The sequence below is a fragment of the Carassius auratus genome, chromosome 15 (genome assembly GCF_003368295.1).
Source record: "Carassius auratus strain Wakin chromosome 15, ASM336829v1, whole genome shotgun sequence".
In the NCBI taxonomy this organism is placed as follows: Eukaryota; Metazoa; Chordata; class Actinopteri; order Cypriniformes; family Cyprinidae; genus Carassius; species Carassius auratus.
The window spans coordinates 25,141,489-25,202,994 of NC_039257.1; the positions used below are offsets into that span (position 1 = coordinate 25,141,489).

The 61,506-nt window shown below is 40.5% G+C and overlaps 3 protein-coding genes and 1 long non-coding RNA gene across 4 annotated transcripts; 2 read left to right on the top strand and 2 right to left on the bottom strand.

Moving 5' to 3' along the window:
• The first annotated feature begins 20,396 nt into the window (after positions 1-20,396).
• Positions 20,397-35,939, top strand: LOC113115459 (protein NipSnap homolog 2). Its single transcript, XM_026283042.1, has 10 exons — positions 20,397-20,542; positions 21,381-21,520; positions 21,601-21,646; positions 21,726-21,820; positions 30,676-30,746; positions 31,231-31,371; positions 34,411-34,442; positions 34,913-35,007; positions 35,129-35,212; positions 35,366-35,939. Exons 1-10 carry the CDS (start codon positions 20,466-20,468, stop codon positions 35,428-35,430), a joined length of 846 nt encoding a protein of 281 aa, XP_026138827.1. The 5' UTR covers positions 20,397-20,465; the 3' UTR covers positions 35,431-35,939.
• A 1,019-nt stretch (positions 35,940-36,958) lies between these two features.
• On the bottom strand, positions 36,959-38,049 carry LOC113115460 (uncharacterized). The gene is made up of 3 exons (XR_003293892.1): positions 37,972-38,049; positions 37,541-37,860; positions 36,959-37,202 (listed from the first exon to the last, which is right to left on the bottom strand). It is a non-coding gene; the product is annotated as an uncharacterized LOC113115460 (long non-coding RNA).
• Positions 38,050-38,884: 835 nt separating this feature from the next.
• med17 (mediator complex subunit 17) lies at positions 38,885-46,408 on the top strand. The gene is made up of 13 exons (XM_026283043.1): positions 38,885-39,036; positions 39,741-39,991; positions 40,061-40,224; positions 40,409-40,628; positions 41,717-41,853; positions 41,936-42,017; positions 42,407-42,559; positions 42,846-42,976; positions 43,065-43,249; positions 43,392-43,529; positions 43,665-43,782; positions 45,837-45,996; positions 46,078-46,408. Exons 2-13 carry the CDS (start codon positions 39,757-39,759, stop codon positions 46,284-46,286), a joined length of 1,932 nt encoding a protein of 643 aa, XP_026138828.1. The 5' UTR covers positions 38,885-39,036; positions 39,741-39,756; the 3' UTR covers positions 46,287-46,408.
• A 538-nt stretch (positions 46,409-46,946) lies between these two features.
• On the bottom strand, positions 46,947-54,126 carry vstm5 (V-set and transmembrane domain containing 5). The gene is made up of 4 exons (XM_026283044.1): positions 53,805-54,126; positions 47,950-48,276; positions 47,712-47,855; positions 46,947-47,504 (listed from the first exon to the last, which is right to left on the bottom strand). The coding sequence occupies exons 1-4, from the start codon at positions 53,875-53,877 to the stop codon at positions 47,449-47,451; spliced, it is 600 nt and encodes a 199-aa protein (XP_026138829.1). The 5' UTR covers positions 53,878-54,126; the 3' UTR covers positions 46,947-47,448.
• Between the last annotated feature and the right edge of the window lie 7,380 nt (positions 54,127-61,506).

Sequence of the window (61,506 nt, forward strand, 5' to 3'; positions counted from 1 at the left end):
GGAATGCTACCTTGGGCATTAGTGCACTTGAGCATTCTTTGTAAAACATTAGCAAACAGTAGTTTTTCCTAAAATATGTTACTGTGGTGTTCTAAGCTCTAGAACAAGAACAAAGAGCACTTTCAAGTCACAAATGACAAAAAAACAGTTAAACAATTAACAATGATTAATAACAATAATGAACTTATTGAAATATTAACATATTGAAATTAATCATTTTTATTCTAAATTTGTATTTATGTTAAATACTACATTAACTCTTTTGCCGTTAAGTTTGCATGATGAGAAATTCTGGTGTTTGGCTCCTTCGTAATTTATTGTTCTGAATGATTATCCTACAAAACAAAAATATACGAGATATGGTTTAAAATGGTTAAACATACTGAAAGCCTCATCACATCACATTCACAATTCACAAACCCTCAATTTAGCTAAATGAAATTCGGACTATAGACAACTGTGCTTGAATAGCTGAAACAACATATGGGGCGATTATGTTATGTATGTAGAAAACTGCATTCCTTAGTATTTGCAACTCAAAATGTTTCACAAACTGGAAAAACGTGTAGTTGCGTATTTACAGATAACAGTGTTGAATGTGACTAATCACATCAGTGCATTAGTATTTGTGAAGCACACTCACATAATGCTGTTACATTTTCTCATTTTATTGCATGGTGTATATGAATACAATCATTCGGTGTGTAATTTAAAATTGATTTTGCACCTATAATAAAATTATATATAATTCATCCTAATAAGTCAATAAATTTATTTGCAAGAACAGATAACTCCATTTTTTATTTTATTTTCAAAAATCATGTTTTTATTATGCTATCATGTTTTTGTTGTTTTATTTTTTTTTTTTTTTTTTTTTTTTTTACTTAACACCTGCAGTTTGAGTTTTGTAAAAAACATAATTTTTGAAAATCTGTTTTTGAGTTATCTGTTTTTGCAAATGAACTCTTCAAATATAGTTTATGTCGATAACCTTGGTTCTGTGTAGGTCTATTCTTTTCTCTTTGGCTTTATTCTAGTGTTTCTTATTTTACTTACTTTCCTTTGTTTTCCCACCACTTGTTTCTCTTCACTCATTGATTTGATTAGTGTCTGTACCTGTTTGTTTCAGTGTATTTAAGTCCTGTGCATTCTTCTGTTCATTGTCAGTTTTTGTTGCATGTAACCAAGTTATTCTGCTCTGATCCAGTTTGTGTAAATAAGACTGCATTGCTATACCTAGATTCATCACTTCACCCTAATTTGCAACCGTTTTGTGACACACAGCAAATCCAGCCAATTATTGTATTGTGTAAATAGAGTAATTATTGTGTTGTGTGATCTAGGTTTCATTTAGTTGTTTAGTTGTGTGATTAAACTCCAGTGTGCTTTATTTTCTAAACAATCAAACCCTGATGCAGTATGTCATAGCGGCAGCTGTAAGGAATCACTTCAGAAAGAGAGCGCAAACGCCTCATCTGTCATCGGTACTGCTGTCTGTTGCCTAATTAGCATTCTGGTATCACGGCGTGCAGTGATTGCAGCTATGACATCATGACCATCACAGGCTCCAACACACGGCCTATTCGGCACATGACTGAAGAATCGGTCTTCCATATTACGCCAACACATTTACACATTTCCTGCTTGGATTCTTGTTTCCAAATAAACAGAGGCGGAGGCAGGCTGCTGTCCGAGCGTCATGAGCTCATCCTTCCCTGAGATCATCACATTCAGTTTGACATCCGTAACGTTCCACAGGAGTGTCGACAGAGCGCTTTCAACTCCAGAACCGGTGAATTATGCAGTAATGATGCGTAAACACTTCGGCTGGACGCGTAAACACACTTGCCATCATTTTTGAACATTGCTCTATTGCTGAAAAACAGCTGTGGTCGTCTTAGCTTTTATCCCATCAAGCCTGCACACATGCACTTTTGCATATTCAAAAATGCAAGAATTAATGGCATTGGGCATTATGGCTCTGCTTTGAGGAGTTGGTTTTTACAGGAAATGCAACTGAGATTTTGGTCAAGGGTAAGAGTGCATTAATGAATTCAGAAGAGTTGGAATATAGAGCAGAATTGAAATCTCCAAACACCTTTGACATGATTATTGGGTTAACTTGTGCAGGGCTCACGCTCCTGAGTGTCCGGAGTATGCCCACTTTATGTGCTAGTATGCTATTCTACCTCTTACATATCAGCACAACTGCACTGTGTTTGATCAGTGAGAAAGTGCATGGGTAAAATTAATATTTGTTTATCATGTTATGCAATTCCCACAGCTCTTGAAATTGTATTGACCAGCGGAGACATCATAAACAAGAGAAAAGGAAAATGTATGAGGGATTTATATACTCTTTTCTGTAGAAGGCTAGTTTAACAACAGCATTGTTGCTTATGTAGTTTTCATTAGTACGTCATAATGAAGAGTAACTACTACATCTAGTTACTGGTCATTCATTTACATCAGGTGCTAGGTTATGGCTGGCACTGTATCCTGCTCTTGTCATTTTGCTGAAATGAGCTAGCTTATTAATGACATGGTTTTTATCACATTGTGTCTTTCATGTCGAAAGCATTTAATTGATGTCAGCACATTGCCATGACTTGGCGGAGAACTGACTTTCCACAGACTGTGGATGCAAGTTAGCCAAGTATGTTTGTTCAGAAATCGCAGCATTCCCCATCTGTCCACAGGCTGTCAATGGCCACAAATTGTTTCCAGAGACACAGTATTTTAAAGACTGGGTTAATCTAGCACTTGACCGCTCACATGTTTTTTAACAATTCCCACCACACGAATGTGAGACATAATCATTGTGATTCTGATTACAGTCTTCCAAATGTTATTGAAAATAAAAGTAAAATGGACTTCAGATCCTTGAGTTTTGCCTGAGTATTAATTCAAAGCCAGCGCTGGCAAAAATTAATTTTTTAAATACTGTGCATTTATGTTGTAAAAAACAGAGTTGAAAGAAATACTGTTTTTTCAAATTGGAAACATAATCGCTTTACACCTATAAATTGCAAAATATATTAGAAAATGTACTTACTTTATTAAAAAATAATGTAAAAATGATATTTCCACGATCAAAACCCATTTTTTATTTAATATGGGGGAGACAAGGGATGTTTGTAATATCGAAACAGAAACATAACAGATGCCTTTTCCAGTTTGTTTGTGTGGAAAAAAAATTAAATGGTATGTTTGTTTGTTTTATTTAAAGTGCATGAAATGAAATGTGGTAGGTTCTTGGGAAAAGAGTTGAAGGCACTGTAATAGTTGAAATTCATGATATTTATCTTGATTTTTAAAAATGCAGTATTATCCCATATATGTTATGATAAATATTAGCAATATCCTTATATTTTGGACTCGTCTTTATACATTTTAAAACACACCTACTTTTTGCTGAACAGTACATGACTTCTTCTCCAGGCCTTCAAATTCTCATGAAAGGCAGTTAATAAACCTCACGAATAATTACTGCATTTCACCATAACTTCTTTACTGTTTTTTTTTTTTTTTTTCTTTGTGATTGAATGCCAGCATGTAATGTGTGTTTTTAAAACAAAAGTCAAGACATGTTTAAATTTACATTTACATTTATTCATTTAGCAGACGCTTTTATCCAAAGCGACTTACAGATGAAGACAGTGGAAGCAATCAAAAACAACAAAAAGAGCAATGATATATAAGTGCTATAACAAGTCTCAGTTAGGTTAACACAGTACACATAGCAAGGCTTTTAATTAATATAATAAATAAAAAGAAAACAGATAGAACAGAAACAGAATAGGGCAAGCTAGAGTTAGAGGTCTTTTTATATAATTGTCTAATAAATAGATAGAATACAAAAAGATTAGAAAGGTAGTTAGATTTTTTTATTTTTATTTTTTAAGAATAGAATTAGAGCTAAAGTAAGAGGGTCAAATAAAGATGGAAGAGATGTGTTTTAAGTCAGCTGATCATCAATAATAACTCCAAGGCTTCTGGCTGTTTTTGAAGGAGTTATGGTTGATGTGCCTAACTCTAAGGTGAAATTGTGATGGAACGATGGGTTTACCAATTATTAAATAAAGGATTTTATGTGGGTAAACATCTAATAAGTTGTTTTTATACCACTCATATTTAAATTCCATTGTCAATTTATTCTTATCAGCTGTTACGGAAAAAACTTACACAAAGCTGTGCATGAAATTGTGCACAAACTTCATCATTACAGATCCTTCTCAAATACCATGCATAATTCACACACATAATTCACACACCGCTACATTAACGACCATAACATACTAATCAATCTTTATAAAATGGTGAAACCCCCAAAGCCTAGGCCAATTAATTCTGACACTTGACATCGTGAGGAGTGTTAAAGTATTTCTAACACACCTCGTTCTCCATCATATAAATGGATCGCTTCTGCTGATATGTCGTGAAGCTATCGTGAGCGAGGAAAGCACTAAAAGCCCTCAGTTTGGAAGCAGGTGACTGCAGGCATGGGGCGTTCAGTCTCGCCGATGAAACCCACAAAGGCCTCATGGAGCTTGTGAATTTGGACTATTTTCCCACATGGCTGACACTGTTGCTTTAAGAGCTGATATCAGTCCCCATTAGCCGGTCCCGGCCAAGCAAAGCAAAGAGGAAACAGAATATGCCGACTGACAGCCAAATGACTCTGGAGGAGTGTGGGAGGTGTCAAAGATCCACCCAAAATGCTTGAGGAGGTAAAAGACGCCTTTTTAAAAATGACCCTCGGCTCACGCTCCTTAATGGATGGCCTTCCTGCTTTTTCCTGGGCTCTTCAGAAGACGTATTAGAACAGATGTTTGCACAGCTGCTGCTGTCAGAGGTAGAGTCTGGAGCGCTGCTCACTTCTACAGCGCATGAGGAATGAGCCTCACACATCACCCTCAGCCTCTTGTAGAACGCTCGCACCTTGTTTCCAATGGTTCATGGACCCGTTGTGATGTTGACCATCGAGTCAGAATTTCTGCGATGCAACTCCTAATTATCTCTGGACTCTATAAAGCAACAAGGAAGACCGTAGTGTGCAAGAATGACAAGCGTGCTTCAGTTATCGAATATTTTCCCGTATTTGTTTCTAGGAACTTATCAGTCAAAGAAAACTGACACATCATTTAGTTTGCAAAGTTAGATTTGAAAGCATTTTTAAGAAGCATCCTATCTAATGCTTAATCTTACTACAGGTTAAAGAAGACAGCTTTTCAAGAACAGTTAACTGTACTGATCTAATCATTAGTCGCACTATTGCTCATACATGAACTGTGTGAACACAGGAACATAAATCCATGAATGATTTCTCAAATAATGCAGCTTGAAGAGTAAAGACGTGCTGTTTGTGGTGTTCAGAAACACAGGGCAGAAACCTTTCAGAAAAACTCTTCTCTCTGCCACAATTACACATTTACTACTTTTATCTTTTTCCCATCTCATGAATTATCAGAAGAAAGCACTAACCTTTATTTATGTATTTTACTTGGGTAACACATTCAAAAAATAATATGAAATTCATTTGAAATACACTGCTGAAAAAAATGAAGGGAACACTTAATCATCACAGTAGAACTCTGTTAAACTTCAGGGATATCAGTCTATCCAGTTAAGAAGCAGAAGTGATTGTGAATCAGATTCTGGACAAACAACAGCGAGACAAAACCCAAAAAGGGAATGGTTTGCAGGTGGTGGCCACAGATATTGTTATCTCCTTATCCTTCCTGACCAGTTTGTTTCTAGATCTGTGTTCGGTTCTTCTCACTCCATATAGCAGTACCTGCAGCCCAATCAGGTTGCACAGGTGATTCAACTCATCCAGGCTAGCACAGTGTTTAACTTGAACATTTTGTTAACTGAGATCACAAGTGTGATTTAAGTGTTACCTTAACTTTTTTAAGCAATGCATTTTATCTAGATCAATAAGTAAACTGCATTAAGCAAGTTTGTAACACCTGCATGCAACATCTTTTCAGTAAAATAACTCTCACAATGGCCAGACTAAAACCAATCTGCTACCAATCTGTTTTTCTTCTAAACATAGTAAATTTTTGTACAAATTCATACTAAATCACCACCATGCATATAACTTATGCTTTCTTAAGAGATTGGAGTCTTCTCTTTTTTTAGTGTCTTCTCATTGGTCACTGTCCATTTGAAACACTTGGAGTGCTTGATGTACGACGATAGTTCAATGATCTACACCCAGAGAACATTCACAAGCAAGGATCTTAAACTCTTAAGCCTTGTGTTTTGTCGTTGTTGTTCTTGTTGTTGTTTTTTAGAACACTTTATAAAAGCAAAAACAGCCTGTTTGTATGGTAAGGCAAGGCAAATTATTTCTAAAGCATGATTAAAAACAACAAGAAGTTTACCAAAGTGCTGTACAGATAAAAAAATTAAAAAAAAAATAGATAAGCAGACAATATATACACGTATACATGGCACAGAGCATACATTCAATTACAACAACAATACTGCAAAAGCATGGTCTCTCCACAGTTTGCATCTCGACCAAGGAACAATCAAGAGTTTTTGGTCAGAGAACCTAAGAGATATTGATGAAGAGTACAGTTGCAACAAATCAGAAATATAAGCAGGGGTGCACATAATTTTTTCAGCCTGGTTCTCATAAGAGAACCTGGGGATTGGTTTGGTATTTGCACTGCATATAGCGTGACCCTTTAAATATAACTATAAAAAAAATGTATTACTAATAGTAATAATATTATTGCATTTTTTGATTAAAATAATAAACTAAATAATAATGTGCGATAATACCATTTAAAATTAAAACGTAGGCCTAGTATCAAATACAAATACTATTATTTTGTAGTAAACAAAAATAAAATGCTAATATTTACTACTACTTTCTTTGTTCACCTCTTTAAGAAAAATCGGTTTATCTATTCCCCAATTTTAAGTTGCATTGGATAAAAAAATTTTTTTTAAATAAAAGCATTTTGATAATTTTCAAACTTAAAATCAGCAGGCTTTTATTTTGGCAGGTTGTCAACAAGTAAGTATACTTCTGGATTTAGCCCTGCCGCTTATGATGATTTAAGAGCATCAGTGAATGAATATCACAGTTTTGCATTGTGCTTTGAAATGGCATGTGATAGCCTAGATTTATTCTAATTCTTTAATACTTATATAGTACAGTTTGAAAATGGTAATTGTGTATTAACAGCTGTTAGTCATTCATGCTTCCCTGCGGACCACTTATGTGCAAGGAAGTTTAATGATTTAAAAACAAACAGCTAAATTTTAAAATCAATTCAGTAATGGATCGGCAACCAATGTAAAGATGACAAAATGGGAGTGATATGGTCCCTTTTCTGAAAACCTGTTAACAACCTTGCGGCGGCATTCTGTACAAACTGTAGTCGTGACAGGGTGGACTGACTTATCCCTTCATACAGGGAATTACAGTAGTCCAGAGAAGAAGGCACAAAAACATGCATCACTCTTTCAAAATCACAAAATGATAAAAACGGCTTAATCTTTGCAGGTGTTCTTAGTTGAAAAAAGCCAGATAGAACCACACCATTGATCTGTTTATCAAATATCAAGGAATCTCCAAAAATGATACTTAAATTTTTAACTGTGGATTTACCATAGATAGATAAAGGGTCTAAATCAATATTAGTAGACCCAGATGCATTGGAGGGTACAAAATTAATAGTCTCAGTTTTACTTTCATTTAGGAGCAGAAAATTCACAGCCAACCATGTTTTCAAGTCCTTTAAGCATGCAAGTAGAGGTTCTAAAAGGTTGCCTTCCTTCTTTACTGGTACATATATCAGCGTGTCAGCAGCATAGCAATGAAACGATATACCATGTTTACTAAAAATAGATCCAATTGACCGCATATACAGTTAAAACAAGATGGGTCCCAAAATGGATCCTTGCAGGATCCCACATGTAAAAGCCGATGATGATAAAAAAAAGTTCCCCAAGGTTAACTGGAGAGTTCCTATTGGTTAGATAGGACTTAAACCAGTTTTATACAGTACCACGAATCCCTACGACTCGTTCAAGTCGAGAAATAAGAGCCCACCCCAGATGGAGATCCAAAGCCCACCACGAGCTGGTGAAAGCTGAGGATCACCCCGGAGCCAGAGCCTCATACAACATCTGACCAGGTGTGTGAGCCGGTCACAAAACCCCACATGGAGGATGACACAATGGAATGTGAGGGCGCAGAGTAAAGTCCCGCAGAGTAAAGTCCCGCCTACTGATGGTGAGCTGAGGCAGGACTTTTATTCGGATATACCCAGTCTTCTTCCATCATCATCTCAACTGTTTGTCTGTCCTGCTGTGACCGGGGAGGCCATTTATGAATAACCTCTTTGTCCTGTAACGACCATGGAAGTCATGACTGCAGAGGTCATTCCCCCGTCTGCCATGCTCCGTGTGCTGGGAGTTGCAATTTGGTATGTGTGGGTTGCATACACTATACCTGAAACCCCTGACTGTCATGTACTCCCACCGAGCCTCCCTCTCCCACCTCCTCTTCTGTGTCCTCTGTCATCCTATCTGTGGATTAGAGTCACTGTGGGCCTGTTAGTCTCCAGCTCCACCGAGGCCTGAGGATCCCTGGTCTCCGCCTCAAATCTCCGAGACCCAGACTCCACCTTGGGCTGGCGGCCCATCAGCTTCACCATTGCTCTTAGCCCCCCTTCTCTCCACCGTGGCCCATTGGTCCACCAGCTCTGCCAGGCTTCCTTGTCTCTCTGGCTCCACCTTGGTCAGTCGCCTCAGGACTCCACTCCACACTTTTTTCCTGGAAATGTAGGACCTACTCTTTACTCAGATCCAATTTCAGTCATTTTTCTTATAAAAAAGTAAACAAATATCTAAATGCATAAATATTTACTGGGTGGATAATATGATGCATGCCGAAAAGGCATGTTTTAGTCTAAATTCTCACGCCCATTTCAATACAGTTACTGACTTACTGAGTATATAACTAAGTGACAATTAAATTATTACTTGCCATAGTGGTCTGTCAAATAGAACATTTATTAGATTTTGTCATTATTTGTATGTAACACCTGTCTCATGGCTGTTTCTTCATTTTCTCCGTCTGGTTCTGGTGCAGAATCTTTCTGCTTGAACAGTTCAATAAAATCTCTTTTGGACAAATCAAACATTGGTTGGAAAAGTCCTATGATCATATAAATTTTCCATTGTCCTGTTATTTAGTGTAAGATCTAATTGGGTAGTGTGGAAAAGTGACACAGAGTCCTAAAGTGTTTCTCCATATAAAAATAATCTGTCCAAATGCAGCATTAAACTGAAGGAGGGTCCTGTGCTGTAGATATAGACCAGAACATCATAGAGACCCTTGGATGGCCACATAGACCACCCTATCAAGCACATGGCCCTAGCGATGCCAAGATCATGGATTTGATTCACAGCGAGTGCATGAACTGATAAACTATTACTTGAATGCCATGTAAGTCACTTTAGATAAAAGCCTCTGCAAAATATAAATGTGTAAGTGTTTCAATGATGCAGAACTCCAGTGCAGTGGTGATGAGGTCTGTGAATGGAAGAAAAACATTGATATTTGTGTCCCGTAAGTTCATTTGTATAAAGGATCCTGCTTTAAACCGCATGAAGAAGCGTGTGTTTCTACACACACTCTGTTTCTCTAGCAGAAGCGTAATTTGGCCTGGTGTTTGTGTTGTAGTTGACTTTGTTGCATGTTCCATAAAAATCTGTTTAAAAAATGAAACGTCTGGCAAGGCCATAGCATGACATTATTTTTTCTGTCCCCTCCATTTGCGGATGAGTAATTATAACAATAAGACTTGTGTTGTCTAACACTCCCATAAAATCCAACCCAAGTAAACAGGTAACAGGCAGACAGACAGATGCATCATCACAAGTACAGATATCATTAAACAGGAAAAAGACAAATCATTTTGGTCTGATGGAATTATTTCCAGGTGGAAGTCAGCTGGAGAGAGATGCAGGTGGGTTTACAAACATTTCTATTATCCTCATCTGACACAACAAGATGACGCTATGTCTGCAAAAGCAGCAGAGTCCTTACATGGTGTTCAGGCCACGTGCGCATGTTAACAGTAAAACAGGCAGCTTTTGCAGGAATATCTGGAGTTTAGAAACTTCTGCTGGCATAAGCATAGTCCAGACATTTGGAATTCCATATTTCACTTTTGAGGAATGGTATCAAAAGGGATTAGGATCAGTTCAGCTCAACTTTCCCAAGAGAATCTGGCCAAGCATGCTCTACTCAGGCCTGAAGTATCTGTGCAATCCAGCGTGTGATACCTCTCTTCACACTCCCCCTGGACGCCGGTGCTAATGACTGATGCAGAGAGAGTCCAGTACTCGCAGGAGAAAAGCTTGCGGCTGCGAGATTTTTGTGCTGCACCTTATCTTTTATGATTTACTGTAGTATGCCTGTTGGGATGTGAACACATTAAATCAATCAATATAATATTCACATCAGCTTATGTTATTGTCCAGTGCTTTTCTCTCAATAACCTATACTGTACATACCACCAAAGCTCACGAAACCTGCTCCAACTGCAAAGCGTATTTTGGTGAATGTGATTTACAGCTGCTAGACATGGGCGGTGAAATGTAGGCATTTATTGCTCTGTTAGAACACAGAGTGCACACAAAATCGTAATGATTCACATAGTGTTTGATAGTTCACCCAAAAATGAATATTGATGGTAGTCATCATTTACTCACTCTCATGTCGTTCCAATCCATGTCATGTTCTTTCTGAACACAAATGAAGCAGAATGTCCATGCTGATTTTCCATACGCACACCATTAAAAATGACCAAGAAGCACCATAAAAGCAGTTCAAACAACGTAAGTGATACATGTCTTCTAAAGCCATACAATAGATTTATGTGAGGAACAGAATTAAATTTAGTCCATTATTGACTAGAAATCTCATATTGTAATCTGCACTTGACCCCTCACAATTGGCCGTGAGCATTGGATTGTCAACCTGCTGCTGGTTTTAAAGGTTTGAGAGCTACGGTGGAAGACTCTCAGTGAATAATGACTTCTGCGTGTTCTTCACACAAAGGTACTGTTTGACCTTGTTTGAGGATTTAGATGCCTGATGCTTTCATGTTTCGTTTCTGTCATCTTCCCATGCTTCACCGACCCAGTCACATTTGTTTTATGGAAAAGAACAGTATGGACATTTTTGCTTAAATGTGAAAATACGAGTTTGGAACAACAGAAGGATGAATGAATGATGACATAGTTTTTATGTCTGGACAATCTATTCCTTTGAGTCAGTTCCTTATGAACACTAGTAATGTGGCTAAAGCTCTCCTGTTGGTCTAAACATTTCCATATTCTGAAGCATAAAATAATATTTTGGCCAAGAATCCCTCTTTGATGTGATTTATATTTTAGGATTAAAGCAAATCCCTCCGAAGGATCCTGCTGAATTCCAGGGGTGTCGAGCATTCTTGTCAAGTCAAAAATACAAGCTCTCCTGCACACGATGAACTCGGCTCTAGATCTGCTTCCCTGAAAGAGACCCGGAGTCATGCTGCACACTCCAGCCATGGCTTCTGTGAAATGAGGAATCCCATCAACATCTAGGATTATCAAAAGGTCAATATTTGACAACTGATCTGTTCACTAACCTCAGCAAAGAAAGAGTAGTAAAGCTCTGGGATGATGTGCATTGGTCGACTGATCTCTCACACAGACTGAAAAGCATTAAACACACACATACAAAACAGCCATGAATAAACAAGACTTGACAAGGAACACAGAAACAATAGCGCTTATATGCACAAGGGCAAATAAGGTAAGAAAGACACCGGTAGAGACAATCTAAAGGGAAACAACTGACAATGAAACCACATTTACACTGCAAGTCTGACTGCACAGACCCGATCTTTTGACCATGTCCCGGTTATTGTCCCACCAGTTCACCTTCATTTTGACTTTAGGTTTAGGTTTTTTCATTAGCCATACGGCAGCAGACGGAAGCAATCTTCTCAAGTTCATCTCATGCCATAAACCTTTTGGCTTATTAACTCACATGCTAATCAAATGTACTATGGATTAATTCCAGCAGTTCCTGTTTTGAAAAACTCCAGAATCCCCTGCGGTGAACTAAAGAACTCTGCAGATGCAGTAAAATGATTAGCATATGGGAAACAAATGACTCTTGACTGATTGTGTGATGAATGGCATGACCTGTAAGTGATTATAATGTGATTTGTTAATTTAATAGTGTGATAAATTAATGTGTATGTGTATTTGTCATGCCTCCACCAGGCTCTGCTTATTCTCACTTGCACCTGTAACCATTCACATGCACAACCGAAGACTGCAGATATAACCCCTGCCCCGCCACACAGTCACTGACCGACTACAGACACGACAGACACTGTTCCTCAAACCACCTTCACTCTGCGTTTACAGCATCATCTCAGGAGGTGTTTAAACAACAGAACATTTCATATGCATTTTGCCCATTCATCTACACAACATCAGCCTTTAGGTCCTGAAAGGCAAACTCTTTGAAACAGATTTCAAGTCAAAATGTTTGAAACAATACTGATATCTTCTCTGTGTAAATTACAAAAAAAAGTGAAATTGTGGTACAGTGACATCATGTGTGTATTACATGTTCAGTCAATAGAGAGTTTGCCATCTTCTGGTCAACACTGAGAGGCAGGATTGGTCAGTGTAACCACCAGTTAAGTTTACTTTCCTATTGACTCATCTGTATCTGAGCATTCCTGTCAATAATTATTTTTATTTTTATAAAAAAAAATTGTGCAGTGTGAAACCTTTGTACGGACCTACAGACATGACACAAGAAAATATTGATATTATGCCACAAATTAACAAAAATGACAGAATTAAACATGAATTAATTAAAAAGTAGGGGAAGTTATGGGATAATGATGCTCCAATTATAATTTTTATAATGTAGTTAGAACAGTTACCTAACTAACTATTCTGCATTGACAGGAGTCGACCTGAAAGAGAAAACCCAAGACTAACAGCCAATATAGCGCCTCCTGTGGTAATGCTGAGAACACAACACATGCTTGTTATGAATTGCGTCAACACATTTCTGAATGCAATAATAATGTGTGAAATCACGGCTGCATAGCTAGAGGTGTTTGCATCCCATTCTTGTTTAAATGATCACTGGGGCCCGAGTGTTGCGTGGACTGCTTGAACTTTGCAGACACTGAACATGAAACAATGTTCAGCCCAAGCGGTAAAGTGGGAAACATAAGCTTGCTGTTCTCGTGAGTCACTCGGGACAGGCCAAATCACTCCCAGGCCCGCGCCAGCATGTTTTCGGAGCCTCTGGTGGACCTGTGTGCCCAGCTGTGTGCTGCGGTCGACCCGTGCCAAGCTCTTGATTGAAGCCCGTGGATCTGCGTGCCAAAAATCACAACTGCTGGAATGCCTGCGCTGGAACGGCTCGGCTCGCTCCATTCCTCTCTAAGTGACCATAAAAGGCAGAGAAAGCAGAAAAGAAAGCAGAGCACATGCAGAAGGAAAAGCTTCAAAGTCGTTTCTTATAATCTAAGGTAACGTGAACAAAGGCTTGATGGAGGCTCACTTCCGAACACGTCATGCAAGAGATGTAATACCCCGTTTGTGCCGAAAGGTCACAAAATGCATGAATGCACCTTTATCTGGCATTTTTGTCATGAGGAGGAAGGTGGTTGAGAAGTTTGATGCAGATTCCTTCAAAACCCCTTTGCGCCAGATCAGTTCACTGAGCATCTGTTTTGCCAAGGCAGATATTTTCAGGACAACACGAGTGCAGTTTGACTGGTTAGCGCCTCTGCTGGCAGAGGACAGAAATACACCTGCTGTGTGGAACCAGTATAATTAGTCACATGACTTTTAAAGATCAGATGATTGGTTCAACAACTGTGTTCCTGAGCAAACAAACTCAAATCAAATTAGCAATCAGCCGTGAGTAAACACATATCTGACACAGTAAAAATCACCCACCCCGTTTCTCTTGCACCAAATTACAGCATTTTAGGGATGCTGCTAATTATATCAATTGTATATAAATTATATATATCACATCCTCAATGCAATGCAATTATATTTTGACAATATTCAACTTTTAATATGGTTCACTGGTTTTGAATAATTTGTATTTATTTTTTTCAGCTGTATTCTCAAACATTCGTGGCATCAGCTGTGATGTTTCCTGCCTTGTAAATGCATTAAATCCCATCCAAGATATTTGTTGTGGCTGTTTTTCCTCTTCGGTTGTCGGTCGATCCGTGTGATTGGCTGTTGGCCGCAGACACTTTCAGGTGCATCAGCTCCAGAGTGAATCACAAACTCTGGACCAAACCCTGACCTGATGGAGAACGTCTACAGTCAGTGATGTGTGAACCTGTTGAATCTGATCTAAGCCAGGCTGGAACTGTTTGGTTCTGTCAACTCTGAAAGTCAGGGTTTATTCAACTGGCATTCTGGATCTTGACTAAACGGACTAAAAATCACTAAAACACCAGCTGATTCAAAGACACTGTGAAGATAAGTGATGCTAGTGAAGAAAAAGCCTCATTCCAACATATACAGACACTTGTTTTGATATTTTATTATATATTTTAAGTACAGGTATGGATAAATGTGACTTAACTCTCAAGTAAATCATTCTGTTCACACCTGTTTGTTTGTCTCCACAGCTCTATTTGTATATATCATTTTGCAGCCATTGCACTATTTTGAAACTGCTGTTTTTCATCTATACATCTGCGATGCATGGTCGCATGCGGCTGTGATTCTCAACAGACTGACAAAAGCGCCACCTAGAGGCCCATGCTCTACAACACAACACCTGCTGGACTGCATTCATTCTTCTGATCTGACACTGCATCCAAGTTATTCAACTGATTATTTTTTCTTTTCTAACACTGTACAGCCCATCTTGAGGGCCCTGTATGTGCTGTCAGTTTTCTTAAAAAGTAGATCTACAATTTTTCCAATTCAATTCAAGTTTATTTGTATAGTGCTTTTTATGATACAAATCATTGGAAAGCAACTTAAGCTTCTAGAATATTTAGCAGGAGCTTATCAGTGGTGACTGTCAGTTTATGTGCATATAACAGGAATGTTCCGAAAAATGTATTAAAGTCAAACAGATGATGAACACTATAAACAGCAGTTATTATATAATGAAATCACACTTGTAGCAATATTTGTTAGTTCTGTTGTTGATTCAGGGTCAGCATCATCTGAGTTCCTCTGAGGGTCAGCATCATCTCTTCTCAGGTGTTCTGGATCCAGACTGGAGCTTGTTTAAATCCTAGTTACCACGGGATGAAGATCCAGCAGAAACAGAGAAACAAAATACAGACATCATTAGCATAGCTGCTGATCCAACAAACTAAAATTAATTAGTTTAACCAAAGCTAATTAATAAAAATGCACATTTGGTCAGATGCAACTATACTCACAATTTAAGATACATTATTCAATGCTTGGCGAAAGAGATGTGTTTTTAATCTAGATTTAAACAGAGAGAGTGTGTCTGAACCCCGGACATTATCAGGAAGGCTATTCCAGAGTTTGGGAGCCAAATGTGAGAAAGCTCTACCTCCTTTAGTGGACTTTGCTATCCTAGGAACGACCAAAAGTCCAGTGTTTTGTGACCTTAGGGTGCGTGATGGGTTGTAGCGTGGTAGAAGGCTAGTTAGGTACGCTGGAGCTAAACCATTTAGGGCCTTATAGGTAAGTAATGATAATTTGTAACTGATACAGAACTTAATAGGTAGCCAGTGCAGAGACTGTAAAATTGGGGTAATATGATCATATTTTCTTGACCTGGTAAGGACTCTAGCTGCTGCATTTTGGACGACCTGTAGCTTGTTTATTGACGAAGCAGGACAACCACGCACGTCCTGATTTTGCCAAGTTCGATGTGTTCCTAGGTCAACATATTTTGTTGACCCTGGAACAACATTTTATTCCAAAAATATATTCTTAACCATATCCCTACACCTAAACCTAACCTTAACCATGAGAATTCCCTAAAATCAGAGGAAATGATAGATGAATGACACTGATGTACAAGCACCAAACACTGATTTTAAGCATAAACTTCACAAAATCTATAAACTGGTTCTTCAAATCTGATTGGTTAATCACAATGTTGTCCCAGGAACATGTCTCACTTGGTAAAATCAGGTTAGGCGACAAGCAAGTGCATTACAATAGTCCAGTCTAGAGGTCATGAATGCATGAACTAGCTTTTCTGCATCAGAAACAGATAACATGTTTTGTAGCTTGGCAATGTTTCTAAGATGGAAGAATGCAGTTTTTGTAACATTGGAAATATGATTTTCAAAAGACAAATTGCTGTCTAATATAACACCCAGATTTCTGACTGTAGAGGAAGTAACAGTACATCCGTCTAGTTGCAGATTGTAATCTACAAGATTCTGTGTAGAGTTTTTAGGTCCAATAATTAATATCTCTGTCTTATCCGAATTTATCCTTTAATACTTTACATTTTAACACACTCTGTTAGCTTAGATAATTGAGAAGTTTCATCTGGTCTCGTTGAGATATATAGCTGAGTATCATCAGCATAACAGTGGAAGCTAATTCCGTATTTTCTAATAATATTACCAAGGGGCAACATATATATTGAAAATAGAAGGGGACCTAGGACGGATCCTTGTGGCACTCCATATTTTACTGATGATAAATGAGATGACTCCCATTTAAATAGACAAAGTGGTAGATACAGTGATAAGATTATTTAGCTCTTCCTGTCCTATGGTTGTAAAGCACTGCAGTTTATCTTTGGGTGCGATGGATGAAACTGAAGTATTAGACGCTGTAGAATTTACATTTGTTATTGTATTTCTAATGTTATCTATTTTACCATTCTAGAAGGAAGAAGGGAGCTATATATAAGGATCAAGAATATCATAGAGACTTAGGAATGGACTCAACTCAACTCAACCTAGCGACCACCGAGCAATGCCCTGGCAACCAGTGCTGCAGACTCCCGTCCTCATTCTGACAGACACACCAGCATTTACAGAGAGAACTGGGAAATGGTTGAAATGTTATGTAATCAATTATTAATTTGTTATATCAATGTTTAACACTCTGTTCTGGCGCTAGAGCGCTGATAATGACAGATGTGCTTTGATGTTTTGAAAGAAACTGCGATCAATAGATGTGATTCCAACTTAAATCAACACGAACTCAGATCATTAGAAATGTTTTCACATATGATCCAAATTGTTGAAGCATGTCATGATTAATACTGGCGCCGTAAACGTGTGTTTGCATTTGTAATCTCTGGTTCATTTTGTAATAGTTCTGTTGTTTCTCAGGCCAGTGGTGACAGATCTCAAGCAGATCTCCGTCTTCTGAACAGAGGATGTGTTACTGAGACTGGTGAAGTAACATAAAATAACATATTCCTGGAGCTCTCACAGACTAATTACACTTGTTTACCTCGCTTCAGTCTTTCATTTGTTTTGCATTTGATTTAATAGAGACCAGAAGTGTAGTTATGTAATCTACCTACATATATTACATTTACAGTTATTAAATATATTGTCATATGAAATACAAATATACATGCAGGCTATAAGAAATTGGAACAATTTAATACATATTCATATACAGTCAAATACTGTAAGTGTTCACTTTGTTTTAACTAAAGGTGTTGCATACAAACATGATGAAGCACTGTATGTGTTAAACTAAACAGACATCAGTCAAACGTATAGCAGTTAAAGTTCCTTCCGGCCTGAAGATAAATGCTGGATCCTTTAGGACTCCTGTGGGACAACTGGAAACATATTCAGCATGATTGATTTCCAGATCTCTCAATCGTGGGTCTATTAGTCGCAGTTATCGCTGTGTTCTCGTGATGGTAGATTTGTTTTCCCGTTGGGTACAGAGATGAGCGACTGCTGCAGGAAGTCTTCTCGACCAGACTGATAGGGAACAAGGGACACATTTCAGAGGCAAAGCTTGAAAAACAACGAGCACAACAGCTGAGTATGAGACAGGAACTCACATTTCTTCACAGAAATCTCTGCTATCAGGTATCTCTGACTTCATTATGTTCTAACCAGAGGTGGAAAGAGTACAAAAATATTCTACCCAAGTAAAAAGTACCATTATGTTAATGAAATTTTACTTAAGTACAAGTAAAAGTACCAGTATAAAAATCTGCTCAAGTAAAACTGAAAAAAGTAGCTTGTTTAAAATGTATTTGTTGCATTCTAACAGTGGGAGGGAGGCAACTCCACAGCCCTTCACAGTTTAGATATAACCCTAATTAAACACATCTGATCAAGCTAATCTAATCATTACGCTTATTTGAAAACTACATTGAATGTGTGTTTGTGTTTGATGTATGTGCTGTACATGTGGATGAACTGACAATAAAGCAGACTTTGACTTTGACTCTGCAGGCCCTCGAGGAACTGAGTCTGACACATCTGAGAAATCTTGGAGCTGTAAAATGTGGTGGTGGTAGTGTGATGGTCTTCTTCAGGACCTGGAAGACTTGCTGTGATAAATGGAACCATGAATTCTGATGTGTACCAAAGAATCCTGAAGGAGAATGTCTGGCCAACTGTTCGTGACCTCAAGCTGAAGCAAACTTGGGTTCTGCAGTGGGACAGTGATCCAAAACACACCAGCAAGTTCACCTCTGAATTGCTGAAGAAAAACAAAAAGAAGACTTTGGAGTGGCCTAGTCAAAGTCCTGACCTGAATCCTATTGAGATGCTATGGCATGACCTTAAAAAGGCGGTTCATACTCGAAAACACTCCAATGTGGCTGAATTACAATAATTCTGCATAGATGAGTGGACCAAAATTCCTCCACTGCGCTGTAGCAGACTCATTGAATGTTATCACAAACTCTTGATTGCAGTTGTTGCTGTTAAGGGTCGCCCAACCAGTTATTAGGTTTAGGGGCAAACACTTCTTCACACAGGGCCATGTAGTTTTGGATTTCATTTTCCCTTAATAATAAAAACCTTCATTTAAAAACTGCATGTTGTGTTCACTTGTTATCTTTGACTAATATTTAAATTTGTTTGATGATCTGAAACATTAAACTGTGCCAAACATGCAAAAAAAAAAAAAAAAAAAGAAATCAGGAAGGGGGCCAACACTTTTTCACACCACTTAATATATATAAACAAGGCTCATATCAGATCTTTTGCTAAATGAAGCACTTCATTGAAAAATTTATAATAATTTAACAAAACCAAATTTTGGTATTATATGGCACACACAGGGTTCATACAGTTGGATTCAGTTTGAACCACTTAGACACCACTGGGCACAATCTTAAACACTTTTAACATTTCTATTTTTGATGCAGTTTATATATATATTCTTAAACTACGTGGACATATGGACCAAACAAAACACATGAGACAAGTACTGAAAAAAAAACCTGTTCACCTCATTGTAAAATCTTTCTGTACATCATTGCAATTAGGCTGCATTTTGCATTGAAAATCAGAACATATTCCAAAAACCATATAAAATAGTACATAAACCTTTGTGGAGATGAGTAAGCAACACCTTAGCATCATCTCTTCATATAGCTGGGTATGTCCACTTCATTATCACAGTCAATGTCCTCCCTTGAAATACAGCAAGAGAAGAATATTCTCAAATGGGGAATCCATCCTCACGCAGACTCTGCATCTGTTAGGTCACAGGCCTCCTCCATTGCTTGAATGAGGGGTATAACATGGGGTCAGAGGTCATAAACCTTCCACTGCATACAGAAGGGGAAGAGGTAAGGAAGAATGGGACCCTTAGTCTGTCCACTGTTTAGTCTGTGCGTCAAAGCGTATGTGGTTGGTGTAGTAAGGACCTATTTTGGCATGAGGACCCTATTCTGCATTATTGCAGCATATACTGTGATGTTATCACCACGCTGACCTGGGACATCCAAAAGAGTTCTCCAGCTAAAGATGTTCCTCCCTTTTCCTCTTCCTGCACCATGTCTTTAATTTCTGTTGAATACAAAATTCACCTGTTATCTTTTTATAGTGCTCACACCTTGATTGTTTGAAGTGTGTGGACACCTGATAGCCGTGTTTGATCAATAGGTTCATATGTGTAGTATTTTGGAAAGCAGTGGCTTGATATGGCAAAGAAGTGACATTATGTTTGATTGCTGTGTCTAATGTAGAGAAGTGTGTGTAGTGTTTTGCAGAAAGTGTGAGGATGAGAATGTGCTTATAGTTTTGCAGATTTAGGCTGAGGTTGAGTTAAGGTTTCACTATCTGTATGTTATGTTTAATGTTAGTGTGTAAGCAATGATATTACACTGCAGTGGTGTGTAGCGCCCCCAGCGGCAGCGCCGGAGAACTGCAGCATTTAACTCTTTCCTCGCCTGCTGCTTTTGTTGTGTGTCCTATCGGTGGAAGATGGCGACCAGAGTCCTTCAGAGCTCCTGCTCAGGCCTTTATCAGGCGAAACACGGACACTTTACCGCTGTTATCAGGTTTGATCTCGATTACGTGTTATAAATGTGGGAGCTTTGTGCTTTAGCGAAACACGAGCTGCATGAGAGTCTCTAATGTTACACACACTATCGCATTAGATAAAGACGAGACTACTAGTATTACTGCGAGCAGATGTGTAACTTACAGACACTTTATCAGTGTGTTAATCGTAAAGTTTGCGCTGTTCATGTTTGCTGCGGGAGTCAAAGGCGCTCGCACGCGCTGCTCAAGGTCATAACCCATAACTCTCATAACTCATAACTCAGGTTATGCTGAAGACAGTGTTTTAGCTTCCAGCCACTGGTTAATAAATGGCTGTAATAGTTATCAATGTGACTGATAAGTGATGCATGCAGAATATCAGAAACACACAGTCTCAGTTTATACTGTACTGAGAGTGTGTTTCTGTTTGCTCTTATCACGTGACCCTGAACCAGTCATAAGAGAAGATATCACGTGACAGCTGAATAAATCATCTCTCCATTAATGTGTGGTTTGTTCGGAGGACAGTATTTGTCTGAGATATCCCTGTGCTGCTGATGACTGCTTCTGTGCTGCAGGGACACACACTCTCACACACACACACACACACACACACACACGCACACTTATACACCTGTGCTGCTGATGACTGCTTCTGTGCTGCAGGGACACACTCACACACACACACACACACACACACACACATATACATACACCTGTGCTGATGACTGCTTCTGTACTGCAGGGACACACACACACACACACACACACACACACATACACACCTGTGCTGATGACTGCTTCTGTGCTGCAGGGACTCGTGTGTGTAGTGAATCAGAGCTGGTTGTGTTTCAGGGGTCTGTCGGCGTCTAATAACCGGAGCCGAGAGGACAGCTGGTTCAAATCACTGTTTGTGCGGAAGGTGGACCCCAGAAAAGACGCTCACTCCCATCTGCTAGCCAAGAAAGAGGACAACAACTTGTATAAAATCCAGTGTAGGTTCTGCCCTCTGCTGAGTGCGTCTCGGTGCTTGTGCCGTGTGTTCATTAGCTCTGTTTTATTGCTTGTGTTGTAGTTCACAACGTGAAGCCCGAGTGTCTGGATGCCTATAACACACTCTGGTAAGCCGTTGTCCTCGTGTTAATGACATGAAGCCACCTGGAGCGTGATCCGAGGCTCAGAGTTGTGTTGTGTCTGCAGTGCCGAGGTGCTGCCGTCCATCCACAGAGACAGCAGGTATCCGTGTGAGCTGGTGGGCACCTGGAACACCTGGTACGGGGAGCAGGACCAAGCTGGTAGGACGGCCTCCCAAACCACTAGACTTTCATAAGAGCTGAAATAGATCTTTAATAGACTCTGTGTGAAAGTAACATCACCATCTTTCTGAAATCATCTTAACCCAATCCCAGGTGAACATTGTCATTTGAGCCCCTCTACAGAGCAGAGCAGTAAACACACATCCCTGACCTCTTATATTTGACTTTCTTCAAGAAAAAAAGGAAATCAACAGTTTTAGTGAGGGACGTTTCTGAAATGTGCAGAGAATTACCTTCTATATGTACACACACAAACACACACACACACACACACACACACACACACACAGTAACATTAGTGTTGAAGACTTAAGGAAGTATACTAACACAAGTTAAAAGTGGATTTGAACATTAGGACTCAGTTCATCTGGTGTTTGTTGTGCTCAGAGCAATCCTTTGCATGTTTCATGGTCATTATGACAGAATAAAGGTCAGTATTTTCTGATGTGTCTGGAGTTCACTTTCAAGGGAACTTCGAACTGCGTCCTCTAGGGGGCGCTATGGGGAACACCTCGCCGTGACCCTTTTTGAAGCATACATTGAAAAAACACCAACTTGTTGGCCGGCGACAGCCTCTGACGTCACTACCGGCACGACTATAAACCGGCACCGGGAGAACACGTCATTCTCTTCTTCGTCTTCACTGACTGTTCTGTTGGGTTTTTACTCAGGAAAAGCAGGAGTTATTTGAGGATGGTGAAGAAGCTGAGGCTGAACCTTCTCAATTCTCCTGCCCTGCGTATGTAGAGCTGTTGGAGGTTATGGATCGTGCCACGGCAAAGTTGGACTTGCCATGAAAGTGCGCTAACAAGGAGACGCCGTGAGGCCGCCTCGACGCGCGTTATCTTTCTGACCATAGCCCTCCAGCTCAGGTGAGCCTTCCATTTCTGCCTGATATCCATACAGAGATCGAAAAGAAATGAAGGAGTCAGTTTTCTTCTCACGTCCATCGGTTTCAGCATAAGAGTTGTGCCGACATTGAGGCGATGCACGAAATGAGAGGCTATGAGAGGATGCCCCCTGTAGAAAGAGCTTTTTCTCTGTGGGGGAGACATTAGGGCTGTGCAATTAATCGAAAAAAAAACGATTCGATTATTAGGACTTGAGCAGCGCCCCTGATGCTCAGAGACAGAACAGAACACGGATATGTAAAGTCATCTTTTAGCTCAAGGTGCACGCCTAAAATCTCCAATACACGCAAAAATGTGTCAAAATGCTGCGCTTGGTGATTATTCATGTATACATTCGTTGTTCATGTAATAAATGAATGTAAAGAGTTGAGAATGAAAATACACGTGTAACAGTAATTTAGATCCGTGCGGCTCTTAATGTGACAGTAGACTATATTTTATTTTACATTTGATTATTCATTTTTGCAGTAGGTTGTACCACGCTACACTAGGGCTGGGCGATATATCTAATGATATGATCATGCGCACCTAGTCAGTAAATCCGGTTCCGTCATTACCACTAAATCGCCATCACCTGCTTTTAAAAGGAGAGGCATTTAATAGACAGAGCCGTAGATCACTGACAAGCTACACAATATCACGTTCATTATTGAAGGCGATTCATCTTGGATAATGAATGCTCTGTGTACTTTCTCAAAACAACATGGTGGGGAGTGTGCTTGTGAACACTTTGTACACTTTCTAAAATCCACGTAAGTGGTAAGTGTGTACGCAAGACTCTGCACACTTTCTGAAATCCTGTACGATAAGGGTTACGCCCTCAGCTTCATTCCCTTTCTTGAGATGATTAGACCTTGCTTCCTTGGGCTCCATTCAGCCAGTGTGTATTTATTTATATTTCAATTAATTATTGCACAAATCATACATAACTTCATTCATTCATTACGTACATGAACGAACAGGACAGGAAGAAGAAAATCTTATGGTACCTGTCGCTTATTTGTGCACATCAAAAAAAAAACAAAAACAATAAAAAACAGCTACTTTATAAATGGATCAACGTATGGATCAAGTTTTTTCAGTAATACCTATCTTTACACTTAATTATCCTAGTTTTAAGCGTATTAGTCATCATTGTTCTTATAACATTCCTGTATTTTTTTCTTATACAAATTCTTAAATTTACAAACACTTTTGCAGCACTTCAGTTCACAGTCCAAGGTGTTCCATAGTTTAACTCCGTACATAGACAAACACATCTGTTTTTGTGTAGTACGTGCAAAAAGAGTTTTAAAATAATATTGCCTTCTATGGCCATCTTCCTTTGATACAAAAGTAAATACATTTTGTAAGACCATAGGCAAAACTCTCTGCTTAGCTTTCCACATAAAAATCAAAATCTTCAAGTCAACCAAATCTTTGAATTTTAGAAGTCCAGAATTTACAAATAAACTATTTGTGTTTTCTCTCTAGCCTGTCTTGATAATCCTTAATGCTTTCTTCTGTAACAAAAACAGAGATCTTGTGTTAGTAGAGTATGTATTACCCCAGACTTCTGTGCAGTATCCAGAATATGGGAGTATTAGTGAAATGTACAACATAAGCAATGAAAAACACCAAAACATCTTTAACCTGATACAAGACCCCAATACTTTTACAAACTTTATTCTTAATATAAACTATGTGATCTTTCCAATTCAATTTATCATTCAAAATAACACCTAAGAATTTTATCTCGTTAACTCTTTAAATTTCATTTCCTTCAATTGCTATTCTTAAATTTTCATTGTTTTTACAATAACCAAAAATCATGTATTTAGTTTTCTCCCAATTTAAACATGATTTATTTTGTCAAACCACTTCTTAACTTTTCCCATTTCTGAATTTATATTTTCTGTTATTTCTGACAAATTATTTCTAGAATAAAAAAAAAGTTGGTATCATCGGCAAACATCAAAAAATTTCATTAAAGAACAAAATAAATAGTAATGGGCCTAAAACGGATCCTTGTGGAACTCCAGATATTATATCTTTTAAATCAGATCTTTGACCATTAATTTGAACAAACTGCTGTCGATTGTTAAGATAACTGTTGAGCCATTGATGAGCTGGACCCCTAATGCCATAGTTGTATGATTTTGACAATAGCAAACTGTGATTTATAGTGTCAAATCCTTTGCTTAAGACCCCCACTGTGTGTTGCTTATTCTCAGTTTCAAATGTTATTTTTTCTATGAGTTCAATTAATGCCAAAGCTTTTGCTCTAAAGCCATATTGTTTTTCAGTAATTAATTTATGTTTTTCTAAAAAAATATTTAGTTTTTGAGCAAACCACTTTTCAATGGTTTTTGAAAACTGAGAGAGCAATGATACTGGTTTGTAGTTGTTAAAATGATGTACATCTCCATTTTTGAAAAGTGGAACGACTTTAGCGACCTTCATCTTCTCAGGAAAGACACCCGAATGTATAGACAAATTAAAAATAAAAGATTAATAATACAGTCAATGGTCCTTTTTACAATGGCCATGTCAAGTCCATCATTATCATGGAATTTCATTTTCCTGAACCTCACCCAGGAACATGGACTGCATTCTACTTTTCATTCCACAAGTAACATTTTGACTTTGGTTAGATATATCAATTGATTTGGCAATATTTTCCCCAATATTGATATAAAATGAGTTAAATTCATTGGCGACATCTATGCTATTGTTCATAACAGTTTCATTGTACACAAAATATTCAGGTAACTTAATATGTTGTGAGTTTGGTTTTATTATATTAATATATTCCATGTTATTTTCATATTTCCTTTATTATCTTTCAATCGTTTATTATAATAGTCCCTTTTAGTTTCTCTTAAAATTGTCGTCAATTTATTTTTGTATGCTTTGTGTTTGGCCTCACAATTAGATGTCCTATTTTTTACAAAGTCTTTATACAATCTATTTTTCTTTTCACATGCTTTAATCCTAATGTCATCCAGGGTTTATCACTTTTAGGGGTTTTCTTTGACAGCTTAAGTGGGCAGTATTTATCATAGCTAGATATATATATATGTTTAAGAAGGTTTCATATGCTGCATTCACATCATTCACATAGACAACTGACCAGTTCTGTTGTGAAAGCACACTCCTAAAGTCATTTATTGTTTTCTCGGTTCTCACTCTAAAATATGATGTATGATGTGAACTCTTGTATATCTCAGGTTGCATGTCATATATGGTAAAAACAGGCAAATGATCGCTTAAGTCATTTCTCAATAATCCACTCTGAACAATTTTTTTAACATCATTTGTGACGATATTATCAATTAATGTGGCACACGAGCTAGTGATTCTGCTAGGCTGCGTAATTACAGAAAAAAAGATCTTGTATACAATGCTTCTAAGAAATCTTAAGTAAACTTACATTTAGATTAAGAAAGTCAATATTGAAATCACCACTTATAAAAAATGTTTTATGGTTATTCTGTGTATCAAGTAATTGTTCAAATTTGTCCTGAAAAACATCAATTTTGGATCCTTGAGCTCTGTAAATGCAAGCAGCGATCACATTCCTGTTTTTTTCCAAATATCGATTTCAACAGCTACACATTTAAAAATTCCTTCGATTGCAATAGACATTTTTTCAACAAGTTTGCATTTCAAATGACTATCAACATACAACGCCACACCTCCTCCTCTTTTTTCTGATCTTTTTTCGGATTTTCATCGCTAATCCATGTTTCAGAAAGTGCTATTATTTTAAATCGACTTGTAAATGTAGTGATATAATCCTTCAATTTGTTGAAATTTGCAATTAAGACTTCTGATGTTGAAATGAACAAGCGACAGACTGTCCCTTGAATTAATGTTTAAATTAAATTCATAATCAGTATAATATTTAGAGGTGTCACATCTTTCATTCAACACATGGCTATCAGGGTCCAAGTCCTTACCAAAATCGTGCATGCTTTGCTCTCTAGTATCAAATCTTGTCAGTATTATACCTATCTAATTTTAAATAATAACAACTAAAATTTCCATAAATTCAAAGATGTTTCCCAAAGACAGGTAGTAAGTAGTTCACTCTCCCAAGAATTTTATCAAAGTAACAGACATTGTGACAAACCAAAAAACAAACCAAAAAAACAAACAACAACAACGAAAAAGAAAGTCATCAAATGTTCACAAGCTCAAGAGAAAAAAAGTCAAACAAAATTGCCTCGTAACAGCCTTACCAAGTCACTGCGCTGGAGTTTAATCCTCAATAGTTGAAATGAAAAGCTCAGCCTTACTTGCGTCTTGAAATAAATGCCTGACATTACCTTTGGTGAATTGTATTGTTGCGGGGTACAGAAGGAAAGCCTGAAACCCCTTTGTACGGGCTTCATACATCACCTTGTAGCATAATTTACGACACTGCAAAGTGGCCTCGCTGTACTCCGCGGCAAACTGAAGTTGAATATTAGCCACTTCTGAACGATTTTTCCTGGATTCTTTGAGGATACGATCCCTGTCAGTGTACCGGAGACATCTAACGATCAGCGACCGTGGTCTCCGCTGCTCACTCCCAGTGCCTCGCTCGGGCAGGCGTCCAAGCCGGTGACATCGTGTCAGCTCCGGGCAGGTGTCAACGATAGCAGGGAACCACTTGGGAAGTTGTTCTCGAAGGTAATCCAGAGCATTTGTCTCCTTCTTTTAGATTAAATATAAGCAAATTGTCTCTCTGTGCGCGATCCTCCATTTCTGTGAGTTTTGCTTGATATTTGTGCATTGTTTCCACACACTGTGAGACAGTCTGTTCAGCCTCACTCACACGCTCTTTTAACTGAGTTGTATCTGAGCGTATTATCCGTATTTCCTCCATGTGCTTGGATAAAGTTGAATGCATACTGTCAATGCATTTCTCAAGCCTGTTGATGCGTGATTCGGCTTTCACGTCAGCCTCTTTGAAATATTTGCCCATTAAGTCATCAATGGCCTGAGTCAAAGCCGCATTGTTTTCACCCAGCTGCTTGTTTACTTCAGTCAAAATGTGTTGTTTGGCTGCAAACGACTGTCTTGTTTCTCGCATTGACAAGACACAGGTTTAAGCTGAAATTGTCCTTCTTTACAACAGTCTTGTCACACGTACCAAGGTTTATTTGAGCGTTATTGGGAGAGTGTTGCACTGAGTCTCAGCAGGCAGCCGCCATTAAATAAGTGAGCCTAGCGCCAGTTTCTCTATACTTCAAGCATCGCTTCCCCTCAATATGAGGGGCTATTTGGGCTGTTCTCGTGGTAGTTTAGCAGTGCTCACTTTTGCTAAGAAGGATTTCCTATGAGTACGCTACTCTCTTTCTTAATTTGAAGTTATCCTCTTAGGTGAAACTGAGTTCCCCGTTTTTTCCCCAGAGCACTCCAGCATTATTTCCACTGATCAAGTAGATGTCTGTCAATCATTAATGTTTTGACTGTTTTGATTGTCTATCAATCATTACTGTTACTCTGATAGAGCAACCATCTATGAGCTTCTCTATCAGAGTGCCATGAGAGCCCCTCCTTAGAACAGTATTTGAGAATCCATGCAATGGTAAGTGTGCACGTGAAGTCTTTGCACACTTTCTGTAATCCACACTGTGGTAAGTTCGCACGCTAGTATTCTGCATTCTTTCTAAAATCCTATATGGTGAGTGCTTTGCGCGGTTGCTTCATGTCCTTTCTTGAGTTGGTAAAAGCCCCGTTCATCTTGGGCGCCACTCCACCTATGTATTCTCTGATACCTATCTAAACGGTGTTGCTACTAGAGAACTGTTGAGACAGCTCTTTCAGCAAGCTTATGCGTAAGCTAGCGGTAGCCCCTGTGTGACAGGCAAGACTTAGTATAAAACCAGAATCAGAAAGAGCTTTATTGCCAAGTATGCTTACGCATACAAGGAATTTGTTTTAGTGACATAAGCTTCCAGTACACAGAGACAACAACAACACAGACAATTGTGCTATAAATGATAATGGAATAGGATTGAGTGAGATGCAGGAATGTTCTAGGATGGAGGGTTAACAAATAAATATTAGGATATTGCACGTTTATAAGCATAATTAGGGAACATTTAACTGTTCATGAGGTAGATTGCCTGGTGGAAGAAACTGTTCTTGTGCCTGACTGTTCTGGTATTTGCGGCTCTGAGGTGCCGGCCAGATGGCAAAAGTTCAAAGATGGGGTGACTTGGATGTGAGGGATCCAGAGTGATTTTCTGAGCCCTCACTCTGGATGTATACAGTTCTTGAAGGGTGGGCAGGGGAGCACCAATAATCCTTTCAGCAGTCCGAACAGTTTTCTGTAGTCTTCTGAACCAGACAGTTATAGAAGTACACAGTACAGACTCAATGACGGCTGAGTAGAACTGTTTCAGCAGCTCCTGTGGCAGGTTAAACTTCTTCAGCTGGCGAAGGAAATACAACCTTTGTTGGGCCTTTTTTACAATGGAGTCAATGTGAATGTCCCACTTCAGGTCCTGAGAGATGGTGGTTCCCAGGAATCTGAATGACTCCACTGCAGTCACAGTGCTGTTCATGATGGTGAGTGGGGAAAGTGCAGGGGGGTTTCTCCTAAAGTCCACGATCATCTCCACTGTTTTGAGTGTGTTCAGCTCCAGGTTGTTAAGACTGCACCAGACAGCCAGCTGCTCAACCTCTTTTCTGTAAGCAGACTCATCACCATCCTGGATGAGGCCGATGACTGTAGTGTCGTCTGCAAACTTTAGGAGCTTGACAGAGGGGTCTTTAGAGGTGCAGTCGTTGGTGTACAGGGAGAAGAGCAGAGGGGAGAGAACACATCCCTGAGGGGCACCAGTGTTGGTGGAGCAGCTGTTTGATGTGAATTTCCCCAGTCTCACTAGCTGTTGCCTATCTGTCAGAAAGCTGGTGATCCACCGACAGATAGAGCTAGGAACAGAGAGCTGGGTCAGTTTGGTCTGGAGGGTTGTTGGGATGATGGTGTTGAAAGCCGAACTAAAGTCCACAAACAGGATCCTCACATAAGTCCCTGTTTTGTCCAGATGTTGCAGGATGAAGTGCAATCCCATGTTGATTGCATCATCCACGGACCTGTTTGCTCGGTAAGCAAACTGCAGGGGGTCCAGTAATGGTCCAGTGATGTCCTTCAGATAAGCCAGAACCAGTTTTTCAAACGACTTCATGACGACAGACGTTAGAGCCACAGGTCTGTAGTCGTTAAGTTCTGCTATCTTGGGTTTCTTTGGGATGGGGATGATGGTGGAGCGTTTGAAGTAGGAAGGCACTTCACACAACTCCAGGGATCTGTTGAAAATGCTAGATTCTTAGCCATATCCCTTTAAAGGAATCTTTCCTGATTCCAAGCCTTCAGCTCTACCCCGGGCCGAGGCCCTTACAATTAAGTTGGGTATGTAGCTTAGGGCTTTGGCTGTAAGGGGTGTAACAGACAGCCGTCTAACGTCCCAGGGGCAACTCCCATGGAAATGTTAGAGTTGGTACTTAGTGCTCGCCATGATTCTGGCCTGCACTCGCCTCAGCATGGCAGCGTGGGTATACTGTTCCCCATAGCGACCACTAGAGACCACTGCCATGCTTCGGACGCAAGCTTCAGTGAATGACGTGTTCTCCCGGTGCCTGTTTATAGTCGAGCCAGTAGTGACGTCGGAGGCTGTCGCCGGCCCACAAGTTGGTGTTTTTTCAATGTATGCTTCAGACACGAGTCATGAAGAGGTGTTCCCCATAGCGCCCCCTAGAGGACGCAGTGTCTCGTTCCATAGTCAGGGAACTCTGGTTACATTCGTAACCTGAAATGTTCTGTCAGTCCTGGACACCTCTGACTGTATATGAATGAGATGTTTGTTTGTGTTTGATACGAGAGTGTGTTGAGCTGAGTGTGTGTGTGTGTGTACACACTGTAACACATGCCTCTGGTTCACTACATAGTGCACTTGTGGAGGTACAGAGGAGGATATCCGGCTCTGACTGAAGTCATGAACAAACTAAAGAGTAACAAGGTAAAACACTGCAGAATCAGACATTATGGGGTTATGTTATGAATATACACCAACAATTTCAGTACGTTCATACTTACTGTAGTCTGCATGTGAGTGTAACATCTCGTAACATTGTGGCATGATACATGCTGAAAGCAGAATATGTTAGTGTATTAATCAGCATTCACAGTGTGATTTAATGAGGAATATCAGCCTGCAGCCAGTAATTAATGAGCAGCGTTCAGAAGGTTACTCTGGAAATCTAACAGGTTACAGATTTCAGGTTTTTCTACTTAAAGTGATAGTTCACCCAAAAATAAAAGCAACTCATACATATTCGAAACAACGTGAGGCTGAGTAAATGATGACAGAATTGTATTTTTATGTTAACTATCTCTTTAAGTAGAGTCTCTTTCTGTAAGCTGTTAGATTCCAGAGTGACCTTCTGAACGCTGCCCTGAGCTGAGGGTCAGTGGAGAGTGATGACGTCTGTGTTGTCTCGCAGGACTTCCTGGAGTACAGGAAGGAGAGGGGGAAGATGCTGCTGTCCCGCAGGAACCAGCTGCTGCTGGAGTTCAGCTTCTGGAACGAGCCGGTGCCCAGAGACGGACCCAACATCTACGAGCTGCGCTCCTACCAGCTGAGAGTGAGTGTGTGTGTGTGTGTGTGTGTGAGAGCTCCTACCAGCTGAGAGTGAGTGTGTGTGTGTGTGAGTGCGTGTGTGTCTGCGCTCCTACCAGCTGAGAGTGTGTGTGTGTGTGTGTGTGTGTGTGTGTGTGTGTGTGTGAGAGCTCCTACCAGCTGAGAGTGAGTGTGTGTGTGTGTGTGTGTGTGTGTGTGTGTGTGTGTGTGTGTGTGTGTGAGTGTGTGTGTGTGTCTGCGCTCCTACCAGCTGAGAGTGAGTGTGTGTGTGTGTGTGTGTGAGTGTGGGTTTGTGTGTGTGTGTGTCTGCGCTCCTACCAGCTGAGAGTGTGTGTGTGTGTGTGTGTGTGTGTGTCTGCGCTCCTACCAGCTGAGAGTGAGTGTCTGTGTGTGTGTTTGATCCTACCAGCTGAGAGTGTGTGTTTGTGTGTGTGTGTGTGTGTGTGTGTGTGTGCAGGGTTCCCACCCTTCTTGAAAGTACTTGAATTTCAGACATATGGATTCAAGGCCTGGAAAGTACTTGAAAACCAACATAGGTCCTTGAAAGTGCTTAAAAATAAAAATAATTTATTTGAAAGTTTTGTTTATGCTGCTATTTTTTAAATTGTCCGATATGTGCTTCTGTCAAAAACAGAACTAAACACGGGAGGTTATCTGTTTGATCTCTGACGCGATCGCGCACATAACCTAGACCGCAAAGTTGATTCTGTGCTTGCTTGATCTAATATTTAGTTTTTTTTAAATGTTGTAAATTTAAGTAGCAAATGAGAATAGCTAAAAAAAATCAATGCACATATTTTGAGACAAAGATCTTCTTTGTGATTTTCAGTTTTGTTTATGATAATTAAAGCAATGGTTTTTAAATAACGAAAGAATATGTAAATGTATGATATTTGGGGTAAAAAGCGCCCCCGCTGTAGCGACTAAAGGCGCCATGATTAACATGAAGATTAATAGACTGATGACTTTTCCATTTGTTGACATGAGATGTTAGATTCAGTTGCTAAAACCATATTATGTTGGGTGTCCTTGGAGATAATCACCATGTTTAGAATGAAACCATCATGTTTAAAAACATGATATTAATAATGTTTACGCTCTGCCCGATTCACATGGATGATATCTATAGCGCGTGGGTGTGGTCGTATTAGAGTTAGTGAAGGGAGACGTTAAAGACTGCAGATCGCGTTGGTTTCATATGGATTACTTTATTACTTAATATTTGTTGTCGATAAGACTTGCTTAGTTTTAAAAAAGACATGTCAAGATTTCTATAGAAATATGTCTCATGTTTCTTTGTGGAGTATTTGTTGAGTTTCAGTTCATTTTAATGACGCATTTCTAAATGAAGATCACGCAAGACCAAGGCTGCAGACAGCACACTCTGTTTTCTTTATTTTATAAATGCACAAAGTTTTCTTATTATGTGTGTATATAAATAAAAGTAGACCCTTTACAGATTCGATTGATGTATTGCTCTTACCTGTATGATCAAAACTGAAATTGCAATTTAAGTTCTTTTCGGCGATATGCCACAGAACGCTTATATGCATAGACTGAACAAGAATAATTTTTATTTTTCAGAATGTGCAGAAAATAGTAGAAACTCTGCTAAAGTGATTGTTTTGAACAAGTATTAATTTAAACATTATTAAAAAAAAATTTAGCTTAAAGGGTTAGTTCACCCAGAAATTAAAATTGTTTGGGACATTTACATTTAGCTGATGCTTTTATCCAAAGCTATATTTACAATTGCTATATATGTCAGAGGTCGCACGCCTCTGGAGCAACTAGGGGTTAAGTGTCTTGCTCAGGGACACATTGGTGTCTCACAGTGGATTCGAACCCAAGTCTCTCACACCAGAGGCATGTGTCTTATCCACTGCACCATCAACACCCCATTATGTCATTAATAACTCACCCTCATGTTGTTCCAAACCCGTGAAACCTCCGTTCATCTTTGAGACACAGTTTAAGATCTTTTAGATGTAGTCCGAGAGCTCTCAGTCCCTCCATTGAAGCTGTGTGTACGGTCTACTGTCCATGTCCAGAAAGAGAAGAAAAACATCATCAAAGTAGTCCATGTGACATCAGAGCGTCCGTTAGAATTTGTTGAAGCATCGAAAATACATTTTGGTCCAAAAATAGCGAAAACTATGACTTTATTCAGCATTGTCTTCTCTTCCGTGTTTGTTGTGAGAGAGAGTTCAAAACACAGCAGTTTAGTGATATCCGGTTCATGAACGAATCATTCGATTGAATCGGTTCTTCTTGAACCAGTTCACCAAATCGAACTCAATCGTTTGAAATGGGGGGGGGGGGTTACCCTAAACGCGAGATTTGTGTCCTGCGGGAACCCAATCCCAAAGTCTAGTGCATTAACCTATGGAGAAGCAGTTATAATTAGCCTATCAGCCTCAATGCCAGGAAAGTGCAAATTCAATGGGATTTACAATAAAAAAGACATGTACCCCCACTTTATATCACAGAAATTTGTGTGTGCTCCTACCAGCTGAGAGTGAGTGTGTGTGTGTGTGTGTGTGTGTGTGCTCCTACCAGCTGAGAGTGAGAGTGTGTGTGTGTGTGTGTGTGTGCTCCTACCAGCTGAGAGTGAGTGTGTGTGTGTGTGTGTGTGTGTGTGCTCCTACCAGCTGAGAGTGAGTGTGTGTGTGTGTGTGTGTGTGTGCGCTCCTACCAGCTGAGAGTGAGTATGTGTGTGTGTGTGTGTGTGTGTGTGTGTGTGCTCCTACCAGCTGAGAGTGAGAGTGTGTGTGTGTGTGTGTGTGTGCTCCTACCAGCTGAGAGTGAGTGTGTGTGTGTGTGTGTGTGTGTGTGCTCCTACCAGCTGAGAGTGAGTGTGTGTGTGTGTGTGTGTGTTTGTGTGCTCCTACCAGCTGAGAGTGAGTGTGTGTGTGTGTGAGAGAGCTCCTACCAGCTGAGAGTGAGGGTGTGTGTGTGTGTGTTCATTACAGAAGTGTTGGTGTGTGTGTTCTGCAGCTGGGAGCTGGATTCAGGTTAACAGTTGTTGTTTGTCTTGTTTCAGCCCGGGACTATGATTGAATGGGGCAACTACTGGTAAGAGTGCAAACCACACATCACATCACACAGCTGAATAAACACATCACACAGCTGAGATCAAGTGTGTCACATGAATACACTGCTGTTTACAGGCTTGTTATTAAATACAAAAGAACATGCTAATGTGCTCAAGTGTTGAGTCTGTAGATCCTGATGGGAAATTCCTGAGATGATTTCAGAAGTCATCATGATGTGGTCATGTTTGGTCAGACCGCTGCTGCTGAGAGTTAAATGTAGTTTTACCACTTGGTAAATCATCTACATATTTATTCTTCATCAACAGTACACAAACGGTTTACAAACTAAATGTGACTCATCTGTGACTTCACTGTTGCAGTAGCTCAGTGCTAGTGAGAGGAAGAGCCTCAGAACGCCTGAATACAAGTCACTTTAGACAGGATCATGTGACTCCTGATAGAAATGGGGATTGTTCATGGTTGAGAAGTGTGTGATGTTCTGTTCCTCAGGGCGAGAGCCATCAGTTACCGGCAGCACAATCACGAGGCGGTCGGAGGCTTCTTCTCTCAGATAGGAGACCTCTACATGGTGCATCATCTGTGGGGTGAGAATAAACACACGTGCGGTTACAGAGCGTAATAAACCGACTAGAACAGAGTCCTGGTGCAGACAGTATCAGGTCGGTCTCTTCTCCTCTGATGTACGGTGGTGTCCATGTGTTTCAGCGTACAAGGACCTTCAGTCCCGAGAGGACACGAGGAACGCCGCCTGGCAGCACGAGGGCTGGGATGAAGTGGTCTATTACACCGGTAAACACTCGCTGAAGTGACCCGTGTCTAATACAGTTCACCTCGGACCCTTTCCTCAAGTCTCTCTCTGCTAGTGTGTCATTTCTGTTCAGAGTCTGCTCTTTAAACCCTCGTTCACTATGTCACTGAGTCAGTGTTGTGTGTTGTGTGCAGTGCCGCTCATCCAGCACATGGAGTCCAGGATCATGATCCCTCTCGAAGCGTCTCCTCTCCAGTGAAGCGTCCGGCGCGTCCCCGTGACCTCCTGACCCCAGAACTGCCCCCGCGGTGTCAGGACTCAGTCTGTGTGTTGCTAGCCTGTTCAATAAAGTGTTCTTGGGATATGTAAAGGATATAAGAGAGTGCATTGAATTAGCACAAGTGTAGAGTATGAACTTATTTCAGTTTGGTCATATTTCCAAACACACATCATATGAATGCTTTAAAGCAGAGGTATACACACTCGTTTACTCGAGGGCTGCAGTCTGTTCATGTGTTTACTGCATATATTTATAAACCCCACACTGCAGAATCCATCCGTTCATATTCAGATCAAACTGGAGCTGGACGAGCCTCGCCGGGGACGGGTTGTGCTAAATTACCTTCTTTTTTTTTATAGTTCTTCTTTAGTTGTTGTATTTGTATTCTGTTTCTACATAGACATGCTTTTTACCTGGCTTGAGAGGTTTCTGTCTCTCACAGACTGAACTAGTGATCACTGCTGTAATAAATCATCATTCTGACTCCGCTCATGTTCACATTACTGCACCTGATGGACACACACACACACACACACACACACACACTCTACAGATCATAACCTCAGTCGTTCAGGTTTAATATACATGCTGTCAGCCTCAGTGTCAAGTATTCTTCATTACACATCTGGATCTGATTTTATTTCACAAATTAACTTTGCACGTTTTTTGCCTTTTTTTCTGCAGTCCAGAAAAGTAAAATAGCCTAAATTTGTCAAGAGATTTCGCTCATATAATTGTGTATGTGACTAATAAAAATCTTGAATCATTTTAAAGATATTATCAAGAATTATTTTATTGCAATCTGCAGTCTAACAAAAGTTAAAATAAGTCCAATTCTTTCTTTCTTTTTCTTAACTGAAGAATATTAAAATCTACTGCATATTAAACTATTCTTTGTAACGTTGTTGTAGGGAAATATATAAAAATGACAAAAAAGACAAACATATGACAAGAAATACAATTATTTTATATAGTTTAGTTAGATTGAAGAAAACAGTAAAAAACAGTTTTTAATCCGAACCAATGCATTTTTAATCCCTTTCTCACACACATGAGATGACTAAACGTTTCAAAATATGTTTAAGGAAATTAAATATAGGTGCCTGAAATGCTCAAGCAATAATATAAAAAAAAGAAAACAGAAAAGAAGACATTGCTGTGGGATTTATTAGCAACACTGACATCGAACATATCTATATTTTCTTCTGCAGCATCATATACACACACACACACACCCGGTCAAGAGTATGGCATCAGTAAGACTTGCAATGTTTGTTAAAGAAGTGTCTTCTGCTCTGCTCATCAGTGCTACATTTATTTGATCAGAAATACAGGAAAAAAAAGAAACTTAATCTAGCAAAATGTTATTACAATAATGGTTTCTATTTTAATGTCCTTTACAACACAACTGATTTGTGTGATGTGCAGCTGATCTTCCATCATCATTACTCCAGTATAAAGTGTAGCGGTCGACCGATGACAATATCTTGTAATGCAGAGGCTGATAGCTGATGTATTTGTATTTTTTATTAATATTTAAGAAATTTTAAATAATTTGACAATATTACAAATAGGTGTGTAAAATAAACACGTATACTCTGTCATGGACACTGTGCTGTACTCTCTGATCTGCTGCAGTCTCTGGGTCCAGCTGACACGTGTGTGTGTGTGTGTGTGAGAGAGAGATCCAGACTCACCGGACACACGTGGAGCAGCTTCCTGTGGAGACCGCCTGGACGAGAGAGAGATGTCTGGATCAACAGAGAAGAGAGTGGTGTACACCGTCTGATTGTACGCACACACACACACACTCACAGAGAGATACACACTCCTGAGCTCAGCTCAAGTGTAGAGACCTTCATTACCATACACGCGTTACTCACATGTACTTCAGGTGCAAAACACTGTCATCATCGCTCACACACAAACAAACAAACACACATTCACTCACTCAGACATCAACACATACTCACACACTCACTCACACACAGATTTGGCTAGTTTTCATCACTGATCCACACACAGCTGTGGACCTCAGAAGAGCCCTCAGTGAGGTCATGTGTCACACACACACCAAACACAGTGTTACCTCTGGCTGCTGATTCATGCTGGACAGACCGAAGCAGAGAACAGAACCAGAAGAGGTTCAGCAGCATCACACACTGGGGTTTCACTACAATAGAGATGAAGACACAAGCGCCTGAAGGAGAAGAGTCTCAGAGACCATCATCTTCTTCATCCTCCTCCTCCTCCTCCTCCTCCTCCTCCTTCTTCTTCTTCTTCTTCTTCTTCTTGTCTGCAACTGTTCTCTTCGAGTATGCAGCATAAACAGTAAAAAAGGGTATCCAGCTACTATGTCATCTTCTTCTGCTTGGCAAACCGACTTAAATTGTGCATTCCCGCCGCCTACTGGATAGGAGTGTGGAGTGCGTAATGATTAAAAGTTTGAAAACTATAGCCAATAATAAAATAACAAATGTTTTCCCTTAAATAAATATAAATAAATAAACAAATAAATACATTTATAAATTAAAAAGTGATTCCATATCACCCATAGACACATTCCAACCAGATTTTCTTTTACTGTCTAACGGCTCGTTTAGCGCGGAGGCTGCGTCACTTCCGCTGTTTAAATCACCCGCGGAACAGCTCGCGCTGATTATTTATTTGTTCGCGAAACATAGAGCAAACATCATTTCTTACAAATATAGATGAAAATAACAGAAAATATTATAGGAAAATCTGACAGGGTAGGATAAAATGTCAGGACAACGGTTCATGGACTGTAGAACATTTATACACAATCCAATAGTGGATTTAATAGTGAGAGTTATTCTCAATATTCTTATTAACTCACCAAAGTATTTAAAGTGAAAAGGGGACATAAAAAAAGATGCATTTTGATTAGACTTTAAAACTGGATGTTAACTACATGGTTACTATCATGAATATTACTGGGATATTAGCAGCTTATTATTACTTAAAACGCACATATTAATGTCTTATTCTGCAAGACTTTATTCTAAATCCTTAGTCCTATCCAATTCTTACATTTTACAACTACTTTACTAAGTATTAATAAGCAGTAATTAGGAGTATTGAGGCAAAAGTCATAGTAAATATTTAGTTAATAATGAGAATTGGACTACTCCATTTCATGTCTATCCTTGAATCATTAACTTGTCGAGGTGGATATAGGATTTAGAAAGTAATTATTAATAAGTAATTTAATTATTTTTGGAGAGATTAATGTGTACAGTTGAAGATTTAATTAGTAACTAGTAATTATTATAGAGTAATTTACCCATCACCGGATGATAATTATGTTTGTCATGATAATATATATATATAGCTAGATAGATTGATTGTCAATTGTATTCAAATAATCTGATATGAACATATCACTTTTATAAACAAAATAGATGATAAATAAATAAATGAAAACGTAAAACTCGTTTCAACTTTGACCCCTGCCACGCCTCGCGATATTTGAGCAGCAGCTCTCGTTCGCGCAGAATCGCACAGCTCGAGAACTACAACGCAAACAAAGAGAAAAAAAGCAGAAAACCGAGTCTCTTCATAGATGTAAGTATGTGTGGGATTATTTAATCTCTGAGATGACTGAATCTGTCCGCTCATATCATTCTGTGTGTATCAATGGCCGTGTCTCAAACCCTTCTGTGTTTCCTCGTCAGTTCTGGACACTACACAGTGTTTCTCGGTTTATTTTGCTCCCTAGATCACATTTCTGCTGGTCTTAAAATGGTTATTAACATCCTAAATCTCCCTTCCGCGGATAAAGGCCTTAAATCAAAGCAGAACGTCTTACATTCGTGAAGTCTTCATGGTATTAAATGTAGCGTGCACGGCGGAACATGAATATATTTGCCCATGTTTGTCTTGTTCTCTAATAGAGATATGAAAACATCCTTAAATCGAGATGAAAATATGAAGTCTTGTTTTCTGGAAAACAAGATAATAACCTTTAAGAAGAACATCGATTTACTGCAGTGAGATCAGAAGTTATTTCCATATTCTGGTTAAGATGCGCGCGCGGTGTGTGTGTATCAAGATTAAGTGAGCAAACTGAAGAGGGTCTGAAGTATCAGGGACGGAGGAGCAGATGTAGTTTTTAACCAGTCCCTCACAGACCTGGTTGACTGTTGGTCTTTATAATTATAGTATCCGTAGCTTGTTCGGTTAGCATGTTTACAGAGCCTAATGCTACATCTGTGAACTCTCTCTCTCTCAGTGTGTGATCTGTCTCTCTCTCTCTGTGTGTGTCTCAGAGCTGCAGCGGTCAGCATGATGTCTGGAGGTCCGGCGGTGCGGGTCAGCATCGAGTCTCAGTGTGAGCGTCAGGTGCAGGAGGTGTCTCTGGACGGTCTGGAGACGTACGTGCCTCCGCTCTCCATGTCTCAGAACCTGGCCAAGCTGGCGCAGCGGATCGACTTCGACCAGAGCTCTGACTCGGAGCAGGACGGGCCGGAGCGGGAGAGCCGGGAGCCCTGGAGCAAGCCGGAGCCGGAGGAGGATGAGGGTGTGTGGGGGGTGTTTTACTGTGAGGCGGAGGTCTGCTCGTGACTCAAGCGCTGCTCTCTGCTGACAGGTGCGGTTAAGTTCCAGCCCTCGCTGTGGCCGTGGGACTCGGTGAGGAATAACCTGCGCGGCGCTCTCACAGAGATGTGTGTGCTGCACGACGTGCTCAGTGTGCTCAAGGAGAAGAAGTACATGGCCCTCGACCCCGTGTCCCAGGACCCCAGCGCCAACAAGGTACGTCTCCTCAGGACTAGGGCTGGGACAGAGTGACACAAATTACCGTCGGATGACCGTTTTGATTATTCTTCATATTCTGTGTTCACATCACTGATAGAAATGAAGTTTAAATCCTTTCCTAAAGTTTTACCTTTACGAAGTCTGATAATGTGTAAGTGGTTTTGAGCGAGCGAGTGTTCAGACCCCGCAGGTGTTCCAGCTGATCAGTAAGAAGAAGTCTCTGGCCACGGCGGCCCAGCTGCTGCTGAAAGGAGCCGAGAAGCTGAACAAGTCTCTGGCGGAGAACCAGGAGCAGCGCAGACAGAGGGACTTCAACTCGGAGCTGCTGCGTCTGCGCTCTCAGTGGAAGCTGCGCAAGGTCGGAGACAAGATCCTGGGAGACCTGAGCTACCGCAGCGCCGGTAATACATCAGCGCGCTGACCTCTCTGATGTCTGTGGAGATCTGTGTGAAAGGGTCATAGGATGCTTTTCAAAGATCTTTATTTGGTGTATTGGGTGTAACAGAATATGTTGCCATGTTTTAATGTTCAAAAACACATTATTTTTCAAACAATGTACATTATTGTAGGTCCTGTATGCCCCGTCTCTCTCAAACACATAGTTTTCTACAAAGTCCCTCCTTCTGACAAGAGTAGTCTGCTCTGATTGGCCAACTGACTCAGTGCATTGTGATTGGCCGAACACCGCAAGCACTCGTCAGAAATCTAACACCCCTTTCCATAATCACGAGCTTCATCTTTCAAAATAAATGTAAAGACAGTTAATAATGTCCTTAGTTTTACCATCAGTTCAAGCCTGAAAGAGGAACAGACACAGTGATGAAGCTCGTATGTGTTTGTAGTACACAAGACACGGACGGTTAAGACAGCTGACTCTACTGTGATGTGACCCACACACACACACACACACACACACACACACACACATGCAACATGCAAAACTCTCCATTTTAACATTCAATAGCAAATACTTAAAGCACACTTCCAGTATCTGATTCAGAAGCAGCAGATTGTCGTAGTAAAGTCAGAATGACCTCCTCTCTGAGGTTCATGAAACAGTCGTCCATAAAATGCCTTTCTGTTCTGTTGTAAATAATCTTAAAGATTCCTAAATGCATTTACTTTCAGAAAAACAAATAAAGTGTTTTTGTTTTCTCCTAGATACACACACATCTCTCTGACACGACTGCTTCAACTCTAACTGTGTTACTGAAACCACGTTACTTCTTTCTTTGCCGTGAACATTTGAGCAGCATTACACAAATCTTCCCACACAGTGATGTAGAGATGGGGGGGCGTGTCTAAACGATGTGTTTTAGGGGGCATGGACGAGTCTTGACTTGATAAAGAATATCTCTTTGGATTGAGATTTCATTGTTTGCAACATTACAGATCTTCTTCCTGCACCAAGAGCTCGTAACACTCCAGAGAGAAAGGACAAATGTAAGGTGCATCTGATGAGCTGTCTAACATGAGTGTTGGTCTGCAGGGTCTCTGTTCCCTCATCACGGCACGTTTGAGGTCATCAAGAACACCGACATCGACCTGGATAAGAAAATCCCCGAGGATTACTGTCCGCTCAGCGTGCAGATCCCCAGTGACCTGGAGGGGTCGGCGTATATTAAGGTGACACAGGTTCTAGATGAGCTGGCATCACATGCTGTTTCACCTGATGACCGTGTGTGTGTGTGTGTGTGTGCTTCTCCAGGTGTCCATCCAGAAGCAGTCTCCTGATATCGGAGACCTCGGCACAGTCACTCTCTTCAGAAGACAGCCCAAAGCCAAACCTGGTAAAGACCGCTAGAGCGACCGATGACAAACACTGCTTCAGACACTACGTACCTTTGTAGATGTGAGCCTGGAGAACAAGACCAAACCTCATATGAGTCCGGTTCAGTCTCCAGTGATGTCTGGTTTGATCGGAGGACAATATCTGAAAATCTGGAATCTGAGGGAGCAAAAAAATCTGAATATTGAGAAAATCATCTTTACAGTTGTTCAGATGAAGTTCTTAGCAATGCATATTACTAATCAAACATTAAGTTTTGATATATTTACATTAGGAGATTTACTAAATATCTTCATGGAACATAATCAATGATTTTTGGCATAAAAGAGAGATGGTGAAGAGAAGCTTCCCTAAAGGCCGGTGTTCTCCTGAATGTGTGTGTTCTCTCAGCTTCTCAGATGTGGCATGTCAAGCTGGAGGCGGCTCAGAATGTGCTGCTGTGTAAGGAGATCTTTGCTCAGCTCTCACGTGAAGCTGTTCAGATCAAATCACAGATCCCTCACATCGTGGTCAAGAACCAGATCATCTCACAGCCCTTTCCTGGTATTTACACACATTACATTCATTCATTCAGCAGACGCTGTCACACAGAGCAGCGCACACACTCGTCTGATCAACACTGCGAAGATCATAGCTGTTAAACTACTGGATCTTATGATTTTAAATCTGTAACCTCAGAACTATCTCGAAGTATAAAGAGCTGCTAAAGTCTTAACTTTGTGGAGTCTGTGCTTTAAAATAACATTTTTCTACACTTAATCAGAGTGATGAGGGACAGTGCAAGTCTAAGAGTGATCAGAGAGACTGGTGTGTGTGTGTGTGTGTTCAGGTCTGCAGCTCTCCATCTCTCTCTGTCACTCCACTGGAGAGAAGAGAAGCCAGAGAGCCTCGCCGGAGAAGAGTAAACCAGACGATCATCTGTATGTGTTAGAGCACAACCTGCACCAGCTGATCCGAGAGGTACAGCCCCGTCACAGCAGACACAGGGGTCCAGAGCTGCTCACCTGAGAGTGTGTGTGTGTGTGTGTGTGTGTGTGTGTGTGTGCAGTTCCACAAGCAGACGCTGAGCTCGGTGGTGATGCCTCATCCTGCCAGCGCTCCGTTCGGTCACAAGCGCTTGCGTCTGGCCGGACCCATGGCCTACGACAAAGCAGAGATCAGCTCGCTGCAGCAGAGCGAGGGACTCCTGGAGAAGATCATCAAACAGGCCAAACACATCTTCCTGAGGAGCAGGTGAGCACCTGTGTTCATTAAGATCATCTAGTAATGTATGGATACAGTGTAGTTCTGGAAGGTGACCAGTGAAGACGGTGTACCACAGACTAATCAGGTGTGTGTGTATTGGCCAGAGCTCAGTGAAGTGTGTTTGTTTCAGGACGGCGAGGACCATCGACACACTGGCCAGTCGTATAGAGGACCCTCAGATCCAGGCGCACTGGTCAAACATCAACGATGTGTACGAGTCCAGCGTCAAAGTGCTCATCACCTCGCAGGGATACGAGCAGATCTGCAAGTATGACCTGATAACAGACACCAGAAACACGAACGATCCATAATGCTCACATCTGAAAATAGAAACGCAGGTGTGATGAGGGAAAAAGCGCAGTGAATGACCCCTGAACGAACCCTGCGTGTCTGATCTGCTCAGGTCGATCCAGCTGCAGCTGAACATCGGTGTGGAGCAGATCAGGGTGGTGCATCGAGACGGCCGGGTCATCACGCTCTCACACCAGGAGCAGGAGCTGCAGGACTTCCTGCTGTCACAGGTGCACAGACACAGAAGTGTGCTCCGCCGCTCATCTGACACCAGGACCAGTGTGTGTCTCCATCACATCTGGAGAAACGTAGCTCTGCATCAGTGTCTCATCAGTGGATGCTCTGCAGTGAATGGGTGCCGTCAGAATGAGAGTCTGATAAAAACATCACAATAATCCACAGCACTCCAGTCCATCAGTGAACATCTGGAGAAGACAAAACCTGAAACACATCCAGCATTAAGATGATTTTAACTCAAACACATAGAGTCTATACTCCATAATAACACTTCCTCCAGTGAAGAAGTGTTCTGGTCTGAATCAGGAGAGAAATCTGCACAGATCCAGCAGCGTTTAAACAGATCTAAACTAATCTGTGAGAGATCTTTCACTGGAGGAAGTGTTATTATGCATTATAGACTCTATGTGTTTGAGTTAAAATCATCTTGATGGATTACATTTTTTTTATTCCCGTATTTTCCGGACTATAAGTCACACTTTTTTCATAGTTTGGCTGGTCCTGCGACTTATAGTCAGGTGTGACTTATTTATCAAAATTAATTTGACATGAACCGAGAGAAATGAACCAATAGAAAACATTACCGTCTACAACCGTGAGAGGGCGCTCTATGCTGCTCAGTGCTCCTGTAGTCTACACCTGAAAACATAGAGCGCCCTCTCATGGCTGGAGACGGTAATGTTTTCTCTTGGTGCTTGGGTCTAAATAAATGCGACTTCTAGTCCAGTGCGACTTATATATGTTTTTTTCCTCATCATGATGTATTTTTGGACTGATGCGACTTATAGTCCGAAAAATACGTTAATACTAATTTTATACGGTTGATAACTTATGTCTTATTCTACTTCATATTAGATTGTTTTAAATATAAATTTTAAGAAGCTTATAAACATAATTTTTTTAATTTGAAAGATTAAAATGATGTCATTGCAAAGGTAAAACGAAAATATTCACATTTCACCTTGTATTAGAAAGGTACATTTTTGATCAGGATTTTTGATTTTTGATCAGAAGGTGCTCCTAAATAGTTGTAATTATTAGGACAAGTGCTTCTAATTACAGGAAGACAAACACTGCTCTTAAACTGTGTGTGTGTGTGTGTGTGTGTGTGTGTGTGTGTGTGTGTGTGTGTGTGTGTGTGTGTGTGTGTGTGATGGGTAAAGCTGTGGAATGGGCTTTGGCCGAGGAAACATTTTCAGTTAAAAGATCTGTATTTAGTTTTTACTTAAACTCCTGACTACTACAATTATTACAGATTTAGTTTAAAAGAATAATCACACAATATGCTATTTCTTCCATTTTAATGTTAATGGTAGACCCTTTATTTGCCAAAAAATGAAGCACTATACTGTAAATTAAAACTAACTCCCATAGGCCAAGATTAGGATGACCAATGTTTGCAGTCTTCTTAACAACTACTACAATATAGCTATGAAGACAATTAAATTATTTACAACTACTATATACATTTTTTAAAAAGTAAATCAATTGATGTGCATTAGATGATCAAATGGAATAGTCCCATCTTGTAGGTTATGATTTAGTCATCAGAAAATCATTAATGTGGAGTTATGAGCAGTACAGTATTCATACTTCATAGGTTTAACCATGAAGCGTACAGTGGCCCTGCTTTTACTCCTCTCTTTATATTACCCTTATTGCAAGAAGTGCAGTGTGGAGTACTACACTCAACCAACTCCAGGGAAGACACTTACTGTCATCATACACATATATCGGTTCAAAGTATCGGTTATCGGTCTACTTGATCTGTTACAATCTGTATCGGCATCAGCCTTGAAAAACACATCTCGATCCACCCCTAGTTTGGACTCTCATTCTGACGGCACCCATTCACTGCAGAGCATCCATTGATGAGACACTGATGCAATGCTACATTTCTACAAACCTGATGAAGAAACAAACTCATCCTGATCTGGGATGAACACGGGGAGCATGTTTCAAACAAATCTTGAATTGTTCTAAACTCTGGGTGTAATAATGTCATGATGGGGGTTGTGTGTGTGTGTGTGTGTGTGTGTGTGCGCAGATGTCCCAGCATCAGGTACACGCTGTGCAGCAGCTGGCTAAAGTCATGGGCTGGCACGTGTTGAGTTTCAGTAATCACGTGGGCCTCGGCCCCATCGAGAGCATCGGGAACGCCTCTGCCATCACCGTCACGTCTCCCAGCGGAGAGTACACCATCTCAGGTGAGTCTGAGCCAGTGCTGGTCTGAGCATGGAGGTCTGTGAACAGTAATGCATGATGAGCTGCTGTCTGTCTGTCTGCAGTGCGCAACGGTCCAGAGAGCGGCTGTAAGGTGCTGGTTCAGTTCCCGCGCAGTCAAGCCAAAGAGCTGCCCAAGAGTGATGTGCTGCAGGACGCCAGATGGACGCACCTCAGGGGGCCTTACAAGGAGGTGCACTGGAGCCGCATGGAGGGAAGGAACTTTGTGTACAAGATGGAGCTGCTGATGGCGGCCCTGACCCCCTGTCCCTAGAGCCCACTGGGGTCTCCCCTTGATCTGATGCATCTCTGCAGCGCTTGATAACGCTCTGCCATTTTTCTAAAAGGCTAGTGATGGCCAAAACACTTGTTGGAAATAAAACATTTGTACCACCAGCTCTGCATTCTTCCTTTGTTGTGAGAGCACATGTGTGACCTCGGAGCACAAAACCAGTCTGAAGTGTATATTTTTGGAATTTGAGATTTCTGCATCATCTGAAGCTGAATAATGATCTCTCCAGTGATGTGTGGTTTGTTCGGAGGACAAAATTTGTCTGAGATACAATTATTTGAAAATCTGGAATCTGAGGGAGCAAAAAAATCTAAATATTGAGAAAATCATCTTTAAAGTTGTTCAGATGAAGTTCTTAGCGATGCATATTACTAATCAAAAGTGAAGTTTTGAAATATTTACAGTAGTTGGAAATGTAATAAATATCTTCATTGAACATGATCTTAATATCCTAATAATTTCTTATGTATAATTGTGACTGATACAATGTATTGTTGTCTATTTCTACAAATATACCCCAGAGACTCCAGACTGCTTCTGTGCTGCAGGGTCACGTTTGTACAAACAGAAAAAAGCAATCCTTCTGTACAATGAAAATAAAAGGGAAACTCGTTAAAGGAGAACAGCCAGTGCAGGTAATCATCATTATGCCAATATATTTATTTTGAACCTTTACAACCAAAAAGATCAGACACGTCTTTTCCAAAAATAATCTGGGGGGAAAAGCAATTATTAAATATGCATTTCTATCTAAATATTTGTTAGATGTTACCCATTTAGCAATCATGACACTGAGCCATATTTAAATCATTTTGTTTCATAAGAGACATTTGTAAACTAAACAGGAATTGTTACCTGAACCACATATGGAAACTTTCCCCCGCAATATCCAATGATTTTTTAAAACATTCATCCATTAAAATGAACACACAAATGAACATTCATAATGTCCCACCATCTGGAGGATATCCTATGACCATTTCTATGTATAATAACACAGGTACAAGTATGTGATTGTCCTGCTGTGGTCTGCAGCGATGTTCAGAGTTCAGTGTTGATGTCTGTGTGATTGAACATGTTGATCTACACTCGTCTGAGACTGTGAAGGGAAATGAACGCTTGTGGCAGATGTGAAGGTCATCACTCATCTGGGATCTGTTCGTCTCTGTCCCAGTGGCTGTAGTTCAGTCTCACTGTGCTCTGTGCAGAAGGCAAATACAACGGTTCAGTTTCAGTTGCAAATGAAAAGTAAGATTACACCTTATCTCATACATCTTTAAACAGTCATGTTCTGCCAAACACTCTTTCTGATGGATCAAACGGCCTGAGCTGCCATGCACATAACACAGATGTGGGACAACCTCTGCATTGCAATGAATGTAAATGAGAGTCAGTGTAGTTTGATACCTGGCAAGCGTCTCTGTTGTCTGCAGGTCTTTATGGTGTTGTGTAGTTTATTCAAGAGCCACATGCACAGCATCAGAAAAGCAGCCAGCGTCCCCAACACAATGATGAACACGATAAAGTACTGGATGTCCTCATACAGCACCTCTGAAACATACAGGTCAAACACGGGATAGATGGAAGAAAGCATTACGTCTGTGGGTATTTGTGTCTGTACATATATCAGAAACGGCATGCTCACCAGTTACAGTCAACACCATACACACGTCCTTGCTGCTTCCAGACGGTTCAGTCACAGTGATGGTGTAATAGCCAGAGTCTTGTAGACGTAGGTCTGTTATGGTTAGAGAGCCGTTGGGGTGAGTCTGCACTCGTCCCTCGTACATTTCCGTCACGTTTGCAGTGCAACCGAGCATCCAAGCTGCAATGCTTTGCTGTCTGCTCACAGAACTGAACATCCATCTGATTTCTGGAGTCCCGGTGCATGTGATGTCCACAGAGAAAAGAGCACTTCCCTGAACCGGTGCTGTGATGGGGCTCCTCGACACCTGGATGCTGATGGCCTGAGCTTCAGAGAGAGATTTAGTGGATGTTAACATACTTCGTCTGATTATATGCAAAAGCAGCATTTATGGGCTATAGTCTTAACCATCGTTGGTTTGTTGACTTCCAACAAATTTAGGAAAAGTGGAGATGTCAACACTGTAACACTGTAACGCTTTCAAAACATTGCTCTGTTTGTATGATGATGTCACATAAACTAAGAGCAGACACAAACTAATCTCTCAGTTGCATGACACAGATCAACAACCTCCTTCATTTCGTCATCACAAAGTGTCAGGCAAGCAAACGAGTGCATTCGGACGCTGAGTGTGTTAGGAAGGCTGTTCACACCTTCTTCTGTCAAGATGCTAACTTTATGACTTGGGCATCATAGTTATGATACTCTTGTAGCTTCAGTCCTGCCTCATAAGCAGGTTTTTTTAAGGCGTTATGAAGAGGAGGAGTCTCTGTGTAACAACAGCTAATCACTGGTGTTCCTCAAGGTTCTGTTATGGTCCCTTTTTATTTTCTTCTTCTTTCTTAATTTACGCTACCTCACTGGACACAATCATAGAAGCACATTGCTTCTTTTACCACTGCTCTGCATAAGATACATATAACCTGATGATCCCACTCCTTCAGTTCGTATCTCTACCATGCTTTCAGACGTCTCGGCTTTGAACGAAGGAGCATCAGTTCCACCTCGAACTTGCAACGACAGAGCTCCTTAAACATAATAGTTCACCACAAAAATACTACTCAACTAGTGTCTACAAAACTAACACCAACCAGGACTACAACTGAATGCTCCCTCCCTCCAGCTACAGTCACTGAACAAGCAACATGTTTTATCCTACACAACGAGGCACAAATACCCTTCACTCTCTCTGTTCCTCTCCAGTGGATGAAGCTGCCAACCTCCACCCAAAACTTCCATCACAACAATCAAGAAACATAATAATCTTTCTCCATTTCTCCAGTTTTAATGAGCTACACAAACTCCCATCAAACATGCTTCTGCATCATTTTCACCCACATGTTGAAGGTGTGGAGATTTGTCCCTCACACTGTGGAAGAAGATGGGGTGAACTCTCAATAAGATTCCTTAGGGGAACACACGAAAGAATGGAAACATCCAGCAGATGTCCACTCAAGTTTCTATCCCAGCCGTGTCAAAATCAGTTCCTGAAGGGTCTGAGCACTGCATAGTTTAGATTAATTAATTCATTAATTAATTAAACACACCTGATCCAACTAATTAACTCTTTCAGGATTATTTGAACGCTACATGGTATGTGTGTTGAAGCAGAGTTGGAACAAAACCCCCCTGGTCTAACCTTAGTTAATGATTAGTCCTCTTTAAACCAGGAACAAGGGATACATTAAGACCACATTAAAGGGATAGTTCACTCAAAAAAATTAAATTCTGTCATCATTTACAGTTGGCGGTTCCCATTGACTTCAGTAAGAAAAGAAATACTATGGAAGTCAGTGGCAACCACCAACTGTTTGATTACCAGCAATCTTCAAAATGTCTTCTTTTATGTTCAACATTAAAAAGCAACTCATACAGGTTTGGAATGACATGAGGCTGAGTAAATGATGACAGAATTTTCATTTTTGGGTGAATTATCCCTTTAACTTCTGCAGAGTACATCAATGGCACACAGGCTCTGGTCAGTTTAATGGCTTTATAAACTAATATTTGAAATCCTAAAGTTCATATTTCCTGCATCACAACCATGATATGTCAACACAATCCTCTGATTTATGAGGAAATGATTTGAAATGTTCAGATAATTGTATTCTCCTGAAGCAGGTTCTATTAGCATCTCGCATCAACTGGTAAAACTAAATGACTACTACATGAGTGTTTGATTTTTCTAATAATGAATAAATATTAAATCTATCTCTTTTGTGGACTGCTGGTCATCACTTCTAGTAGAGTTGGGGTTGAGCGAACACATAACTCTGGATAAAACATGTCTGTACATAATACTGTTCCTTTGTATTCTGACCATGTGTGTTCTGATCATATTTGGATCATTTGTTAAGATGTTTAAATGTGAATATTAAGATCCTGTTGAATGTAAATAGAAAGAAGAAACAACCAATTGTTTTATTTGTTCATTTTACTGTTTTTAAAAGATACCTTGTTACCATAGCAGCAGACATACAGTTCTGAGATGAGAATCATTCATGTTCCTATAACATATCAACATACTGAAATGTGAATCGGGAATAAAAGCTTTATAAACAATAACATACAGTTTGTTGTATTTGTTTTAATACAGTAATTGATTGATTCAATGTATTTGATAGCTAAATGACTACAAATTCAGCTTTCTGTCACCTCCATCAGATGAATATTTTAATCATATTTCATAATGATATTTTATATTTGTTGAGGAATTGTTGGTGGCATGTGAAAATGTAATCTGTCTGCTATGAGAATGTGTTTTAAAAACATCTTAAATTGCTTTAAAGGTGCCATCTGTAATGTTTGGCAAAAAAAATCAAGTCATACTCCACATTCCATACCAGATGGGGGCAGTATGCCTCAATAAAGTGAATTGGTCTACTCTAGAGTAACAAACGAGAAACGGCATAGTCTCTATGCTCCGCCCCTACTTTCACAACAACACTACAGCCATAGCCGAAGCCTGACTGTGCGTTCACACCGCCGGCGTCTAGAGCGTAAAAAATCGCTCTTGCCGCTCTGCTCACGACGCTGCAGAAAGATTTGTGAGCGCTCAGACGCTCTAACGTAGATCGAATGCTTATTTTGTATTTAAAGCGGCCGCAAAGCAAACAAGCTTGTTGATCTCGTGCAGACTAACCACAAGGAGTTATAACCTCATTAAAATATTAGGATCCTTTACTTAAAATGAACAATCTCAGACACCTTGGTCCACGTATCACTTTTAATTAATTTTTTTATGTCCCTGTAGGCAAACAGGAACACATCATAGATTAATACAAACGCTAAACAGCAATAATCAACCTGTCCTTTATTCTGCTTGAGAACTAATGTGCCAACTCTCAAGCATTCACCGTGAGACACACGCTTTCACGCCACACATCAATTTTTTCACGAACAGAAAAACCACGAAGCAAAGAGGACACGGAGACCAACAGACTAGACAGAGCAGGTTAGTTATGATATAATAATAGGGCTGTGCAAAAAATCGAATGCGATTTTCATGCACCTCTCATCAGTAAAGACGCTCCTGTAATTAGAAGTATATCTCCAGCATGTGCATTCAGATCAGGGTTGCCAGGTTTTCACAACAAACCCTGCCCAGTTGCTTCTTAAAACTAGCCCAAAACTAGCCCAATCGCGTTTCCGGGAGGTTTCCCGATAAAAATTGCTTCCCGGGGTTAAATAATAAATAAAATAAATTTTTGGGAAGGGTTTCCCTGGTAAAATTAGCATTTTAGGGGGTAAATATCACGTTATTGGGATTGCTTCAAACCGCGGACATGAAAAACAACCGCAGACTTGGCAACACTGGTTCAGGTGGAGCGGCAGTTACTGCACAGAGCCTTAGTCTACCGACAACTAACACAAAATCGCTTTCAAAATCGACAAAGAATCGCCTGCGATTTTAACATCGATGTTGCATAGATTGTCAGTGAATTCCTGCTCTGTGTAGTAAATGCCAACCAGTGTTGCCAAGTCTGTGGTGGTTGTTTTTCATGTCCGCTGGTCACAGCGACCCCAATACAAATAACGTGATATTTAGCCCCTAAAATGCGAATTATACCAAGGCAACCCTGCTAAAAAAAACTATATTTTAACCCCGGGAAGCAATGTTTTATCGGGGAATCTTCTGGAAGCGAGATTGGGCTAGTTTTGAGAAGCAACTGGGCAGGATTTGTTGTGAAAACCTGGCAATCCTGATCTGAACACACGTGCTGGAGATATACTTCTAATTACAGGAGCGTCTTTACTGATGAGATGTACACGAGTAAAGACATGCACAGCCCTATATAATAAAATGGGTAACGTTAAGTTATAGCTAGCTAATTATCAAACGCAGCTACGGTTAGCCATCGCTAACATTAGCACGTTTATCGAACAGCCTTCGATATATTTCTATGTTATAACTTCCCGAAAACAAATACACAAACATATAAAACAAACTTCTAGCGAAATACTAACAGCATCTAACTTGCAAGTTCTGAGTCGAACCTCATTTCTTTCAGGTCCATCAGTTGTCTCCAGCGATTAAAAGCAGTGCCGATGTTTACTCTGGTAAGTTATTCTTATCGGATTTGATTTGTGATTCCGAGCGCGGTTGTTTCCCTGTAGCGGGTGTTGGTCTTTTGCCAAGGGCTTCAGCTATCCTTCCGCTCTCTTCTCTGAACTGAAAGTAGTGGGCTGTACTTTCCACACGATTGACATCGGGTTCAGGTACGCCCTGCGAGTTATTCGTGTATTGCAGGTTGGCTGGTGGTTATGTTGCCCGCATATCGCCTCCCACGGCCGAAACTGGTATTACAACACCTGCCGGGCCGGGGCTAGTAATGCTAATGCTAATTAAGGTTGATATCTCTGCAGCACTATAACTTGACATTTTTTTAATGACATCATCGCCCTTATTTCTTCTCATTCTTTTGATGCGTGTAGGTCATGTTATGGATATTTTTACCTCAATTTCTGCATATGGCACCTTTAATGCAAATTACGTGATGGCAAGTTAAAAAGCACATTCTGATAAAAAAAGAAAAGTTGGGAGGTTGCATCATAGCATAGTTTAGTTTTGCACTCTTGTTTTTTTCCACTTCTCAAGAATCTGTTATTACCGGTGAAATGATCCTTAGCTAAGCCCTGCCTTAAAACACCTGACCAATCCTAGCTCTGCAAAAATCTGCTCCATTCCAAAGAAAGCTTGGCTCTGAAACACTGTTTTTAAAACAAATACCAAGTGACAGGAGAGTGAAAAAAAGGGCGGCCGAAACAGGTTTGTCTGGCCTGACGCATTCAGTCTCGATACCAGAATCCTTCAGTACTCTCTTCAGCTGTGAGTCACATACGTGGCAGTTTTAACAGTGTTCATCATGTGATGTATGTTCAGGGCTTGAGAAAGCATTAAAACAGTATTATGCCCATGTTATATGGTGTGATAGTACATTACAATGCCAAAAACTGCAATTACAATGACCTTTATATAGCGATTGCAGAGAAATTATGTTTAATCTTAGAAAGTTTAGTTTGAAAGGATGCATAAACAAATACCTGAACAGTTCAAACTAAAGCACTGCAATCACAGTATTACTGTTCTTAATATGCATTCATGTGATTACTTTTTCTTTAGTCATAACACCTTTGCACAAATGTTTATCTAACCGTGTGAACGAGGACAGACATAACTTTGATAATCTCTTGGTTTCTATATAAAGTGATTTATAATAACTACAAACCCAAATCCACTCCAAGTATACATTTGTCCCAAAGCACATCTTTGTAAAATTAAACAAAACTCAAAACAAACACATAAAAGCAGACACACACACACACACACACATTAATCCTCTGTAGATACTTACTGTAATGGCAGAGACAGAAGATAAGGTAGAGTATTTGTGTGTTCTGAGAGCAGTGAATCCATGCGGGCCTCATTAGACTGGTTCCTCCATATATCTATATGCAAGTAACATGTGATTGTGTTTATAGCTCAGTCATAACTCTAGACTTTCACCCTGTCCTTCTCTGCTACCCATTCTCCTTATGCCGCTCTTTATCTTCATCTCCCCTGTTTATCTTTGCTGCTGTAGATTTCTCTTTCCCTTTCAGTATTCTCTTTTGCTCTTTTTCCTGTCTGTCTGATCTGCAACGTATTCACTTACAGGACTGAACAATCATACTGATCAGACCGGTTTAGCAGCCGGTGGCACACACACACACACACACACACTCTCTCTCTCTCTCACACACACACACACACTCACACACACTCACTCTCTCTCTCTCTCTCTCTCTTTCTCTCACACACACACACACACACACATTCTCTCTCTCTCTCTCTCTCTCACACACACACACACACTCACAGAATGGAACATCAACATACAGATTACTACACAGTATGAAAAGAACTTTCCAAGCTTCTGTAGCCGTGTGACAGAAATAAAGTCAGGCTTGTTAGTAATACTGTAAGTGAAGCTGGTAATGCTGTTTGTGGAATTGTTTACAGTATTTCACAACTGCTAAAACACATTTCTTGAAACCTTCACCCATATTCTCAAAACTTGAAAAACAAAGCCCAGTTTTTCTACTATATTCACAAAACCCCTGACTCTTCTGGCCAAAACACTTGCCTCAAAACCATTTGATCTGTGCTCAAAAACCAAACAATGCTTTCAAAACAAAAACAGAGCCAGTCAATATATAAACACTCATCAGCACTCATTAGACACTACATCAAAAAATTGACAACACAGCGTCCAGGGCATGTAGTTACAGATAATTTTTATTTTTTTAAAATTGCATATAGAAAATAATTTTGCCATAAATAAAAGTAAATAATTCACAACTCAGTAGATCAAATATATGGCATACTGCAAGTATTTTTGTATTTTCAGCGTAAAAATAAAGTAAGCCCAAAAAACAAAGACAACTCTAAATGCAAAGTGTATTACACAAAATATAGTGCAATTGCAAAATCAAAGTCAGTCAGAGACTCATTCTGCCTCAGCATCCCGTCTTCATGCTTGGTCCGTCCAGAGGACTTCGTCCACATCACATGCAATGTTGTCCCTTCCTCTCGTGTGCTGGATCCAGCCTGGACAACACTCCAGATCTATGTCATCACAGGCCTATTCCATTGCCTGTAAAAGATTTACCCTTATATATGGGTTACGGTCATAGACCTTCCATCGCCACACAGAGAAACACTCTTCTATCGGGTTGAGGAAAGGGCTGTATGTTGGAAGGCAATCATTCACGAATCGCTGGTTGATGTTGAACCATTCACGTATTCGGACACCAGAGTGAAAGCTGACATGGTCCCAAACCACAACATAGACAGGATGCACTGCCTGCAGATGATCCTGCTGTTCGTGTTCAAACAAAACATTCCGAAGACCACCCAGAAAATATAAGAAGATGGTCATTGTTATATGGCCCCAGGGTGGCATTACGATGGAGAACCCCCCCTTTGCTTATAGCTGCACATAGGGTGACATTTCCACCACACTGGCCAGGGACTTCCACAATGGCACGTTGGCCAATTATGTTCCAGCCTCTCCTTTTCCTCTTCGCCAGATTGAACCCTGCTTCACCTACAAAAATATATTCATGGGGCCTTTCCATGGAATCCATTTCAAACACCCTCTATATATAAAAGAGATCAATAGTTTTGTAAGTGTTACAGAAAGACATACTTCTGCAAAAGTGTATGTACATATGTATATGCACTCCTGATTTACATACACTACAATATAGTGCAGTTACAGAAACAGTATAGGACAATAACTGTAGGCTACAAACTTGTACTGTAAGCATCAGTGCTGAAAGTGTGCACTTACTTGCACATACTGATATCGTTGATCTTTGACCCTTTCTGAATTGCACTCAAAGGGTACTCTGTACACTTGCTTCATGCTTACCCTGTTGCAATGGAGGACACAGGAAATAGTAGAAAGGCTGACACTGTTGATAGCTTCAAAGTTTACATTGTCTTCTACAAGCCTTTGCTATATTTCACGCAGTCGGATGACATTGTTTTGACGGACCATATGAACAATGACAGCCTCTTGCTGTTGGGAGAACACAGGAGTCCTTCCACCCTCATTGCAATTCTACAAAAGGGAAAATGCTCTTACAAATGTATACATACAGAAACAATAGTAATGGACATCACATTAATATGTAAAATGTATTGTAAATCTTCTTTGTCTTTTTCCCCCACTCCCCTTTCTATTGACAAACTGATGTGCTATAAAAAATGTATACAGTAAACTTTAAGTCGCACAAATTAGAAAAACAATACATTTACCTGTTCTCTTCTCTGAATGTCCTGATTATGGCGGCCACAGAGAATCTGGACAAATTGGGTTGTACTCTTTGTCCTGCTTCCCTCATTAAGCGCGTGCACCACAACTATAAAGAGCCATTATGAATGGAGCGCAGATATTACGATTCACCATGGCAACAGCTCCCGCAAAAAAAGCCGTATGCATACTTCAGACTCAATACAAATATAATTCTTATCACTGTTACAATATCACAGGTGAAAACTGGCAGAACGTTAGATTACTGAACTAATAGCTAATCATTTTATGGTATCTCATGGGCAAAAAAATATATATATGTCGGGTCTTTAGCTGTTTTGCTCTGCCTCCTTTTCTCACGAATGCAGTACTCCTAGAAGATTCCAGCTCTCATTTCTGTTTCTCGGCTGTCAAAAGAGCTGTCGCTCTGTGTAGCAATCCGGTCTGCCGACCTCTCATTCTCTCGCTCGGGTTCCGGCTTTCCTCGACCCTACGAATACATATGCTTTGTGTGGTCTGCTTTCAATAAAGCTCGGTGTAAATTCGCAACTGAATCCAGCCTGTTTCTCCTGACAGAACAGTCTGACCAAAATATGGATCCAGCGGGATCTGATCCACTTCGCTCGGCTCTCGTACAGCAGGAAGTTTTATTGGGTCAGCATGCCACCCAGCTCAACACCACGCACAGGATGTGGATGCGATCAGCGCTTGTGTCATTGAACTCCTCACATGAGTGGATAGCCTTCAGCGAGAGACTACAAGCCGGGGTTCCGCCCTTCGCTCCAATATGACCCAAGATTCCGAACCCCATGCCAACAATCCACCGGTCTACGATGTCGATCCGAATGCCTGTCAAGCCTTTCTCTCCCAGTGTTCGCTGGTGTTCTCTCTGCAGCCCCGATGTTACGCTAATGAAGAAGCTAAGGTGGCTTATGTCCTTACACTTCTTTCGGGTCATGCCCGCGAGTGGGGAATCGCAGTACGGAGATCGCGAGCTTCCTGTTGTGCCATTTTAGCAGATTTCAGTCAGGGGATAGCCAAGTTGTTCGATTGCTCAGCTCAGGGTGATGAGGCGGCGGCTCAGTTATTGCAGCTGTCACAGAGGAGGAACTCAGTCACTCATTATGCCATTTAGTTCCAGACGTTGGCCGTGGCATGTGGCTGGAGTGAGAGCACACTGTGCACACGTTTTCTTGAGGGGCTGGACTTTGCCATTTCCAATGAACTCGCTGCCATTGAGCTCCCGTGTTAATTAGATAATCTGATAAATCTCACACTCCGTGAAGAGGGCCGCCTCAACCGCCGCCGCAAACAACAACAAACTCCTGCTCTGTGGCGCCACCTGGAGTCCTCTTCAGCCAGTGCAACCGGTTACCAACCGGTTACCAACTGGTAAGCTCTCAGAGGAGGAGCCCATGCAATTGGTTCACCTTCTGCTTTCGCCACAACAGAAGCATGAACGTCTGTCATCGGGGATGTGTCTTTACTGTGGCATATGGAGGCCACTACGCCCTTCAGTGCCCGTTAAAAGTCAGGGCCCACCAGTGAGGCAGAGAGTCCTGGTGGGCACCGTTCATTGCTCAAGCTCTCCAGCAGCACGCACTCAGCTGTCGTTTCAACTTTCTTTTCAGAGTTATTCTCAGACTGGTTTCGCCCTTGTGGATTCGGGGGCTGAGGGGAACTTCCTCGATGCTCTGACTGCCCACAGTTGGAACATCCCACTCATTCCTCTGGCTAGTCCCATATCGGCATGGTCATTATTGGGCAGTCCCCTTCCCACCATCACCCATGTCACACCAAGTGTTAGGCTTCACATCACTGGCAACCATTGTGAACAGATTGAACTATTTATCATTGATTCCCCGAAGGCTCCTTTAATACTAGGGCACCGATGGTTACTTAAGCACAATCCACACATTGACTGGGTTAGTAATTCATTTTTGGCCTGGAGTCAGTCTTGTCACATGTCGTGTTTGGGTGCTGCTTTTCCTCCTGTCTCTGTGTCTTGTGTTTCACAGGGGGATTCCTCTGACCAGACTGGTGTTCCGGCGGAGTACCATGATCTTCGGGCAGTCTTCAGTAGGGCCCGGGCCACCTCACTAACTACGCATCGACCCTACGACTGTGCCATTGACCTTCTCCCGGGCTCTTCTCCGCATAAGGGTCACTTATATTCCCTTTCAGGTCCTGAAAGAGAGGCCATGGACAAGTATATACGTGAGTCACTTCAGGCTGGGCTCATCCGCCATTCCATTACTATAAAGAACAAGTACCCCCCTACCTTTAATGTCTTCTGCTTTTGAATTGTTGCAGGGAGCTCGGGTCTTCACCAAGTTAGACCTGCGCAATGCCTAACATTTGGTTAACAACATTTTCATCCTCAGACCAATGGGCAGTATGAGTGGGCCAACCAGGATCTAGGAAGAATGCTCCGCTGTCTGACATCCAACAATCCGAGTTCCTGGTGCCAGGAGCTCTCCTGGGCAGAATACGCTCATAACACCCTTCCTGTGGCCGTGTCAGGTATGTCTCCCTTTGAGTGTGCTTTTGGTTATAACAGGGAGGGTTATGGTCCAGAGGGGAGGTACTGGGTGCCGTCCTAGGACATTCTGGACCGCTCGTTGATCGAGAACTTCCGTCGGCGACGAGGTAGGCCCCTTCTGGGAATGTCGAGTGATGCTCCTGGGAGGGGGGTGTACTGTCGGGTCTCGGGGCTAATCACCTGCCTTTGGGGTTGCGTGTGTGTGTTGTGTGTTTGGATGGTTTGACAGTTCGCCTCGTCAATCTGTTTGAGTTTTCCCCGCTCTCCTTGTTTCTCCATTTGTTACTTAATAGTTTGACACCTGGTCTCCATTTCTTCTAATTTCTTCCCTTTATAATTTCCTGTATTTCTCTGTTCATTGTCAGACTGTTGTTACTCGTACCAATAGCTCCGATCGACTGGCTGGTCTGTGTACTCACCTTGTCGTGTCTTGTCTTAAGGCTCCAGTGTCTTTAGCTGTTTTGCTAACTGTTAAACTGTGGAACGATACTCATCTGCTTTGTCTCATCTGCTTTCAATAAAGCTCAGTGTAAATCCACAACTGAATCCAGCCTGTTTCTCCTGACAATATAAAATAATAATATTAATAATAACATTTCAAGTGCATTTTTCTTATTTTAAAAAATGATCTGCCAATAGAGTAAGAAAAATATGGCAGTGTCTATTTACACTAAGTAGAATTATCATACTTTCTTAGCGATAGATCCTATTTACAGTAGGCTAAGTGCAATAGCTCTTTACTCCTTCGTCATTGGTTAAAATAGTTTAAATCCAGTGAATCTATCAGTGTGGGATTGATCCTATTAAAAAGGGAATGGTTTGATTACTCAAGATGTATCATCCTGGGTAGTAGATCATTGTGGAAACTCATGGACAAAGGATAGGGTTTGTTGCATCTCCCTGTTGGTGTCGCAAGTAGGCCTTTTTCAGGTTAGTTTCCCAATTCTGAGAAGGCGATTTGCTTTTTATAAAGGGGTTTTATTGGTGTCTTTTGTTCATCAGCATGCTAGCAGCTGTGGTCTCGTGTGGTAAGCAACCATGTGTTTTGCTACATTGGAATTCTCTCTCGGTATGTATGATGGGAGGTTGTCATGTGTTTTATGAGCATAATGTAGGTCATCTTTGTGTTATGTTCAGCAGGTGTAACTTCACTTCCAGGGGTTTCCAGTACCTTGGTTCAAGATGAACGTATATCAGTATAACTGCACTGCTGCTCTGTTTTTAGTGTTTGTGTAACAGTTTAACTGTTGTGATATGAATGTCTTAATTTATACCAGTTAATAATGTGATTTTATGAGTAGGAACTTTAAGCGGGTTTTATACTTTCAGTGTGTCCACTTGGGGTAGTGTGGTGTTTGGCCAATTGCTTTCACAATGGAGTGGTTTGTGGTATAGTGTGAGGTGATAATCCAGAAGGCCCCTGCTGGTCATTTTTCTCCTCCTGGACATTTTGTAACTGGTAGACTTGTTTAGTAGGCATGTTTTATATTGTATCCACAAAAAAACAAGTGTTTTTAGAAACATGAAAACAAGTGTTTTATACTATCTCCATGCTTACCCTGGCTGTTGGCCATGAACCGGTGTGCCCTTTCGTAGGGCTGTTATGTCCCAGTATATTCTGGGTGGCGTAGTTGATGTATCTCCACTTTTGGTGGTCCCCTACCTGACCACTTCTTGCCACATAAGGCTGTGTCTGAAGTAATTTGTAGTTCTTGTGTTTCGCTTTTCTTCAGTAAATCTTTGTTAATAGCAGATGTTAATCACTAATGCTCAATCATCAATTAATCACACAATTATCTTAACTTCACTGATTCAGTGTTACTCTAATACTCTGTAGTGTGCAGTAGAGCTTCATGATTAATCGCATGCGATTGTCATGCGTGTCTCGTCAGTAAAGCTGGTTCTGTGATTAGCGGTAAACGTCCATCACCTGCTTTCAAATGAAGCTGCACTTAATATACAGAGCCGTAGATTGCTGACAAGCTATACAATATCGCGTTCATTACCGCATGCGATTTATCTGCGATTATGAATGCGATATTGCACTTGTCAGTGAACTATGGCTTCCCATCATACTAGTTGTATGATCTGACCAAGACTGACATTGCTCAGGAGTCAGATGTTGGTTGAAAGTGAAAACCTAACCTCTGTTTGGTGTCAAACTCGAGTGTAAATACTCCAAAAACACTACCAACTTCACTTATTATAATCAAGATTTATTTTGGTCTTAAATGTAAAAAAGTTCTTATCGAGATTATCAGCGGTGTTGATGGTTTGTTTAAAATATAGTTTGATGTCACCATTATGGTGATAAGTACTTAGGCAGTATAAGCGTTTTCAGTATTACTATTCATTTAATTGCTGCAATTATATTTGTTACAGCAAAAACAGTTTGAGAACAATGTCATCTGGTGATGTTGGTTTTGTTTTGCTGATATCAAAAATTCTCATGTGATAATCTGATCAACTGTTGATGTTATTTAATATTAGTGACCAATGCAGATGTATTACAATTCACAAGATCCTGCAGATTTATATATTTTTTGTATGATCTAAATTACATTGTTCATGAAATACTTCGAACCACCGAATGCTTAGACACACAGAGAACAGATAGTGCTAGCAGAACCGCTGATTATTGTTTTGAGCTTTAACTAAGTTGTACATGGGTAGCTGAGGGGGACTAAACGGAAATACTATTTAAAATATGGTAAG

Bases quoted from the DNA above. Each gene is read 5' to 3' on its own strand.
- med17 (XM_026283043.1), top strand. From the start codon at position 39,757: ATGATGTCTGGAGGTCCGGCGGTGCGGGTCAGCATCGAGTCTCAGTGT. The intron at 40,629-41,716 runs GTAATACATCAG...GTTGGTCTGCAG, and splicing joins CCTGAGCTACCGCAGCGCCG to GGTCTCTGTTCCCTCATCAC. The intron at 45,997-46,077 runs GTGAGTCTGAGC...GTCTGTCTGCAG, and splicing joins CGGAGAGTACACCATCTCAG to TGCGCAACGGTCCAGAGAGC.
- LOC113115459 (XM_026283042.1), top strand. From the start codon at position 20,466: ATGGCGACCAGAGTCCTTCAGAGCTCCTGCTCAGGCCTTTATCAGGCG. The intron at 21,821-30,675 runs GTAGGACGGCCT...TTCACTACATAG, and splicing joins CGGGGAGCAGGACCAAGCTG to TGCACTTGTGGAGGTACAGA. The intron at 30,747-31,230 runs GTAAAACACTGC...GTTGTCTCGCAG, and splicing joins ACAAACTAAAGAGTAACAAG to GACTTCCTGGAGTACAGGAA.
- vstm5 (XM_026283044.1), bottom strand. From the start codon at position 53,877: ATGAGGCCCGCATGGATTCACTGCTCTCAGAACACACAAATACTCTAC. The intron at 48,277-53,804 runs GTAAGTATCTAC...CTCTCTCTGAAG, and splicing joins CTTCTGTCTCTGCCATTACA to CTCAGGCCATCAGCATCCAG. The intron at 47,505-47,711 runs GTATCAAACTAC...CCTTCTGCACAG, and splicing joins ACAACAGAGACGCTTGCCAG to AGCACAGTGAGACTGAACTA.